Here is a 72089-nt window from a genome sequence, read left to right as displayed (position 1 = left end):
AGGAAGGGAGGGAGGGAGGGAGGGAGGGAGGGAGGGAGGGAGAGAGAGAGAGAGAGAGAGAGAGAGAGAGAGAGAGAGAGAGAGAGAGAGCATGATGACAATCTAAAGCAACTCATTTGGCTAAGGCCTTGGATGTCTAAATTTTTGCATGAAATCATTGGATTAAAAGATTTAAATTGAGATGAAGAGCTTAATATGGAAGAACAACCTGAGTCCCAACTTATCATGCCCATCATAGAGACTCTTAATTAAGGAAAAAGTAATGCAAAATGCATTGCTACCAAATACGATAAGAAAATTTTAATTACGGGTGGGGTGGTGTGATTGGATGTTACCTATTGTTATCAATGGTGAGTATGTGCTTGGCGGCATGGAATGTTGTTGGTAATTCTTATGTTTTGGATTGACCTATTTGTTCAATCGCTTTAGTTGAGGAAGTTTGGAACCCACAACGTTGGTGTGCAAAGGTTCCTTAACTCAAGTTTTCCTAGCCCTTATGAACATGGTGGCATATGTGTTGAAGCAAACCTCTCTAATCAGTTGGGCTTTTGACCCAACAACAAGTCATGAGTTGTTGTTTGCAATAGGCTATTATGATTTTTCACTGGTCTTAAATATTGATCAATTTTACAATCTTTTGGAGACATTAACGAGAACTATTTTCATAACTTTTACAAAATAAGCATAGTTTCAAACTTCTTTTAAAAAATGTACATATTGCTATTTGAAAGATGAAAAAGTTTCTACTTTTCACATCAAATGACAAATTGAAAAAAACAAGATCAATGATACGATCTAATATTCTTTGAACTACTAATAATTAATGCATGTATATGTAAAGTATAACACATTACTTACTTAGAATTACAAAAATGTGCTTTTTCTTCTACGAAAACTTCATCCCAATCATTGAAGTTGATCATTATCATTGAATTAGAGAATATATGTAGTGTTAAGATAAGTAGGTATATGTAGTCCATAGACAAAAAAGAGGCTTGTTGAAGAAAATATTTCGATAGATGTAGAAAGAAAATCAAATATCTGAACGGTCAGTCAAATTTTAGACGATTGTGAGTAGTACAATTTAGTGGCTTACTTTATTTTGATCCAAATATAAATCATAAAGATGAAAACTGTTGTCCTTTTTAAAAATGATGTAAATCTAGATTCTAGAATCCACTTTGTTGTGATAAAGTTGAATGGATAAAATTTCCGTCAACGCAACAAAATTTGCATCCGAAAAATGGAAATTTTCTAACATGAGTGAATGCAAATGTATGTCATTCTAGTATAAGGAAAAACATTTCATCACGTAAAACTTTCATTGATAGAAAATTTCCATCGAAGGATTTTTTCCCCATTGATAGTGGGATTCTAGAATCCCAAATTTGATCGATAGAATTTATTTTTTTCCCCATCGATAAAATTTGGGGAACAAAAAAAAATTCCGTCAATGAAATTTGGGATTCCAAAATCCCACTGGATTCTAGAATCCCAAAATTCATCAATGGAAAAAAATCCATCGACAGATTGAAATTTTCATCAACGGGAAAAAAAATTCACCGATAAAAATTTTCCGTCAATGAAAGTTTTACATGACGAAGTTTTTTTAACGATATTTTTGTTCATTCATAAATCAAAATCCATCTTTTTTCATATGAAATTTTTATTCTATTGACAAAACTTTACTTTTTTTCAGACAACTGTAATATTAAGTACATCAAATTGTATTGGTTTTCTCCTCCATGTTGAGCATCCTTAACAAGGCCACCATAAATTGCTTTCCTCTTTTGAGGATGGATGAGGAATCCATATCCAAGGCCTAGTATCTGATTCCATATTCAATTCAATTACACTTTCTTCTAAAATCGTTAACTTGAAATTTACTACTCCTATGACCATAGTACCACAGCCAACATTTTTCATATGTAAATCTACAACTCCTATGACCATAATACCAAAGCTAATATTTTGAATTGTCACATATGAAAATCCCATGCCACATAAACAATTGAATCTACTACTTGAAAATTCACATTAATTTCCAAATTCAAACTAAGCTAAGGGCCAAGGGATAAGTCGGTAACTCCATAGTCCACTCGTAGGTCCCAAAGCTGAGCAAAAGATTCTCCATCCCATGAAATATTTGCATCAGTTAGACACATTGTAGGTATAGCCTAAAAGAGATCCATAGAAGAAGGATCAACATTTGCTTAGGTGTAGCCAATCGTGGAACTATTTTCGGGGCCATTTTGGAGCCGTGACGCAATGCGCTCTTGGGTGAATATTTGAATTTTACATAGACCTGTGCTCTCGTTAGAAATTTTCTCAACGTCATGAAGGCACACTGGCATAATAATGAGACACAATCTACTTGTTCTAAACATTGGATAGCTCGACGCACTGCATCTCTGCACTGCTTCGTGCAATGCAATCTATGGCCTACATCGCCTGATCACTTATCATTGCACAGCCTTTTACCACAGCTTTGCCACCTATCACTGGGCACCGCACCCATGCAGATCATTAAAATTGAAGGTTGGCTTGGAGAGAGCACCGCACTATTTCTTGGTGTAATAATTAGACACAATCTATCATTATGAACACCGCCGCAGTGCAACTGACTACCTGTCATCATGTAGCCTTTTGCCGCATCTTTGCCCGCAGCCCATGCAAATCATAGGTTGTCTTGGAGAGACCACCATGCTAGTTTTTGGTGTAATAATGAGATGCAATTTATCATTCTGAGCATTGCTGCCTCAACGTAGTCTCTGGCCTAACAACTTGTCATTGCCCAAAATTCAAGGTTGTCTTGGAGAAACCACCATGCTGGAGATCTATGAAAGCCACCACACTAGTTCTTTGAGTTATATATTTGTGTACCAAGGAAAATGTATTCCGTTGTGCAACCAAGCAAAATGCAATTGATGATATGGCCCTTGAGGGGTCCCCTCTAGGGCAAGGTCCATATCGACATGCCATTTTTATCAAGTGGCATCTTGGATATTGTATAATGCATGTCAATATGGCCCTTGCCCCTAGAGGGGACCCCTCAAGGGCCATATTGTCAATTGCATTTTCTCAAAGTTTAATTGTATTTTTCTAGATGTATCTACCACAATGGTGGGGTTGTTGGAGTTATTTTAGCGCTATTTTGTTCATAACCAAATTTCCTTCTAGGCTGCCTACTGTAATGAAATAACCCCTTCTACACATGCAATTTTCCTTTTTATACCCTTTCTTTTGACAAGGCCTAATAGCACTATATAACAAGCACTTACATGTGGTTGCACCTACCAATTAGTAGGGTAGGTGCCTCCCTAACTTGCATCAAAACTCCTCTAATCATTCATTACCATGCAAGACAATACTGCGGCCTTGAATAAGTCAAAATTTGGGCCAACCACCATGGTGGCTCTCACCTTGATAGTAGTCAGGCTACAACCACCGTGGTGGCTCTCACCTTGAGAGTGTAGTCAAGCTACAAACTGCTATTCCATTCCCTTAATCATTTTGTCTTCTATCCCTCTCAAAACTATTTTGTTCTCCCTTGTTGCAATCTCAAGACTCCACTATTCCATTTCTTCATCTTCTATCCCTCTCGATCATTTCTTTCTCCCTGACTCAAGCCTCTAGTATTCTATTTATTTCATTGTTTCATCTTCTATCCCTCTCCACCATTTCTATCTCCCTTGCACTTTTCGTGCAACTTCTATAGGCATTCAGGTCCTAAAAGTAGTACCCACTTTCCTCCCCCTCTATAGCATAGTGTGAGAGCCCCTCCTCCCTTGATCTTGAAATTATGACATATGGGAGCTCCTCTCTCGCTCTTCAAAAGCCCAATTTGGATGCTCTCCAAAATTTCACTAGGTTGGTATCAGAGGTGAACGTGAAGGAGGGGCATCTAGTCTATAAAGGTCAGAAGATTACCATCCATGAAAGCATGATTAAAAATGCTCCATGAATTTTTGGAGAGTTTGCAAGCACACTTTTTTGAGAAGCAGCAAAACAGACATGATATTCTAGATGTATACCATGATGCTCAGATTAGTAAAGATGGTGGAGTCAAGATTTTGAGCTTGCCAATAGGCCTCCAAGATGTGCTGAATAAGACCATTCACTTCTTTCTTGATATGAGAGGAACCTGCAAGTTTTGGCAAGTTCAAGCAGCAGTAGAGCAATTGAAAGGATATGATGTATCTTTCTCAAGGGCGATCTCCAAGAGTGTGTTAAAAAACTTGAAGAATTGCATGGATGGCACATCCCAATTGTCATTTCAGTCCCTCGAAGTTGCAATGCAACTAATAACATATACCCTCAAAGGGATTTTTGAGCAATACTATAAGCAAAAGTCTTAGAAGTTGACTTTGCTACAAGAGAAAGCCACCAATGCAGCAAAGGTAGTGCAACTTGAGAAAAGTCTCAGGGAAGGTACAGAAGCCAAGGTAGAGGAGGCATGCAAGGGCCTTGCAGGCACAAGAGCAAGCGGAGGCCGCTACAAAATTGGTCAACTGGAAAGGCATAGAAGAGAAGAAGCAGAGAAGGGCATGAAGGAACTCCGAGATAGGCTCGAAGAAGTGAGAAATGATGGGGACATGTGTGGGGGTTAAAGGTCATTGTGCCTTTACCCCGGTTATGTACAATACTCAAACACATATATAAATGCATGAAAAAGAAGATTAGGGTGTTCTGCACCCACCAAAACTTGTGTGGCTCTTTGTTTCTCTCTCCCCCTCTTCCGTTCTTGCTTCCGTTTAGAGCACTCTCAACTGGTATCAGAGCCCGGGTGATCTAGCTAAGTGTGTGTGAATGCTTGAAGCTCAGCAGCTCTGTGGGAGGAAGGAGAAGCTCTATGGGAAGCTTTGTGGGTGACTTTACTTGCATCCGAGTGTGTAGAGACCTTAGAGGAACCTTTGGAAAAGTCACTTTGGTTTTGCGAAGTGGTTTTGAGAGCCTGTTAAGTGTTTTCAAAGAAAAAGTCGTTTTTTGAGCTTTTCCCTGTTTCGTTCGATGATAGAGACTCTGTATTAACTTGTAGAGGTAGCTATTGCTTGCTTTTGGTATCCACTTCACTTCAGGAGCTTGGAAACACCTTCATTCTTGAATCTAGGATCATTTCATTGGATTTCTGACTCAGTGTGTCAGTTTCTACCTTTTTCTGCCCGGGTGTTGGAACTCAAGTTTGGAGCAACCATTTGCAGATCTGTCAGTTCCGGTGGACTCAGAAGGTCCTAAAACTTCTATGTTGCTCATCATTCGCACTCCGGTGGAGTTTACAAATAGCTCTATTTCCAAAAACTTTTTTCAGTCCGTGTATTGGACCCAGTGATTGACCATGGTTTCCAAAACCGTTTGTCCCATTGCGTTCCGGATGCCCAAAAACCCCTACCGGTCAGTTCTTACGTGATTGGATGGAGGATTTTCAAAGTTATAGATCTCTGTGTATTTGATTTCGTTTCTCTCATGCATTTTTTCATTCTAAGGTTTTGAAACCTTAGATTTATGCCACATGGTAGTGGATAAGTCTTGACTCCCATTTCTCACTCATCGGTTGGGATTTTGGAGTTCCGACAGAAGAGAGATATGTGCAGATTTTCTTGCTGAGTCCGATTATGCAATGGCACCCATGTTTTGAGGCATCTCAAGTTCTATTTTCAGTAGCAGTCATTACCGTGGGACCATGATTTCTTGAGCATACCTTATGCAGATCACTTTGGTTGCAGTTTGAGCAATGTGCGCTCATTTGTGGTGTGCATTGGGTTGCAGTGGATGATTTATAGGCCATTTGGATGCATTGCGGTCCTTATTAGATGTGTTGATAGGCCCATATAGCCTTGTGGGATGCTATTTTTATGGACGCTTTGCACATGGATGCTATTTTATGCTGAGGGACAGCTTTGACACATTGCAAGTGATGCACTGATAGTGTTATGCTCTCTTGGATGAGATATTATTGATGCATATGCCCATGGATAGTGTTTATGCTTGAGCCATTTGGCACTTATTGGCATTTTGGATTGCCATTGCAGTTGGCATTTTCTTTTAGGCCAGATTTGCTCATATGGATGCATAGTATATGCACATGAGTTAGATGCTTTGAGACATGAGTTCTGGTGATATTTCACTCTATTGTGGCATACACATTTGGGTGCACCTGGTATTTGGTGTGATTCTCTCTTGTAGGCACTAGTGTTTGGGATTTTTGCTTCATTTGCATCATGGCATCCTCTTCCATGTCTGAAAAGGAGTTTTTTAGCATTAGAAAGTTTGATGGGACAAACTTTTCTTTGTGCAAAGAACAGATAAGGAATGTGCTTAGCAAAGTCTACTATTAGACTTCATCTTGCAGAGTCAGTTTATTTCACAGTACTAAATGAGCAGACTACGGAAGATTTGTGGAAGAAACTGTGTGCCACTTATGAGAAGAAAACTACCACTAATAAAGTTTACCTCATGAAGAGGTTGTTTGAGCTGCAGATGAAGGAAGGGGTCTCCATTGCTTCTCACTTGAATGAATTCAATATTATTTTCAGCCAGCTTCAAGCTCAGAAGATGAATTTTAATGTGGAGACTAAGGCAATATTTCTCTTCTGTTCATTGCCATCCTCATGGGATACCTTTCGTATAGCTGTTAGTAACTCTGCACCTAGTAGAGTACTGAATTTTGATGATGTTGTTGGTAGCTTGTTGGCTGAGGAGATTAGACAAAAGTCTATGGATGGCAACAAGCAGGATGCAGCCTTAAATGTGCAAAGGGGCAAATCACACTTCAGGGGGAAGTCCCAAGAAAGAGGGAAGTCTCGTAGCAAATCCAGGGCACAGAACATTGAGTGTTACCACTGTGGCAAGAAGGGCCATATGAAAAAGGACTACTACAAGCTGAAAAGAGGGCAAAAGGATAAGAAAGAGAATGAAAATTGGGGTGCAAATCAAAAGGAAGAGAGTCCAAGGGAGGACAAAGGAAAAGTGAAGATCGAGGAGATCAATGCAGTCACAAATGATAGTGACAATGATGTTCTCTTAATGTCTAGTTTATCTGTAGAGTTGCTTACCACTTCAAATGATGCATATTCCTAGGATTGGATTTTGGATTCTGGTGCTTCATTCCATGTTACTCCCCATAGGGAATGGTTCTCCACTTATGACAGTGGAAAGACAGGTTGTGTGCATCTTGGAAATGACTATGCATGTGACATAGTGGGAGTAGGTGACATAAAGTTTTCTTTTGCAAATGGGTCTGCATTTATTTTGAAACATGTGAGACATGTGCCTAAGTTGACCAAGAGTCTTATTTCAGTGGGTCAGCTAGATGATGCTGGTTTTCACACCACTTTTGGCTTTTAGAGTTGGAAAATTCAGAAGGGCTCTATGCTTTTGGCTAGGGGTGCCAAGTGTGGGACTCTGTATCCCTTACATGTATCAGGGGTATTTGATCATGTTGTTGCAATAACCGAGCAACCAAGAACTTCTTTGTGGCATTGCAAGTTGGGGCACATGAGCCAGAATGGAATGAAACTCTTATGCCATTTGGGTTATGTACCACATTTGACTTTCTCTCATTTTGAATTTTGTGAGCACTGTCTCTATGGAAAGCAGACTAAATCAGCCCATAAAAGAAGGCCAAAGAAAGAGTTTAAAAAGCTTGATTTGGTGCATTCAGACGTATGTGGTCCCATGCCTACATGATCATTAGGCGAATATTATGTGACATTCATTGATGATGCAACTAGGAAAGTGTGGGCTTATGCTATAGCTTGGAAGAGTGATGTGTTCCAGGTATTTCAGAAATGGCTAGCCTTAGTTGAGAATCAGTCAGGTAGAATGCTTAAATGCCTAAGGACTGACAATGGTGGAGAGTATCTCTCTCATGACTTTCAGCATTTCTGTGATACACGTGGGATTAAGAGGGAGCTCACATCCCCTCGTACTCCAGAGCAAAATCCAGTTGTAGAAAAGATGAACTGTACCATTCAAGAAAGGTTGCAATGCATGCTTTCCAATGCAAGTCTTTCTGGTGGTTTTTGGGCTGAGGCAATGAAGACTGCAGTGCATGTGATCAATAGATCACCTAGTAAGAGTTTGGATGGTGGTATTCCTAAAGAGGCATGGAGTGGCAAGAAGCCCTCTTACTCTCATTTGCATATATTTGGGTGTGAGGCATATGCACATGTGCCAAAAGAGCTTCGAAAGAAGCTAGATCCTAAGTCTAGGAAATGCATCTTTCTAGGTTATGGTGAAAGTGGAGAGATGGGCTATCGTCTCTGGGATCCAGAAGCAAAGAAGATCATACGCAGCCATGATGTAGTCTTCAATGAGAAGAAGATGCATAAGGCACCCATGAGGGATGTGGAAATGAGGAGAATCATTTTCCAGGATGTGAATCCACCTGCATATGTTGATAGATAGCAAGCTGCCCATGCACCAAATGTGCAAGAAATGGTACCACCAAGTACTCCCAAGGTATATAATCAAGGGTAGATGATGGATCATCTATCGGTGGAAATGATGAGCCAAATGTGGCCAATATGCAGGTGGGACAGCAAGCTAAAATGCCCTTGAGAAGATCATCTAGAGTGTCTAGACTGCCTGATAGGTTTGTTCCAGGGGTAGACTATATGATGCTTACTGATTGCAGGGAGCCTTCTTGCGACAGAGAGGCTATGATGCGTGAGGATCAACACAAGTGGGAGTATGCTATGCAATAAGAGATGAGTTCACTTATGAAGAATAAGACTTGGGACTTGGTTTCTTTGCCACATGGAAAGAAAGCATTGCCATGTAAATGGGTCTACAAAATGAAGGTCACAAGTGATGATGTGCCTAGGTACAAGGCCCGTTTGGTCGCTAAAGGGTTCAAGCAAGAGAAGGGTGTGGACTTTGATGAGATATTCTCTCCAGTTGTGAAGATGACCACACTTAGATGCATGCTTAGACTAGTGGTAGCAAAGGATATGGAGATTATGCAGATGGATGTCAAGACAGCTTTCTTGCATGGGGATTTGCATGAGGAAATTTACATGGTGCAGCCAGAAGGCTTTGAAGAAAAGGGCAAAGAGCATTTAGTTTGCAAGCTGAAGAAGAGTCTCTATGGTCTTAAGCAAGCACCTAGAGAATGGTATCAGAAGTTTGATGCTTTCATTCGGTCCCAGGGTTTTAGAAGGAGTGAAATTGATCGCTGCCTCTACACTAAAAGGGCTAAGGATAATAGCCTGATAATCCTGGCACTATATGTGGATGATATGCTATTGGCTAGCAAGAATACTTATGAGCTAGATGCATTAAAGGCCAAGTTGCATGAGGCCTTTGATATGAAGGATTTGGGACTTGTAGGTCATATTCTTGGTATGCACATCACGCATGATCGGAGTAGGAAACTCCTTTCGCTTTCACAAAAAGAGTATGTTACAAAAGTATTGCAACGTTTCAATATGGAGGGGGGGAAGGCAGTGAGTACTCCATTGCCTCCATATGTGAAACTGAGTCACACAGATAGTCCCAAATCAAATGAGGAAAGGGCCATGATGGCCAAGGTTCCTTATGCATCAACAGTTGGGAGTCTTATGTATGCTATGATAGCTACTAGACCAAATATTGCATTTGCAGTGGGAGTTGTTAGCCGGTATATGGCTAATCTAGGAAAGAGGCATTGGGAGGCAGTTAACTGCATCATGAGGTACCTGAAGGGTACCAAGGAGATATGCATCTGCTTTGGTAAAGAAGACATGCGTGTACTTGGGTACACAGATTCAGACTATGCAGGGCATGTGGATAGTAGGAGATCCACTTCTGGTTATGTGTTCAGCTTTGCAGGTGTTGCAGTGTCATGGATGTCTCATGCACAAAAGTGTGTTGCTTTGTCTACCACAGAGGCTAAGTATGTTGTTGCAGCCACAGAGGGTTGCAAGGAGGCTATATGGCTTGATCGGCTAGTGGGAGATTTGGGGATTCATACAGGTGTACCGACCTTGCATAGTGATTCCATGAGTGCTATTCAGCTAGCACAGAATCCGGTCTTTCATGCAAAGACCAAACACATTGAGGTCAGGTACCACTTCATCAGAGAGGTACTTGAGGACAAGCGCATAGAGCTTGTCAAGGTTCATACAGATGATAACCCTACAGATATGCTGACGAAGAGTCTACCTAGTCAGTGGTTTGAGTATTGTCATGTATTGATGGGCATTGGATAGTATGCTCACTGGTTGTTCTCCTTTAAAGGCACATTGTCCTTTAAGTGGGAGGTTGTGGGGGTTGAAGGTCATTGTGCCTTTACCCCAATTATGTACAATACTCAAACACATATATAAATGAATGAAAAAGAAGATTAGGGTGTCTTGCACCCACCAAAACTTGTGTGGCTCTTTGTTTCTCTCTCTCCCTCTTCCGTTCTTGCTTCCGTTGAGAGCACTCTCAGACATGGCAGACAAGGAGCTAGAAAAGATGTGAATGGATCTCGAAGATCTGAGCCAAAAAGGAGGGTCTTTACAAACAGCTCTGCAACATGCAGGATGCATTGAACATTGAAAAAGACCAAATGATGGAAGAGCTGAAAAGGAAGAATGCAGAAACCAGAAAGGTGATGCAGAAACTGCAAGAGAGCTTCAAGGCCAAGAACGTGGTAGAGAGCAGCCGGGGTGAAGACAATGAGGCAGCTTCCCAGGCAAGGAAGGATGCAGAGAGCAACCATGGTAGAGTAATTTGCAGCAGCCACGGTGAGGGTTGTTTTTTCGAAACACTGTTGGAAGTCCAAAGAGCAAGCTACACGACCTTGCAAGAAGATTAGGATAGATGTTTGCACGAGCTTGCCGTGGCTTTTGACAGTTATGAAAAGCAGTCCGTCGTCCTAAGAGATTTCCAAACTAGAGTGGAAGTCTTGGAAACAGCCCACGAAGATGTTTTTTAGCAATTTACATAGCTTCAACAGATGTCGAGGGATTTAGATAAAGTTGTTGCATAGAGTGAGCAAAAAGTGGAGGAGATAAAGGAGTTCGAACATCCGCAGCCTTAGGATGAGGAAGGAAGGAATCAAGATACAACTTCATCATGTACAAAGCAAGACTGTGGTATTGACGGCCACAATAGTTAAGTCGGATGCCTATCCTGCTATGCAACAGGGTCCAAAATGCATGGTCTGCCATACCCCCATCATAGATGACTACTATATTCGATGGCTTGTGTGCTACCACCCTGTGCGTTTTCTGCTTTGGAGTGTTTGTGCATACAAAATCTAGTTGTAGAGAATGCCATTTGCCATTACCCAGGTCATGGACAGATCAAATGTGCTTGCTTACTACAGCTATCTATGATGAGAAAGTAGATGTTGCACGTCAATTTGCTATTTGGGCAAAATATCTTAAAGACAAGGAGCTGAAATTGAGGAAGGCCAAGACCAAGCCTGGCTACGAGGAAAAGGAGCCTGAAGGGAGGAACTAGGCCCCTTCAAGAAAGGAGCAAGAAGGGTCGAGCCTACAACCAAGAAGCTCAAATCAAGGAAAGAGGAAGCAGCAAGGGAGGGGTTGGGCCCCTACAGGAAGGAACAAGCCCCATTCTAGAAAGGAGCAAGGAGGGCTGAGCCTGCAATTAGGGAGCTCAACAAGGAGTCCTTGAGATGTAATCTAAACTAAAGGTTGAGATTGTGATCCACACTAGCTTGATGGTAATAATGAGACGAAGGATTTCGATTTGACAAGTAATGTGACATGAAAGATTTTGATTAGATCACTAATGTGAGATTGAAATATTTCGATTAGTGAACTAATGAGAGATGAAAGATTTTGATTAGACAACTAATGTGAGATGAAATGTTTCGATTAGACAACTAACATGAGACTGAAGAATGAGAAGGTCGGGCTCAATGAACTCAAAGATTTCAATTACCAAACTAACATGAGATTGAAGATTGAGAAGGTTGGGCTCAATGAACTCTCTCCCTATTTAAGTGCAGAGTGCAGACATAACTAAGAGCCCATTACGAAATCTAGCCCCAAAACTCTATACACAATCCAAACTCTATACACCCATCCACCTATAGCAAATATATGGCATACCCAAATAACTTTGGAATGCTATTGTTCTATCTGAAAATGATGTTGGATGGTATCCTCATAAAAACAGACCCAAAGGAGGAAAATAGCTGCAAGGAGGACATGCTTCAGTGGTGGGTGTATTACTTGGAGTCAGTAGAGACGATGAATATTAATTTCCCTCGATATTGCTTTTCATGCTCCTTTAAGGTACTTGTCAAGCTCATGATGTAGGTTTCTTTTGGCAAGACATGATAGAGGCACCAAGATGTATAGAGTGCAAAGATTAGGATGAAGAGGACCCTCAGCAAAAGGAGGAGTTACTATGGGTGTATAAGTCGACAAAGTCAAGCAAGTAGTGTGTAATCCGAGTGTATGAATAGGTCTACCATTGTGCAGTAGACTGGCCTCAAGAGCTGGGAGATGCTTGCCATAGAGAGGCTGATAAGATAGTTGGGTGAAATTTCCTTGAAAAAGCAAAATGTCATTGTGTTTTGAAACAATAAAAATCTTGCAGACATTTCTTGGACTTGAGATATTCTCATGGTGCTCGTAATTCTTGATTTTGTATCAAACCTACTTCCATGTTACTACTTAAATGTTTTAAGTAGCCCAGTGGTTAAAATCTGACGATTAACGATAACCAGTCTAAAGGGCACTAACACTGTGCAACAATTAGGATAGCATGGCTATAGTGTAGGGATAGCACAGTAGTAGTGTAGGATAAGCTATCACCAGCATGGTGGTTGGTTGCACCAGGATATGCAGCGTGGTGGTTTGCTTCTATTATTACAAGATGAATGGATTTGTAGGATGTGTGGATTCATTATGAGAAACCAGCGCTATGGTTGTTGGGATATGCTAAAAGCAAGCATGGGATGAAATCTAACGATTAACGAAATGATAAATAGTCTAAAGGGAACTATTTTAGTATAGCACTATGCAATAAATTTTAGGATAGCACGGCAGTAGTGTAGGGATAGCACAGTAGTAGTGTAGGATAAGTTATCGCCAGCATGGTGGTTGGTTTGCACTAGGATATTAATGACCACCAGCGCAATGGTTTGCTTCTATTATTACAAGATGAATGGATTTGTAGGAGATGTGTATTCGTTAAACCAGTGCTGTGGTTGTTGGGATATACTAAAAAAAGCATGGGATTTACCGTTTGGGATTTACAAAAACAATTTAATAAAACAAGCACGGTGATTGTTTGGACTATACTAAAAAAGAAGCTGTCAAATATAAATTCCATTTTGTAGGACAAGTGGATATATTGTTTCCTTGCAATGAGAGTACATACATTTTCTTAGTACTATCTCAGTCGTCCTCGTCCACCATTCCAAGACACCCCAAGATGTGCTCATGCATGTCTAAATGCCGCTTATGACCTCAACATACAAAGCTCTTTCTTTAGAAACACTCCAATCTCTTTTCGCACTATACAAACACTTAGATTTGATAGTTTTTTATGAGGTTTCATTGATAGGGCAAAATACATTCATTGCTACAGACATATGAATCCAATTTGAAGACACTCTTTCCCTTCTTTCATTGTGACAAGTTGCATCTAGAACTTAATAGCTTTTATTAGATGAGAGTACACACATGTTTGTGGACTCTTATGTAGCAGTTTTTAAAATTGCGGCCTCTCTTGGATGTTTTTTTGTACCAAAAAGCTCCGACTACTACATCCCACTTCTCATAGGTTGTTCCCCAATTATCCTTAAATGTTTCCTCAACCTTGTGCTTAGGTTTTATGCAGTGCAACAGAAAGTATGGGTTACCTTCCTCATTCTTCCCAGATCAGCAAGAACTGCAAAGTTATCCCCCTCTTCCAAACAATCACCGAGTTCATCGAAACTCTCCCTAAATTGTGGTTTTCTTTTGTCTCTCCATTTTTTGTCACTCCATTTGAACGTAGAGGGAAAACTTGAGCTCACTCCCATGTCCTCACCGTTGCAATGTTCTCACAATCATCATGATCCCTTGTGATGCATGCACTGCAAAAACAAGAAAGTTTTCTCGAGTTGGGTATTTGAAAAGCCCCATCTGCTGTGCAGATTACAAACTCCTTTAATTTTTTTGCAATCATGCCGGCTTCTCCTTTGCACTTCATCCATTTTCACTTCATGAAACACTCTGCGTACTACATTATTCTTAAGGCTTTGTTTACTGTATGTTAAATGCACGCCTGTGGAGAGGTTGGTTGTAAGCTGTGTTACAACATCATGGGCATCATTGAGTTTTTCTTGAGGGCATGCTAATTGGTGTTTAAAAAGACCTTGCTCAATAACAGCACTGCATCTATCATGTTCACCCTGGCCATGGCTAGACCCAAAGAAATTTCACATCATGTCCAGATTGGCTAAGGATTCGAACCTTGAGACGAAGTAGAATCCACATGCTAATTTAAATTCAGAGGTTGCACCATCTAGCCACACCCAATGTTGTTTTATATTTTCTACATGGGGATTTTTCTTTTTCAGCCATTCCCAATGCAGTAGAAAAGCTTGCTACACAAATAGGGGGTCATGTTCCCTATCATCTGCAATGTAGAAATGGTACATGCATTGCACTAACTGGACTCCTATGAGTCAACAAGGAGATTGGCATCAGGCATGGAAGAATCAACCAAATGATTGTAAGTGATATGCACAAAAATTGTTATCTTCTTGTTGTACCAGTGAGAACTTCAAATCTCATCTTGTTCTTGAAAAGAATAATTTTTGCTAAATCTATGACAGATACAATAGTGTCATGGGGAAAATTGGCAAGGCATGTCCTGAACTGCTAGCCGTGAAATTGTGAAGCACATATTTTGGGATGGATTGAACCACGTGACCTACAAGCTCCCTTGGCTGGGTGCTCTTATATGGTAGTAGCCATCTCTTTTTATCGAATCTTAAATTTAACAAATTTAAGTACTATGAAACACAATAATTTCAACCATCGGGCTGGTCCATAACTAGTGTCTGTTCAACCACACTGATTCAGGACAATCACATGACTGGTGATTGAGCTAAACCATTGCATGATGTTCCAACCACCATGCTGGTTTAGTAAAATAACAATATATTACAAAATATAGAAAGCAAAAAAGGGGGGAATTAATGTTAAAAAATTTGGGGGGGGGGGGGGGGGGGAGGGGTTTATAGACTATGGAGTGGGGTGAAGGATCTTGAAGTAAATATGGTGGATTAAACAAACATGAGGTAAAATTGGAGGGGAAGGGGAGGCGTAAGAACAATAATTAATAATAAGAACCAAGAGGGTGGAGTAATATATGGGAAAATTTTAAAGGGGATTTAAAAAGGAAGAAGTAAAGGAAAAACTAAGGGGAAAGTAAGGGGGATAAAATAGATAGAGAAGGGAGAGGGACAAGAGAGGGGGGGGTGGAAGATGAAGTTTATTAAATAGAGAGAGAAGGGGGAGGGAAAACAAGAGCAGAAGAAGAGAATAAATAAGTAGAGAAGGGGGGAATTTTGAAGATGGGGTTTGAAGGAGAGAATAGTGAGGTAGAAAAACCAAAGAATAAGGGAGGGTTATAATGAAGAAATAGAGAAGGGGAACGTGGTGACGAAATAGTGAAGGGGAAAGGGGTGAAGAATTAAAGAAGGGGAAGTAATGTGGATATGGGACCCGGGGTTAGTAAATGAAAAAAGGGGGGGAAGGGGGGGGGTCTAAAGTCAATAGAGAAAGTGAGGGAAAAATAGAGAAGGACAAGGGGCAAGAATGTGAGAGAAGTAAATCAAAGAGGGGGCTTGGGGTAGAGTCTAAACTCAAGAACTTGAGAGTCCATTTCATGAGGTGGGTCATGGAGGCACACGGTGGTCGAGACTTGATACGCAGTGTCTCATAGTCGAGATGTAGTGATCACCACAGTCGAGGCATAGAGAGGAGAGCAGACACACGAAAGTGGATAGCCTGGTGCATAGAGGGTAATTGAGCACGAAGTGCTAGAGAACAGAGAGTAGGAGCACTTTAAGTAGGACGGAGATGGTGGTCAGACTACGAAGCGCTAGGAAACAGAGAGCAAGAGCACTTTAAGTAGGAGGGAGATGGTCAGAGTACGAAGTGCTAGGGAACAGAGAGCAGGTGTAATGGAGTGCGAAGTGACAGCGAGCAGAGTGTAGGAGAGGGTTAGAGGGAATTGAAGGCGAGCGCAATGGCAGTGGGTGGCAATTGCTACGGGAGGGCACCATTAAATAGGTAGTGATCTGCAGTCGAGTTTGGAGAGGAATGATTCGGAGAGCGGGGAAACGAGCCGCCCTATGTAGAAATTGGGGAAGAGGAATAGTCGAGGTTAGAGGAGCGAAGTGAATTAGTTGGGGGCGGGGGGGGGTGGTTTGATGGGTTTAATAGAGTTGGATAGGGAGAGTAAATAAAAAGGGAATAAAAATTGGTTTAAAAACCCTAAAAATTAAGGATTAATTTTTTTAATTAGAACTAAGCGAAAATTTAAGGAAATTTTAAAAAAATAAATAAAACAAAATCGAATTTAAGAAAAAATAAGGTAAAATTAAGAGAAAAATGTTAAGAGAAATTACAGAAAATTAGAGAAAATATTTAAAAATAAAGATTTAAGAAAATAAAGAAGATATTTTAAGGAAAATAAGGGAAACTTAGGGGGGTTTTAAGGAACAAAAAAAGTAAGGAACAATGAAAAAATAATATGGAAGGCAAGAAAAAATAAGAGAAATAAGGAGAAATATAAGGGAAGTAAGAAAAAAAGAGGGAGAGGGGGGAGAGGGGAGGGAGAAACTAGAGGAACATAGCGGAAAAAGTGTAAAAGGATAGGAAGATAAATAGGGAAAATGGAAATTAAGAGGGATTAACGAACAAAGGTTATAGGAAAAATCAAAAGTTAGAGAAAGAAAAATTAGGGAGATTTTTAAATTTTTCTTTTATGAAAAAGGAATTTAGGGAGAAATAGGGAGATAGTATTAGTAAAAGGGAAAATAAATAAGGAAGATTAAGGAAGATTAAGGGACGTAGGAGTGAATAGGGAAAGACGGGGGGGGAAGGAAATAGGGTAACGTGAATGTAAAGGGGGAAAGGAATAGGAAGTGTGTGTGTGTGTGTGTGTGTGTGTGTGTGTGTGTGTGTGTGTGTGTATGTGTGTGTGTGTGTAGAGAAGGCATTACAACACCCATTTCCATAATGAAGAGAGGACAATTTAAAGTAGGAATGAGAAATGTTTTATTGATAAACTTTAAAATAAATAGAAAATCCACTATGAATGAACTAGCATCACTAGAGGGTGAGCTTTTTTTTTTTATAAAAGGAAATGTGAGAAGTTGAGCTTTGATAAGTTATTGGCAACACATTTTTATTGAAGAGGGGAATCTGCCTACCTGCCACCATCCAACAAGAAAAATGATAAGAACCATATTTTAACTTAGTTAGGAAGGCAGGTGTCATAAACACCCCTCCCTTGCTATCAGGATCACAATAAAAATAGTTGCTCATGCTATCGACTTATAAAGCTAATTTTTGATACTGTGCTTTAAGCATAAAAAATAATTGGGGTGTGTTTGAGAAATGGTTATGAAGGCCAAAAAAATCAGTGTATTTAGGTGTGAGAAGGTAACGGAGATGGAGGAGGGGAGAAATTAAGAATTAGAGCAGTTTATACAAAATTTTGGAGAAGGGGGTTGGGGGGGGGGGGGGTTTGGGGGGAGTTAATGTGAAAATTTGTGAAAATAAATTTAATCTGAAGGGAAATTTATACAAGGAGGTAATAATGATAAAAAAGGACTAAAAGTGTAAATGTAAGGGGAGAGAGGAATTTTAAGAGGAGAAAAAAGAAGAAATAGATATAAGTAAAAAATAAAGTAATAAGGAGTATTTTTTTAAGGAAGAAGAATGAATGATTAAGAAATTCAAAGAAAATTTAAGAATGATAAAGAAAGAATTTTAAGAATTTTAAGAAAAGAAAATTAAAGAAATAATTTTAAAGAAAAAGGGGGGGGGAACTTAAAATTTGATAAACAAAGAATTTTAAGAATTTTAAGAAAAGAAAATTAAAGAAATAATTTTAAAGAAAAAGGGGGGGGGAACTTAAAGTTTAAGAAAGGGGGGATATAAAATTTAGGAAAGGGGGATATTTAAATTTAAGAAAGGGGGAATTGAAAAATGTAAAGAAAGGGGAGATTCTAGATTTAAGAAAGGAGGAATGTTAATAAATGAAGAGAGGTGGGGGGGGGGGGGGGACCTAAAAATCTAAAGGGATGCAGAGTGGCAAAGACAAGAATGCCAAGGCACCACAATCGAAATGTACAAAATTAAGAGGGAGCAGGCGTGGTGTCAGCATACATGTGGAGGCAACAGCTGGGTGCACATAGGTATTGTGCTAGGGACCCAAAGTCAAGCAAGAGCGAGCTGTCAGTTCATGGTGGAGGTGATGGGGGTAGACAAACGCATAGAGAATGAAGTAAGAGGCAGAGTCTATCGTAAGGATTTAAACCATCGTAGAGAGCGTCATCAAGATCACACAGGTAGAGGGGGGGTATCAAAGGAGGCACGAGGGCCAAGAGGCAGGAGGAACTACGGGAGTTCGAGATAAAATGGGATGGGCTAGGTGGATGGGACAATATGAGGAGAAGGGAGTAGAGTAGTAAGCCATAGGTGGTAGTACCACAACAGAGGGAGCAATATATGTGGTGCGAGGGCGACAGAATCAGAACAATGAGGGTAATGGAAATTAGTGAGATAAAGAATAGATTTAAGAGATCTATGAACTCCATGGAAAGAGGGAAGAGGGGTTCAAAAGAAGCGTATAAAAGAGAGAGAGTGAGCATTAATGCAAGGGACCTGTGAGTCCATCGAGGGCTTGAGGTAATGGCGTATTCTGCACAAGGCTCGAGGCATAGGTTGTAGCGTATGTGCAGCCGTCACACAGGTGACAGAGAGTCCACTGTCCAAACATTAAAATATGAGAGCGAGTATAATGAGGAGAGAAGTAGAGGGCTGGCGCTATAGTACTAGGGCTCAAAGGGAGGAAGAGCACACGGGTGATGGGGAATTGAAGTCTGCATGGGCAGGGTGGATAGCCAAGGTGCCGCAGTTGAGGCGAATTAAGGGGAATGAAAGCTATCACAGCCCATGTATAGATAGGCAGTGGGTGGCAATTGCTATGGGAGTGATTTGCAGTTGGGGTTGAGAGGAATGGTTCGGGGAGCGGGGAAACGAGCCAACTCGTGTAGAATATGGGGAAGAGAAATAGTCGGGGTAGAGGAGTGAGGTGAATTAGTTAGGGGGGGTTGGGTTGGTTTGATGGGTTTGGTAGAGTTGGGTAGGGAGAGTAAATAAAAAGGGAATAAAAAGGAGAAAAAGTGAAATTTTGGTTTTAAAAGCCCCCAAAAAAATTAATGAATAATTTATTAAATAGAAATAAGAGAAAATTTAAGGAAATTTTGAAAGAATAAATAATACAAAATCTAATTTAAGAAAAAATAAGGCAAAATTAAGAGAAAAAATGTTAAGAGAAAATAGAAAAAATTAGAGAAAATATTTAAAAATAAAGATTTAAGAAAATAAAGAAGATATTAAGGAAAATAAGGGAAACTTAGGGGGGTTTCAAGGAACAAATAAGAAAGTAAGGAACAATGAAAAAATAATAAGGAAGGTAAGAAAAAATAAGAGAAATAAGGAGAAATATAAGGGAAGTAAGGAAAAAAGAGGGGGAGGGAGGGGGTGGGGGGAGAAACTAGAGGAACATAGAGGAAAAAATGTAAAAGGATAGGAAGATAAATAGGGAAAATATTGGAAATTAAAAGGGATTAACGAACAAAGGTTATAGGAAGAATCAAAAGTTAGAGAAAGAAAAATTAGGGAAATTTTTAATAATTTACTTTTATAAAAAAGGAATTTAGGGAGAAATTGGGAGAAAGAATTAGTAAAAGGGAAAATAAATAAGGAAGGTTAGGGAAAATTAAGGGAGGTAGGAGTGAATAGGGAAAGATGGGGGGGGAAAGGAAATAGGGTAAAGTGAATGTAAAGGGGGAAAGGAATAGGAAGTGTGTGTGTGTGTGTGTGTGTGTGTGTGTGTGTGTGTGTGTGTGTGTGTGTGTGTGTGTGTGTGTGTGTGTGTGTGTGTGTGTGTAGATTTACTAATCCCATCATAATTGAATTATAGAGCTAATTCAATCATTTGGATACCTTCAACAAAATACTAATAAATATTTCTAAGGATATGAGTAATAGATTATTGAGAATTTGAATAGAAGTATATTATTCAACCATATAGGCTACACATTAAGGGCACTTAAACTGACCAAACAATTGAACAAGTCAACATGTGTAGAGTATGAAAATAATTGTCCATCATAAGCAAAGGGTAGACAAGAAGTCAAGAAGTCCAAGTGTCGAATCCTTCCGGGAGTCCAAGAATCGAGGTCGGGGTTAACTTTCCTACCCCCATCCAAGAGAAACAAAGTGTTAGAGTATATGAATTTGCATATGCTATAAATAGTGTGGACTCTTGAAGATGTATTTGCATTCATCATATATGTATAATAGTGGGAGTTGATGCAAAGTATATGAATTTGCACATGCTATAGATAGTGTGGACCCTTGAAGAAAAAAGTAATAAATGAAAAGCTCTTGTGAAATTGGATCAATAACCACCACCACTATCATACTTCTCACAACTATTGTTTACATGTGAGCTTCATTTACCAAGTATCCATTCTCCACAACTATGAATGGTTTGGACCCTCAGTTGACCTTGGCAAGAAGACAATCATAACAAGCATCAAGTAATCACATACAAGTCCCTTTGAATAAATCACTACAATTGTTACTATGGCCTAATTAATTCTAGAATTTGAAACTTGTTGATAGTCATAATAACCAGATTCCCATTTAGTACATGCGATGAAATTAAATTTTTCCACCCCTACCAAGTGATTACACTCTAGTTTTTAAATATGTTTGGACGTTGTTATGTTGTATATTTAACAACAAACAAAATAAGAACAAGTATACAATTTAAAAAGAGTTGCACCCAAAACATGCATGCTTAGAGCCCAAACAAGCTACAAATGCTAACAAATCAATTTATGAGGAGGGAAGGCTAAAGAAATAAGAGGGCATAGGTGAACAGAGCACTACACTTTTCTCTTTTTATTGTTCATGACTTCAAAAGGCAAATAGACTTGAAGTTGGGTATCCTCCCTGATCATTTGATGATGATGACTAAATACCTGCTAAAGTTCACCTTTCACCTCAATGAAATGGATCATGGCATCCATTGCTCGCAATATTACCCTCAATGAAAAGTGTTCTCCAGTTGTTTCCATATAGCTTTAAACATCAGCCCCAAGTAAAACTTGGTTGAACATAAGTCTTGTAGGACCCAATAAGCTTCTTCTTCTCTTGCATGCTGATATCAATGACAGACATGAGAGGTTAGAACACTAAGGTGAATGTAAGGAGCATGAAAGAGTTCATATGCATTAATGAAAATGCAATTATCAAAAAGGGCGGTTGCAAACATTTCTATCAAGCTCAATAGGACAAGTACAAAATTTGGCTGGGGTTCTTCATTTTCTATTTCACTAATGTCGCATGTTTACTTGGTAGAGTACCAATAACCATGCTGACAGTGCTGTAGAAAATGTAGGCCAAGGTGGTGGCCATACAAATGACTCTGGTTCTGCAAAAGTGGCATCTCCTAGGCAGCATGAACTAATTAAGGGTTCGTGTATAATGGACAATATCTATGCAGCCACTTTTCCTGGCTAGGTCCAGTCTAATGCTAAACATGCTGGTGGTGGGATCCTTTATTCTCAGATCTATGAGGCAGGGCTGCCCACTGGCCCCTCTTCTTTTTGCGGCAATTGTGAAGGCAGTTGCAGAGGATCAAGTCAAGGGTTTACCGGTCGATGAGAGTTTCCAAATGGTGATCCGATGTTTTGCAGATGAGTCACTGCTGTTTTCGGACCCAATTAGCCTAATCTTGGTTCACTTTCAGTATGAACCCTCTCTCTGGAGTCATCCTCAAATGGGTCCACCAGGAAGGCAGGAGTTGTCCCTGGCCATCAAGATACATTCTCTACCCCTCTTCTCCAGAAGGGCATGGAAGAAATATTTTGACGGAGCTCGCACCTCTCATAATACAATTTCCTGAACAGCAACCTGCCTGCCTGAGCTTTCCTGCTCTCTTTTTCGGAGAGCATAGTACCTCTGAATCTTGTTGGGCTAATTGTCTAGTTTGTCTGGCCAGAAGGAAAGCATCCCATTCAGCCTAGAGAGTCTTTGCTCCCTTTTTCTCTCTGCAGCATTCCTTTTACCCACCCTGCTTATTACCCTCTGCATTACTACCACAAACCTCTCCCAGGACAGAGAACCCTAATATGGCAGCCTTGGTACTGTGCACAAAGTTGGGCTCTTTCAAAACAGAGCTATTTGCTATGAGTTTTTCTCTTGGGAAAGGGAGGCTTGTCCTCCCACCAACTAGTGGCCTCCCCTGACCACCGCCGAAGTCAAAGGATTCTGTCATTTTGTGCATCAAGCAATTACCAGATCAAGAGGAGACAATCATCATTCAACAACTAACCACCATCAATTGAAAAGTATTATGGCAGTCAACACAAAGTGCCTGCAATTTTGAAAGCAAGAACATTTTGAAAAGCATTTACTAACACCAATACCAAGTGAATCCATCAAATTTTCCATATTCTTCAATTATCAAAACTGTCAGTACATGTTTCTTCTAGCATAAAAGCAACCACTCAAGACAATTTTCCTTGCAAAGGATAAGACTCAATTACTGTGAGCACCTATATAGAGATGTAGAAACACTGAAGAATTTAGGTAAGCCTCCTATTGGAAGCACCACCATCAGTCAAGGTAAGCCTCTGAAAAGCAGCAGCTACAACAAATAAATGGGATAGCCCCCAAATGTGAGTACCATGATTACTAATAATTGGATAAGCCTTCAACAAGAAGTATGATCAATTCATATAAGCCTCTTGCAAAGAGCATTGATAGATGAGATTACAGTACAGAGGCCACGTATTTTAAAATGCCAAGATATAATATGAAAGAAGAAAAAATTCCAAGTTTCAATGAAGAATTGGAATTTGACAATATATATATCGGAAGGATATTCTAATAGAAACCAACACGCTTTACTCAAGTTCATGGGATCCAGTAAAATCATTTCAGAAGCTGCCTCCAACAGTATATACCTGCTGCCAATATATATGTACCCAAATGAATATGCAATGATGAATCCAGGAATATATATATATATTAGAGAGAGAGAGAGAGAGAGAGATCATTGAGGCTTCATCATCAATAAAGTAGTAAAGAAAAAGGTTGCTGGGATCTCCACAAGACCACATTCCCTCAATAAATCTCTCTTTTTCGATAGCAGTACTCATTGCAACTTAAGAGAAGAAAGTGTCGTACTTCATGCAGATACTTTCAATGCATACACAAGCATATCGTATGTTCATATTTCTTTGATTTTTTCTCCTTATCAGATTGGTTGTCATAAAACGGAACAGTTTTAGTCCAAAAAAATCCATGACTTTTTTGCAAAGCACCTCTACTTACACAATGTAATTTTTAAGGTGGGCTATTAGAGCATGTGGTAGATTGCACTTCATAGTGCAATCCCAAGAGGACTGTGGACTAGAGTAACCCTTATTGTAGTGTACAATTAGCTCCTCTTGTGTGCAAAGTCCTCTCATCTCTTTCCCCCCTTCATCCCAACAGCTACAAGACGAAAAAACGTTGTGGTTAGAGTCCTCTTCTCTCTCTCTCTCCCCCCTTCATCCCAACACCAACAAGGCTACAAACATCAAGTCCATCATCTACAGCAGGGCTTGGCTATCCCCACAAACTTCAACTGCGCGTAGCATTGAGCACTCTCACACATGCATCCATATCCACATATAAATGCCTCCAGACACCAACACAAACGTATTGGAAAGTGTATCTAGTTAATGAAAGCTAGCATTTACGAAGTATGCTACTAAATATCTCATTCAAAAGCATAAGATTATCATCCTATTTCTCACAAACAAGGAGCTATCAGCAAAGATGCATCAGCAAAGGTAGCTGAAATACTATATACCTCTTTTCAGTACAAGGCACAGCAATTAAGCCAAAACCAAAATAGTAATAATGATAATTGAAGGCCTGATGTTGTTGATCAAAAGCACAAAAAAAGGCACAGAGCAACTGAGCCACAACCCCAATAATAGTAATAATAAACGAAGAATTGATGCTGCTGATCAAAAGCATGAACCATGCATTAATCTGGCTTGCTATTGCACACCGGTACTGCAAAATTTCTGTTACTGCAAAATTTCTCTAGCAGTAAATCTGAAACAGAACCCACATCTAAGTGGGAGAAGGAGAACAATGGATACCCACAGCTTGAAAGTGGAAACAAAATTGGTACTGTCAATTCAAATTGGTTCACATCTCAATGTTAGAGCTAGTTCACATCTCTGGACAAACAAACTTTCAATATGAATACAGGAAATGCTGATGCTATAAAAAGAAAATCGTAACACTGCTCTATTGACATTAGGGCAACTTTGTTTGCAGCTAAGGAAGAAAAAATGATATCCTGCCAGTTCACTCATTTCTGTGACACTCTAACACAGCCCCACATCAATAGTGCAGCACGGAGTAGAATAACCTAGCCTTAACAACCTACAGAGAGGATGAGCCAGCATTGATTTTTGACTGTAAAACCCACGTTTGATTGAATTCCATTTCCAAAAGGCACAAGAGAGAAAACTTAGATGAGCCATTAACATCAGCAACAGCCAATCTTGTGTATTTTTATTCCAGCGTCAAATTAAGGTTCAGCCCATGTGGCCAGACACCATTATTCCAGGAAATGAAACACCGAGTCAACCACCATCATGTTTCCTATGTCTTTTTGGCTGGATGTTTTGCCTGACTAGGAGATGTTGCACTGCTCCCTGCAGATTTTGACTCCTTTAAAAGCTCCTTAAGCTTGTTCTCAGCTTCTTTCATGTCAGCAGACTCTGCATCTATTGTCATTAATGAGTTGACTACATGCTTTTGACACTCTATGGCCTTGTCATGCCTGCAGCATATCAGAAGATTGGATACAGTAAGAAAAGAGGTAAAAGGTTTCAAAAGCCCAAGCTTACCATTGACATCTTGAAAAGGGACTAACGTGCAGGAGGGAAAGGTAGGCTGTTATCAAAACGATTACTATCCTAAATTAAGTTTAAAACAAATAGACCTGCATTTAACTATCAAAAGAATTTGCTTGAAGCGCTTATATTCAGTAAGACATTATGCATTATGACACCTCAAGCCTTACCAAATTCCATTGCAATAGGTAATGCTAAAAATCTATTTAAGAGAGAGCCTTGCATAAAACTTGATCCATATGGAAGCAGTTAAAGTTTGAGGACAGACCCCACGCTATGCATGTCATCTGCCAACACTCAATATTTAATATTCAGGAACAATTATTAGTACTTTGAATTCATATATGAGAGAGAGAGAGAGAGTGTGGGTGTGTGTGTCACAAGGGCATAAGTTTTAGAGCTTGCATGTGGGTAGGACCTTGGGAAATTAGATAGGCAAGGCCATGGGTTGTAGGTGTGCAAGGGCCCCCTAGAATTAGTGCCTTGGGGGTGAATTTGTTTTTGGTCCAAAAAGGAGGCAAAGGGCCCTTAGGATTTCATGTTGGGCCATTGGTATGGTCCCAAGAGTGTCCCATAGAGGGGGCATGGGGCAATTGAGATGGGAAATTGCCATGTGGCAATCTTCCCAAAGTAGCATGAAGCTCACAGGAAGCACCTGGGATGATCTCAACGACGAGGGGAGAGGAAAGAAGGATGGCCACTTCTGGTCGCAGGCTGGTCCACGGAAGACGGAGAGTAAAACTCTGTGTGTACGGCTTTTTGACAGTTTACAGCTGTACAAACGGCTGCTATGGTATGGACTGTTACATAGGCTGAACAAACGGACGGTATGGCTTGGTTGAGAGACTGCACATGCATGATGTACGGTTGATTGCGCCTCAGTCTGGACGACTGATCAAGTTGCATGTGCAAAGGGAGCTCGATGTGCAACACACGTGTGAAGGAGTTGTTGTATGGCCTGTTGTACGGCTTGACAGTCGCTTTGTTACTAGTCACTAGTGCACGGACACGTGGAGCTTCTACTATACGGACTACACCTGGCTGTACGGGCAGGGTATGCTGGTTGTACGGGCAGCGACTGCTAGCTGTTATACGGGATGTACGGGCTGGTGAGGCCATTCAGTAAGCCAATGTATGGGCTGCATATAATGCACCATTGAGAATGAGTTGCACAAGCTCGAGTATGAGCTTAGTTGGATGCCTCCAAGTTGACCAGGACAAGCTAGTTGCTTCCACTTGATTCTGCCCTTTCGAACAACAAAATACGATAGGATATATTCTAATCTTACAAAGGGGTGTGTGTGTGTGTGTGTGTGTGTGTGTGTGTGCGCTTTCACTAAAAGTGTGTGTGTGTGTGTGTATGTGTGTACATATATAATTCAGGCTTCAAACTAGATCAAAATTTCCTAGTTGTTAGTTTCACATTCAAAGAGAGAGCTGCAAGAAACTTTACTAAAGATTTGGGTAAAACAAACAAATAAGAACATTTGAGTTCCTCCCATATCTGTATTCCCACTATCAAAGAAAAAGCATGGCAAACCAACTTTCCCACAAGATGGCTAATACATCATGATCCAAAGGGCAAAGGAAGATTGTGATGAGGTTGTTGTCTCCCTTCTATGGATATAACGTTGTTATGAATGATGACTAAAGATTGACAATGAGGGGATAGGGGGCCCAAAGTGGCCACCTTTTATGTGTAGAAATTTCTAAACTTTCAATAATATCTTGGAAGTAATTAAATTTTAAGTAAAGTAATGTTATTTCGGCTATGCACAAGATGTTTAAACACTTGGACACAATTCGAAATTTTTCTTAAGAATACACGAGGGAGTTTCAGCATACTAGTACAAGCATAACATGAAGCCCATGCTAGGTAGAAAGTACTCGTGCTCATACATGCCCTATGGCTAGGAGCAGGAGAATGTGAGTGTCACTGAACCACCTTTAAGCCCCCAAATGAGGAGGACAAGGGGTAAGGGCATTGTAGGGGTTAGGCGTACTTGCATAGGAAAGGTTGGCACTGTCTGGAGAAGATTATTCCGAGGACTGGTAACATCTGCAACAGGTTTTCCTATACTCACGATGACACGTGGCAACTTCTTGAGAGAGCGGGCCATCCGTACATTCACGGTGTAAAGTCTAGAAAAGAACCGCCATCCTGCGTGGTACTCTGCGTGGCTATGGAGCAGGGAAAACTAGAGTAGAAGAAGCACAACCAAAACAGAAAACAAGCGCAGAAATTTGTGCTAGGTTTGGGCAGATCCAGGTTAAGAATTAGGGCAGATCTGGGATCTGTTGGATCTGATCGAGACTTTCCACAAACCCAGTCAACTGACTGGGGTGTCATCTCAGCCTACAAAAGGGCTGACATTTTGGCCATTCACTAATACAAACTGAAGGCCCCGTAATAGTGTGGCAGACTGTCACATGCACCCTTGCACTAGGGTGCATTGTGACACACCGAACTCAACATCAAGTGCATTCTACATGCGTAGACCCCTACAATAGGCTTTTTGTTGTATGTCCTGGCCCCTTTGTAAGCCCCAGTCCGGGGATGAGTCATGCATAACCTACTTACGTCAATCTCTGAGCCTAAGGGTCAGCCAACGTCCTCTGGTACCCACTGGAGAACTAGCTAGGCTAGTTAGAAGTCAGCCTAGCTTAGTTAGGGACAGTTAGGGTTAGTGTAGGTTAAACGGCCAGCCTTACGGCTGCCATTTGAGGGCCTTCCAGCAGACCAAATGAATGGCCAACTGGGTCACCTAGGGCCCACCACTAGGGCTGACCAGGTCAGGTCATTTGACTCGACCAAACAAGTCAATTGACCAGACCAGCAGGTCGGTCAACCAAGGCTGCAGGTCGGGTAGCCAGTCGACCACCTAGCCTGTATAAGGGGCTCTCCACCCCAGCTCCAGCCTGTTTGCACGCCAGTTCAGGTTCAGATCCAACTCCAAATCCCCTCCAACACATCGTGATTTGTGGAAGCACCTCTACGCAGCAAAGCAGCAAGGTTTGGACAGCAGCAAGGTTGAGGTTTGGCATGCAGTAGCTCTCAAACATAATGATAATGTACCTCAATGTGCTTCATGCCCGCATGAAACACGAGATTACGCACAACGACCAAAGCACTCTAGCTGTCAATGTAGATGATAGTAGAAGAGTTCTGGCTGACATAAAGATCTGAAAGTAACTTGCGTAGCTGACCACATTCTATGGTAGCTATACAAGTTGCCCAGTAGAACTCAGCTTCACAACCAAAAGTAGCAATTGTAGGGTGCTTCTTGGTAAACCAAGAGACGAATGAAGAGCCAAGCATGAAACAGCTACAACTAGTCTGCGACACACGGGTGTCATAACAACCTGCCATCAATTAATGCAAAACCAGTGAAGACTGATCACCATAGAGGAGTCCCAAATGGTGTGTCACCTTCAAGTAACAGAAGACCCACTTCACTACCTACTAAAGCTGTGTGTTGGGCTTGTGGATGTACTTGCTTAACTAGGAAACTGCATACTGCAGATCATGTTACCAAGCTGTAAATATTCCAAGTAAAGTAAAAGTTGACCTCTTATTTGATCATAATTAAAGAGTTCTCTATTTATGTTTAATTATAGTCAAAGAGTTCTTTTAAGTGGTCAAAGCATTGACTTTGGTCAAAGATACTTGACTTCATCAAGAAGGCCCGACTTCGATTAGGGAGACTTGGTTTATGCCAAGAGGGTTGACTTTAGTCAACCTTGGTTGGAGAGATTTGGTCATAAATTATAATTAGGGCACCTTGACCCTTGGTCAAAGTCCCTTAATTATGGTCAAAGAGGGTCCAATCTGCTTGACCAAATTCATGCAATTTACCAATCTACAAGCAGTAGTGAGCTTTTTTTTTTTAAGACAGACTTCAGTGTTTTATGCAAGCATATCCAGAGTATCTAATCAGGCCCCAAACGTTAACCAATCTGCTTAACCACATTCAGGCAGTTTACCAATCTGCAAGCAGTAGTGAGCTTCTTTTTTTTTTAAGACAGACTTCAGAGGTTTACTGCCCAATTACTCAGACCCAAAAATGACAGGTCTAAGAAGAGGAATGCCAATTAAAGGTTTGAGGTTTAAGCCTTGAGCAGAGAGCGAATCTTGGCACAAGGGGGAAATCTGTCAAAGCAAACTCTGAATGCAACATATCTCTTGATGAGGGACTTCTCAATTTGGACAGAAGAAATTGTGTGCATTAGTGTCATACTTGTGTGAGGGATGATAGCCATGGGCCAATTTGCAGTGATGGCCTCACGGAATCACGCTAATTCATCCGATGAAGGCAATGCAGGCAACTGACAGTGTCAGGCAGGAAGAGGGCAGGCAGCCAGATAAAGAAAGGAGTTGCTAGCGCAGTTAGCACAAGCATGAAGAGATCCTCCATTTTGCAGATTCAAACATGCTCTTGATGAGGAAGGGCCAACAAAAGCTTCTTCTGGAGCAACCCAAAAAGAGATTGGCAGAAAGGATCTCTGAGCACAACTTCTTCCTCTTCCTCAGATGATGCATCCAGGAAGAGTTAGAAGTCTCGCCATGAGGGCAAGATAAACAGGAAAAGAGATGAAGAGAGGTCTCATTCCAGGAAGAGGAGGACCAAGTATCATCATATATCAAGTGCTTCCTCCTCTTCAATTCTACCTCTTCATCTTCATCTACCTCATCTAGGTCACTTGTGCCCAAGACTAAAAAGAAAAGCGTGACTGAGCACAAGCGAGCTGCAGCAAAGACCTCTAAGCCTAAAGAGTTCAAAGGTGGTGGTAAATCAGGTAAATTTGTCCCCTTCAATGGCCAGTATAGTCATGCTGAGAAGGCTATGCAGTTTATTAGGAAGTTTGATGCTGCATTTGGTACAGAAAACTTTTCTGAGTCCTCCAAGTTGCGCATGGTTAGTTTGCATTTGACAAGGACAGCTAGTGTATATATTTAGATGAATCCAAATACATGCCCAAACTCATTCTCTAAAAACACAACATAGTGCAGTTTCAATCTCATGATAGTCCCATCACGAATCGAAACTCTCTCATATTCTTTTTTCAACGCTGGATGAGCAGACTGTTGCTGAGATCTCTCTCTCTCTCTCTCTCTCTCTCTCTCTCACACAAGCACACTAGGGCCCAGGACAATTGTCAGGCTGGACCCCCCAAAGGTCTTTATTCATATAATGAAAAGTGAGGACAGATTACAAAATCAGCTCACAGGCTGCTTGCTTCCAAACATACATGAGAAATCATCTTTACAAAGAGCTCTCAGCTCATTTCTTTTGGCAACATGCCAAGTGTCAAAATTCTAACTAGCACCTAGCTAGATTCTAGTTACATGCCTCAAGGGGCAAAACTCTAGGGTCTTCGTAGCCCTCGATCACATAGACACCTCCTGGCTACCCACTAGGCTCCATAGCGTTTGGGCAATCAACCCCTCTAGAAACGGCAACCATTAATTAAAGCGCACATGAACATGGCACCCATTAATCGTTACAGCAGCCAAATAAAACGCCAGCTGGTTCACTTGAAGCCAGCCACTAGCACTGACCAGGTCGGGTCATTTGACCCAAACAAACAGGTCGGCCAACCAGGGCTGCAGGTCTGCAGCGAGTTGGTCACCTAGGCCTATATAAAGGACTCTCCAGCCCTTTGTTCCTTATTCAGTACCAGCCTACCTCCACCCTCAGCTCCAGACTGTTTGCCACGCCAATTGAAGTCCAAATCCAGCCCGGAGTCCCCTCCAACAGATCGTGATCTGTGGCAGCACCTCCACACAGCAAAGCAGCAGGGTTTGGACAGCAGCAAGGTTGAGGTTTGGTAGTCTGATTCAGCAGAACTATTTCAGTTTACAGTTCAGCACTTCGTCTCTCAGTTCATCTCTCAATTATCAGCCCTTCTCTCATCTCTCTCAGTCCATTCACATCTCAGTTCATATGCCTAGATGAATCCAGGAACATTCCCAAACTCATCCTCTAAAAACACAACATAGTGCAGTTTCAATCTCATGATAGTCACTCACAAGGTTGAAAACCATAAACTCCATCATGCATAGTAGGGACTAGCTACTATGACATCCCCACTGACGTCATCAACGCCCAACAGTGGGTGTAGACCTCAGTATAAAAATATGCTCTCATACATACAAATCCACACACCCACACATACTTGAGCATCCATTTATACAAAGTCTTCGTACTGAGTTTCTGTCGGCACTCAAGAGGTGAAGGGCAGACTCAGCCATGACAAAGGCTACCACTAAAGGAGAAGGCTAATCAAAAGGTAGTCCAAAATCTCTTCACTCAAGCTACAACTGCTTGTGAAGTCTAAACGTTTTCATTTTAGTCTCTCCCCAACGAGCATCTAAATCTAAATCTAGCTGATAGGGCAACGCACCATTTAAGATAGAAAGAATTATGACAATACCAGCAGGCCGCAACTTGGATGAAAACTTCACAATGTGAAATTTGCATGTCCGCTAATACGGCAGAAGCATATACCTAGATAAATCCAGGAACATTCCCAAACTCAATCCTCTAAAAACATAACATAGTGCAGTTTCAATCTCATGATAGTCACTCACAAGGTTGAAAACCATAAACTCCATCATGCATAGCAGGGACTAGCTACTATGACATCCCCACTAACGTCATCAGCGCCCAACAATAGGTGTAGACCATAGTATAAAAATATGCTCTCACACATACAAATCCACACACCCACACATACTTGAGCATCCATTTATACAAAGTCTTCGTACTGAGTTTCTGTCGGCACTCCGGAGGTGAAGGGCAGACTCAGCCATGACAAAGGCTACCACTAAAGGAGAAGGCTAATCAAAAGGTAGTCCAAAATCTCTTCACTCAAGCTACAACTGCTTGTGAAGTCTAAACGTTTTCATTTTAGTCTCTCCCCAACGAGCATCTAAATCTAAATCTAGCTGATAGGGCAACGCACCATTTAAGATAGAAAGAATTATGACAATACCAGCAGGCCGCAACTTGGACGAAAACTTCACAATGTGAAATTTGCATGTCCGCTAATACGGCAGAAGCATAAACCTAGATGAATCCAGGAACATTCCCAAACTCATCCTCTAAAAACACAACATAGTGCAGTTTCAATCTCATGATAGTCACTCACAAGGTTGAAAACCATAAACTCCATCATGCATAGCAGGGACTAGCTACTATGACATCCCCACTGACGTCATCAGCGCCCAACAGTGGGTGTAGACCATAGTATAAAAATATGCTCTCACACATACAAATCCACACACCCACACATACTTGAGGATCCATGTATACAAAGTCTTCGTACTGAGTTTCCGTCGGCACTCCAGAGGTGAAGGGTAGACTCAGCCATGACTCAGTTCATCTCTCTTCTTCACGCAGTAACCCAGCATGCCCGTGGACAGCACTAGCCTCGCAGAGTGGCCTACATCAATGGTGTAGCCAGCATTGATGCCTTAGTCATTAATTGGCGCTGCTTCTCATCACAGTGACTGTTCAAAAGTTGCATTCTTTGCTCTCTCCAAGAATGCCATTCAATTGTATTTCAATTCTCCAACAAATTCTCCCCTATATTGAGGGAGGAGGCCCTCGGTGTACAGGGACCGAATCGGTTGTCGACTCACTTTTTTCTTTACGCTTATCCCACTCTCCCCTCTTCATGATGAATGAGTGAATACAACTCACTTAATGTTTAAAGAGGTCATGCTGTGATTACACAATCATTAATCGTTGCATGTTACATAGAGTTTTTTGGATCTAGTGACAAGGCCTTCCTTGCCAAAGGGAAAGGCGGAAAGGGCAAGCCAAGAGAAGGCAAGGTCAAAGAAGACGACTCGAAAGGCAGCAAATTGGATGACAGTGGGGAGACAACAAGAAGAAGAGTAACTATGAGACAGGAAATGTTTCTATTGTGAGAAGCTAGGTCACATCACCAAAGATTGCCAAAAGAAGAAGGCAAATCAAAAGCGAAAGAAAGGTGACAAGCCCAAGGACGAGTCAATTTCAGTCAACACGGTGAAAGAGGTCTTTCTAGTCAACGAAAACTGCTCAGCTAATACAGTGGATGAGGATAGGGATGGCCAATGTCACAAGGACGGGATTTTTGTTGTGCAAATAAACCCGTGGACACTGAAAGCCCCTAAGGTTAGATGTATAGAGTAGGGTCTAATCCCTAGGTGCACCCACTAGGCCCAAATGCTAGGGGCAAAGTAAGGTTTAGAGGGGTCATAAAGTTGGGCCCAAGGGAAACCAAAGTGAGTCCTTGTACAGGTGCATGTGCTTACATGTGGTGACCTTTCTCTCTCTAGATTGGATATCATCTCTCTAGCCTTGGACTTTGGAGAGTTACGTGATCACGTAAGGAATGCTCTCTCTCTCTCTCTCTCTCTCTCTCTCTCTCTCTCTCTCTCTGTGTGAAGATTGGCATGCAAATCGAGGCGTCTTGCACGCGTTTTGAGCCTGCACACATCCCGAGGCATTGATTGCACACTGTGCGAACAATTGATTGCACATTGTACGGACCATTTATTGTCGCTGTACATGTTAATTGCAAGCTGTATGGACCATTTATTGCCACTATATGGCTGCACAAATCCCGAAGTGATTTCCTTGCTGTACATGGTATTGCAAGCAAACCAAGGCACGTTCATTCAAGGCATTTACTGCTGTACGGACTGCTTTCTCACAGCCCAAAGCTGTTGGGCTGTTGTACGGCCCATTTATATGCTCCCTCACGCTCATTATTGGCTATTGAGTCACACTCCCTTGCATGTGGTCATTTTCCACTCTCTCTCCTGCCTGTGATCCTCCTGCACTCTCTCTGATTCCACATCATTCTCTCTCCGATTGGCTGGTACGGGTGGTCTTGCTGTGTGTTTATGTTGAGTCAAATATAGGTTCTCAGCCTTGAGTTGTCCCTCTAAATTGAATGTATTTGGAGTCGATAAGAGGTACTCTGCCCTGGGTTGTTCCCCAAAACTGATTGTATGGTTTTTTACTTTGGTTTGATGGTACTGACCATCCAATTCAGAGTAAGGGGGGATGACGAGTGATGGTTTGCCCTTGCCGGTCGCAAGCTGACTGAGAAGTCACTATCACACGGGAGGTCTTGGATAGTTGGACTTGCTCTTTGCAGTATTGCGGTGGAGGGGGATCGGTCTACTCTTTGTGTGTTGGGTCTCACACTCTTTGCTCTGAAGGGGGGTGTTGGAGATATCATAGCCAAAGAGTGTGTTGGTGTGACGTACTAGGTGATCTAGTACTAGTTTTTGTGTGTGTCTTGTTTGAGTGCCACGTGTCATCATGGGACTTATCCCATATGCACTAGGTGCTAGTGTGTGAGTGAGTAGCCTATATAAGGCTTGTACTTCACTAATCTTGTCATCTTTGATGAACGAATGAAAGCCATTATGTCTTCATTTGAGTATCAAGCCATTATGTCTTCATTTGAGTATCACTTCTTCACCCCCTAGCCTCTCTCTCTCTCTCTCTCTCTCTCTCTCTCTCTCTCTCTCACCATGTTTCTAACACATCCAAGCAAAAAAATCTACTTAGACCATCTAGCTAACAGGGCAATACACCACTTAAGATAGAAAGAATTTATCGCAATATCAACAGGCCGCAACATGAACGAAAACTTCACAAGGTGAAATTTGCATATCCTCCAATACGGCAAGAAGTATTATAGATGAATCCACAAACATGCCCAAACTCATCCTCTAAAAACACAACACACACTGCAGTTTCAATCTCATGACAGCCACTCATAACGTTGAAACATAAACTCCATCATACATAGCACGGACTAGCTATGCTCTCACACATACAAATCCACACAGCCACACATACTTGAGCATCCATTTACAGAAAGGTCTTCGTATTGAGTTTCTGTCAACACTCCAGAGGTGAAGGGCAGACTCGACCGTGACAAAGAAGGCTGATCAAAAAGTAGTCCGCATTCTTTCCATTCAAGCTACAACTGTTTGTGAATTGAAAAGCACAAAAAGCAGATATGAAGCGCCCAATTTCGGAAAGAAAGCACGTAGCAAAGGGGGAAGCAGCTTAAAAGAGAGCCCGCAGGGCTTGAAGCAAGGAAATTGCCTTTTTGAGAAGAAAGCTATTGCTTTCTAGAGAAAAGCGCCTATGTTTGGCAAGAAAAGCAGGCCCAGCTTTTAGAAAGCACGTGCTTTCTAGCTGGCTGGCCTAGTCTATAAAATAAGGGCCTCTAGGCTCCCAGTTGTATGAAGAATCCAAGTTTTATCAGCTTCATGCTCCTATGTGAGCCAGTTGTACAAAGATTTCTATTGCAATAAAGACCTTTCGGGGGGGGCGGGGGGGGGGGGGGGGGGGGGTGACACATCCCATGCACTCCTGAAACCCCTGATCTGCAAAATAACCACACACAACATCAGAACTGAGCAGGCGGCTCACCACCCAACCGTGACATCTACGGGGTGTGATCCCGAATCAGAAGATGTCCCCTCCGAGCCACGAGCTGAGCTACTGGCACGAACTCCCAATCAGATCCTAACCAGCCTGGTGTCCCATACCACCACGTGGCGCTGTGAAGCCCTGGATCTGCCACTGGGCCTTGGGCTACGCTAAGATGCAGGCGCGCGTCCGCGACACAATCCAGGATCAGACCTAGCACCTGGGAACGAGACTTGCTCCCAACTGCACACTGAGAACTGAACCCCTTGGGCCTCTTTTATAGACTCGGGCCCCGGCGCCAAAAATAGCGAAGACCTATAAATAGTTCGTACCCTTGCCACTCAACCCGAGAATCAAGCCTGCCTAGCTCTAAGCCTCCCCAGGCTAACCTGAGCTAGTTCTGTGTACCTAGTACACGTCAGATACCAATTCGTGCACATGACATACTCCACCTCCTCTAAGAACTCACTCCTGAGTTCGCTAAGAAATCGGGAAATGTTCTTTGGAGGTGTTGTAATGTCTCCCATGTTGCATCCTCCTCAACACGATCCTTCCACTTAATCTTGTATTCCGTGATAGTACGATTTCGAATCTGTCTTTCACAAAATTCAAGAATTGATTCAGGTTCGTGAGGAATAAAAGTCAAATCTGTAACTTCTATAATCTCATGAGGAGAAACAAGTTGATCATCTGCACCCAACACTTCTTTCAGTCTACTGACATGAAAGACTGGATGTACTTTAACATCAGGAGGCAATTCTAGTCGATATGCAACTGGTCCAATTCTTTTAATGACCTTGAAAGGACCACAGTATCTGGGGGATAATTTCGGAACCAAACCAGTACTTAGGCTCTTGGATTCCTTAGGAATTCTCAAATATACCATCGTTCCTTCAGAGAACTCTCTGGGTGAATGATGTCTATTAGCATAAAATCTGTCCCGATCTTGGGCACTTCTAATAGACTCCTTGGCAAACTGCAACATTTCCTGCATGTCTTGCAAAAAGTTCTTAGCAGCATCATTTTGAATCCCTTTTAATCCTACCATAACTAGTGACTTAGGTTGAAACCCGTACATAAGCATAAAAGGACTATAACCTGTACTAGAATGCTTTGCACTGTTGTAAGCAAATTCAATCATGGGTAGATAATCTTCCCATGAAGACTGTCTCTTAGATACATATGCCCGAAGCATGTCTTCAACCAACTGGTTGACCTTTTCTGTACTGCCATCGGATTGTGCATGATCCGAGGAACTCATACTTAGAGTAGTTTCCAACTTCTCAAATACAAGTGTCCAGAAGTTACTTGTAAACTTTGAGTCCCTGTCACTGACTATGTCAGATGGCAAACCATACAGCTTGAACAAGTGGTCCACAAACTCGTGAGCCAACTGAACAGCTGAAATAGTTGTTCTTGTAGGTAAGAATCTAGCCATTTTTGTCAAACGGTCGACTATGACCCATATAGAGTCATGACCCTTGCGCGTTCGAGGTAAACCAGTAATAAAATCCATGGAAATACTTTCCCATTTATTACCTGGAATCTGTAAAGGCTGTAATAAGCCCGCGCTTCTAAGGCGTTCAGCCTTAGTAACCTGACAAACCCGGCAACCTACCACATAGTTCTCTATAAATGCACGCATCTTAGGCCAATAAAAGGTATGCTTCACAAGAGACAGAGTCCTATGTATACCTGGATGTCCCGCACTAGGAGCATCATGACACTCCCAGAGAATCTTGGATTTTAGGTCCAGAACATCAGGCACACAAATCTTTTCATTCCGGAACAGCAAGCCGTTCCTTATCATCCACTGACCTCCCGTTGCCTGTATCCTAGGTGGCACAATCCTTGAGTCCTGGTCAACCATGGAGCTCCCATCCTGGACTCTCTGCCAATAAGAACTGAAATGACTATCAGTTGCGTATAGCCCTCTCAAGGATTGAAATAGGTCTGAGGATATTTCCGTAAATGACAAAGCATTTACAAACTTAACTCGACTTAAGGCATCCGCCACACTATTCAACGAACCCTTACGATAACGTATTTCGAAATCAAAATCCTGCATTAACTCTGCCCATCTAGCTTTCCTTCCTCTCAAGTCTGATCCATCACACACATACTTAATTGACTGGTGATCGACTACAAGGAACTTTGAACCATACAAGTAGTGTCTCCAAACCTTGAGAGCATACACTACAGCATAAAGTTCCTTCTCAAGTGTGGGCCAACGATACTGAGTGTCGTCTAGCTTCTTACTCTCAAAAGCTACAGGTCTGCCCTCTTGGAATAAAACTGCCCCAATCGCATAATCACTCGCATCGGCCTCTAAAACATAAGGCCGGGTAGGATCGGGTAATGCAAGAACGGGTGCTTCCTTGATAGATAATTTCAAGGTTTCAAAAGCCTTGTTCATTGCATCATTCCAAGGGATCGGCTGAGTAGACCTGCGTCCACGACCTTTCAATATGTTGGTCAAGGGTACCGTGATTTGTGAATAATCACGGACTGACTTCCGAAGAAATACCGTAAATCCTAGGAAAGAACGAAGTTGTTTCACAGTCTGAGGGATAGGCCATTCTAAAACCTTCTGGATACGATCCAGATCAATGCTAATACCTTCAGAAGAAAACTTGTGTCCTAAGTAAATGATCTCCTTCATAAAGAAGTCACATTTACTCATCTTGGCATAAAGCTTATGCTGTCTTAGAACAAGTAAGACAACTTGGAGTTGTCCTATATGATCCTCAAGCGTTTTACTATATACCAAGATATCATCTAAGAACACTACAACAAATTTGCCCAGAAAATCCCTGAACAAATCGTTCATCATCTGCTGAAAAGTAGCAGGAGCATTGGTCAAACCAAAAGGTAATACGAGGAACTCGTAATGACCATACCTAGTCCGGAATGCGGTCCTATCTATGTGTTTAGCATAGATACGGATTTGGTGATAACCCGTACGCAAATCAATCTTAGTGAAATACTTCGCTCCGGCCAAACAGTCTATCAAATCATCAGAACGAGGTAAAGGATAGCGGTTCTTAATTGTAACTTTATTTAGTCGTTTATAATCTATACACATTCTCCAAGAAGAATCTTTCTTCTTTCTTGAGAGGACAGGTGCACCCCAAGGTGATTTACTTGGGCGGATATAACCCATATTCAGGTAATCCTGAAGCTGGATAGCTAACTCATCCTCCTCTACCTGGCTCATCCTATAAGGTGGTACACTGATAGGTTGAGCCCCTGGGACTAAGTCTATGCGATGATCTACTGCCCTTTCTGGAGGTAAACCTTCCGGCAGTTGAGCTGGGAATACGTCCTTAAAATTATCTAACAACGTTCTCAATTCTCGGTGTTCAAACACACTTAATTCATTTTTGTTAATTACCGAAACAACAAATGAAGAAAGTGGAATCAAAACACACTGATAGACATCATAATGAGAAGTGTTCAATATATTCCGAAGCTGCATCGCAGATACAATAGGCCCCTGAGAAGGGAAAATCTTATCACACTGAATACAAAATTGGGTGTCCTTGTCTACAAAAGAAAGCGTATGCTCCGTCCATCCGATCTGAATATTGTGGGTTTTAAACCACTCTATCCCGATCAGCAAGTCTACATGCTCTAGATGCATAACATAACATGTGAGAGCTCCCTTGTAGGCTTGAATCCGGATGGGAAGCGCTTCAACCTTGCGATCCCAAAACTGCTTCCCAGCTGGAAGCTGCACCTCGTAGGTGTGGTCGCTAGGTACTGTGGACAGCCCCTTCTTCTGCACAAATTTGTAATTAACAAAATTGTGAGAGCTGCCCGGATCAAAGAGAATGTGAACCTGCTGGTCCCTAACTTCTCCATAAACTCGGAAAAGATCATGGGAACCAAACAACGAAGTATTAAAGGTACAATTACAAGAAAGGGGGCAGGTAATGACATTTACTGAAATACCTGTCATCGTAACCTGGTTGGCTCCCTTGGCTGCGGTTCGTGGACCCGCCTGGAGCTTCGATCCTAGCACCAATTTTTGGTTCTTCCGCTTAGAACACTCATTCTTCGTGTGGCCCCGCTCCTCGCAATAAAAACATCGGCCTTCTTTCTTGAGCCTGAGAGTGCGAAGGAAACGGGCCTTACCATTCTTCGCAGGAGTTAAGCTTTTCCTGGAGGCGTTGTCCGTAGACTTCGTCTCCCCAATACCAGTCGCATGCTGAAAGAACTTACGTTTGTTCTTTCCGCTAGTCTCGGTAACTGTGGTTGCCTTGGTACCGGCCATGGTATCATCATATATGCGCGCATATGTCATGGCCTCCTGCAATGTTGTGCACTTGTTATTCTTAATTTGTAACTTATAGGAGTCTGGCAAACCATCCACGAAAAAACCTAACAAGGTTACAGGATCCATTTTAGTGGCCCTAGTTTGCAGATCCCTAAATCTTTGAAGATAAACTTCAAAAGTTAAATTCAATTTTGACATATCGAGGGCCTTGAGCTTGCCGACGATATCATAGTCATCTTCCTTCTTCAGGAACTCCTTCCTGAAGATACCCTCAAATTCTGTTCAAGTATCAGGCTTAGGCTGGAGTTCTTTCCACCAAAGCAAGGCTTTACCTGACATAAACCCTGCTGCGAGCTGAATCTTTTTCTCATCTGGATAGGGGTGAAATTAAAAGTGTACTTGCCACTTGTGTAACCAAGTGTCAACCACCTCCTTAGTTCTTGATTTTTGGTCACCTGGAAAGGGATCCGGAGTGATATTCGGGCCTAGCACGGAGGCCATGGCATCCACATGCGTGAGTGCCTGAACCGTGCTAGCCAGAAGAGTCAAAGTTGCTTGTATCCCTTGGAGTTGCTGTGTCAACCCCGATTGATTAGCGTTGACCTGCTCAAATTTACCATCAAGAGCAGTCGTGAACTCACTGAAGGCTTTCTTAGTTATCAGGTCGTCATAGAGACCCTGATCATCCTCTCCCACTGGAGTGTAATCTAAGTCCTGCTCTCCCATAGCGAACTCGGGATTTGGAGCATCAGACATGGCTGAAATCTGATTTGATTACAAACGGAGAGAAATAACTGACTGAAACGAAGCACGGAGGAAGATGGAACAGAAGAAAACCGTCCCAGATGAAGCTGACAGAAGAGATGCTGAAATCTGGTGAATCGGAAGACCACGAGACCTGGAGCCTCCCTGAACCCGCAAACCGGATGCACAGGCTGCAGTAAAAGCTGTGCGGTCTGCTGACGTGGCCTGTACGGCTGCTGACGCAGGCCGTACGGTAGCTGCAGATGCTGGCGCAGCTGCTGTTCGGTACAGGAGCAGGCGGAACAGTCCGTACAGGCTGTACGGCTGTCGCTGGAGCTGTACGGGCTGGTACGGAAGCTTCGGGAGTTGTGCAGGGCTGTCGCAGGCAAGGGCAGATGTAGGGGAGCTGATCGAATCAGGGCGCAGGCTGAAGGGCGAGGCTGGCTGGCTCGAATCTCGAGATAACTTCTCGAATCTTGGGGCTGCTTGTGGGTAACCTAGCACCCAGCCCCCCACCTATATAGGGTGCAGGGCTGCCTGATTTGGAAGCTAGGCTTCCAAAAAAGGCTAAGCCCCTCCAGCTTTGGAGGGGTGCTTTTTCGAAAAAAGCACCTGAGCCCCTCCAACTTTGGAGGGGTGCTTTTTCGAAAAAAGCACCTTGTTTCAGCGTAGGCTGCACGCAGCCCTAGGCGCAGGCTGTTCGCAGCCTGTTGCGCAGGCTGTGGACAGCCTACTGCGCTGGCTGTGGACAGCCTAATACACAGGCTGTCCTGCCACTACAGCCTCATCTACTGCGCCCCCTCCTAGGCTCCGCATCCCCTCCTCCCTTGCTGTCTAATTCCTGCACTTCTCTCCTTCTTTTCTGCTCTCCTTCTCCTCCCTCTAAACTTCTCTCCATAGCCTTCAGAAATTTCGATTCTATTTCACTCCTCTTCTTCTTCCTTTTCCAGCTATTTCTTCACCCCTTCTACCCCAGGTAGCCAGCAAAAACGCAGCAGGAAATCTCGAATTTTAGGGCATACCTGGAAGAGAAATCCGTCAAATTTCTCGCATCAGAAGTTCCTACCTCAGGAGTTGGCTCTGATACCAACTGACACATCCCATGCACTCCTAAAACCCCTGATCTGCAAAATAACCACACACAACATCAAAACTGAGCAGGCGGCTCACCACCCAACCGTGACATCTACGGGGTGTGATCCCGAATCAGAAGATGTCCCCTCCGAGCCACGAGCTGAGCTACTGGCACGAACTCCCAATCAGATCCTAACCAGCCTGGTGTCCCATACCACCAGGTGGCGCTGTGAAGCCCTGGATCTGCCACTGGGCCTTGGGCTACGCTAAGATGCAGGCGCGCGTCCGCGACACAATCCAGGATCAGACCTAGCACCTGGGAACGAGACTTGCTCCCAACTGCACACTGAGAACTGAACCCCTTGGGCCTCTTTTATAGACTCGGGCCCCGGCGCCAAAAATAGCGAAGACCTATAAATAGTTCGTACCCTTGCCACTCAACCCGAGAATCAAGCCTGCCTAGCTCTAAGCCTCCCCAGGCTAACCTGAGCTAGTTCTGTGTACCTAGTACACGTCAGATACCAATCCGTGCACATGACAGGGGGGGGGCAGCCCTTATTTCTGACCCGTACTGTGTATGTTCTCTATTCTTTCTCTCTATCTCTCTCAGTGCATTTTTATTCCCAGAAAAAACCTGCTGGTGCTCCCCGTCAGATCAAGCTTTCAGATGTTGCTTTCCCCTGTGATTCCTGAAGTTTGAATTCTTTCCTGGAAATATCTGCAGCAAATATGTTCCAGACTATTGCGATTTGACTTGAAACTTGGAGCGCTGTGACTTGAGATTCTCTACTGTGAAATGTGTTTTACTGCTAGGATTGGCATCCAACTGTTGCAAATTGAGGATCCAGGCTGTTCTTTTTACCGAAAGTGATTCAGTTTAAGGTTTCAAGTCTGATTACCAATTCATTTTAGGATCTCAAATCTGATCACAGATTCGTTTTAGGGTTTCTAGCTGGCTACAGCTCTTGTTCTTGAATCCCTTCGTTATTGACTTCACCTTGCGAAGGTGCCATATTCTCGATCAAGAAGCTAATTGATTTTGGACAGCAAACAGGGCTGAACCGATTCGTCAAGATTTGGGGCTGTTTTGAGCTGAGAATTCACCGTTGCAGGCTGATTCCACCACCCAGAATAGTGCCAAAATCTTGGAATAGCCTGCAAATTGCATCGGGCTCTAGTTTGATGGCGAACTGGCTGGCTGAAGCAGGCTGAGCTGAATCACAATCCAGTAGGAGCTTCTAATCGGGATCTTGGCATTGTAAAACTCTTGTTCGGGCTGAGAATCCTCTAGCTCTCCCCAAGCACTGATGTCCTTCCTCAATTTGACTTGTTCTAGGATCGTTGCCACCAAGGAAAGTGGCAAGCCTTGCTCTGATACCACTGAACTTTAACCAAACCTAAAACTCAACTCCACACAGCTCCTTGGTTAGTTCGCACTTGGAAAACGACCTCTAGAACAAGCTAGAATTCAAATCGCAGCAAGGGGAAGACATTCGGCACATATTGCATAGAAACTCAACGATGGGGCTGGACAGTGAATTGTTGTAGAGAGAGAACATAGGAGAGGGAGAGAGTGAAGAAGAACCCAGCACTAGGGACCATAAATAAGGGCTGCTGCCCCCCCCCCCCCCTCACAAAAACAAAAAACCCAAAAGGTCTTTCATGCAATAGAAATCTCTTTGTAAAGGTGGCTCACGACGGAGCAAAGTCTGGGTACAATTCTCAACACAACGGAGAGCCTATTGGCCCTTAATTTATAGACTAGGCCAGCCAGCTTGAAAGCAGGTGCTTGCCAAAAGCTGAGGCCTGCTTTCTTGCCTAGAATAAGCAATTTCTCCAAGAAAGCTAGGGTTTCTCCAAAAACATGGGCTTTTCCCAGAAGCAGGCACTTTCTCCAGCAAGTGAGGCCCCTTTAGTGCTTTTAACTTAAATGAGGCACCACTTGTCTTGGCTTTCCCCCTTAAAAAGTGGGGAGTGAAGCACTCTCCAAAAACCTGCATCTTGCACAAACAATATCCAACACTTTAACCCATTTGAGATTAGTCAAATGCATGCATTCTAGTTCTTGGACTATTCCTAGTCCCTTGTGAGCGTCCCCATAGTGTTCGCTAACCAATGTTGTGCAAATAAAAAATGAAACTAATTCTAGTTGACCAGAGTCAACTTTCTTAGACCAAATTCAATATAAAATACTTCTTGGGAGAAGTACAAATGCATGACATGGGGATAGGCCCCCACCCTCACATGGTGTGAAATGAGGAAGAGGATTGAAATTGCACCAGATAAAAAGAGGATTGAAGGCCCTCTAAGCATCCTCTCCGTATTTGTTTGACTGCTTTGAGGGCTCGTGCAGCTAGGCGATGGGGGATTGAGGACTCCCCCCACATGGGGCCCTTCTTGGGGCCTCGTGCCATCGACATGTGGCAGCACCATGCTTCTACAACAGGCACCTTACAGAGAATCATTTACTCATTAAAAGCTGTACGCCGTGTTGATTATGTAGCTTAAAAAACAGTACAAAGCAGCCCAAAAAAGAAGAAACATGACCAGAGTACGGTCACCAATGATTTCATCAAAAGGAGTAGCTGATATGCAATTGGTTGAGCTCCTCCCTTATACTTTGAAGAAACTCTGCAGGAAATCCTGGCATTCAAAAAATTTGACGCTGGTGACGAAGGCTCCCAAGAATTTCAAGTATGCTGTTCAAGACTTGGTGGACAAATATGCCTATATATACCCCTTAATTGTGGCCTGTCTACAGGCTTAGGTTCTCTTCTTTGCAGCCTGAACAGATTGTACCTGCTGATTGTATGAGTTTGAAACCTTGTTTTAATGTCAGTTGGAAGTTCTGTGATTACTCCAGAATCTCATTTTCTATTTTAGTAGAAATCTATTTCAAAAATCCTATCAAAAAATAGAATTTTTTAAGAGACACACCTGCAGGATTGATGTTTCCAGGACAAACAGAGCTTTGAAATTCTCACAACTTATTATCATGACTCAGAAGGAAACATAATGCCATAAGAACGACACCATCAGCGACAGTATACAGAAGCATATGCAAACTTACCTGCCCATAGCAGAGTATGTGTTGACAAGGTTGTGATAAATTGCAATAGTATCTGGATCATCAGGTCCAATTGTCTTTGTAGCTATATCCTTGGCCGCTTCAAATTTATCCAGTGCATCATCAAGATTGCCTAGTTCTAAGTTAGCTATGGCAATGTGGTTGTACACAGCCAGTAGCTCCTCACTCTCGGGCCCATGCAAGTCTTTTAATTTCATTGCAGCGTTATCTAAATATGGCAAACCCTCATTAACTTTTCCCATGAAAAGAAATAATAATCCTATCTGACCTTCAACATCTGCTGCAGCCTCTTGCTCATCAGGAAATTCCTCAAAAATTTCCAAAGCCCTCTTAAGAGCAGCCATGGATTGCTCTTGTTCATTGAGTTGCTGGTACACTGAGGCTAAATCCACTAAGCTTGCTCCAGCCTCTAAAGAAAGCTTCTTATCTTTCAAGGCACTCAGAGCCCTCTTACAATACTTAGCAGCATTCTTATCTTCTTTCAAACCAGCATATGCTTTCGCAAGCAGAACTAATGCATGCCCATGGAATCTGCTATTTTCTTTAGTCTGATCAACAACGTTCTTTAGTGTGGGAATCGCCTTTCTATATCTCTCAAGAAAAATAAGGGCTTCCCCTGACGCCAAATCCAAAGATAGAACCTCTTTAGCCTTCCCTGCGCTCTCTAAGATAGGTCTAACAATCTCATGCTCGCAAAGAACCTTCTCGTATTCCTCATCGTGTCTGTAGATTAATGCCATAAGCCTCCTTATCACTGCTACTTCCACAGATTTCGGACCATAATAATTTCTGTAAATCGGTAGTGCCTTCTGACACAAGCACATCGCATCCTCTGGGTCATCCGCCTCCATACATGCCTCTGCAACTTGTTGATACGATCTTGCAAGATCAGGGTTTCCTGGCTCTAGCAATCTCTCATTTATTGAGATGCTTTCATGATAATTCACTAAAGCCTCATCATGCCTTCCTAGGGCCATCTTGGCATGGCCCAAAAGAACTTGAACTGCATACTTTACCGTCCCTATTTCACGTTCTTTCATTGTTGCTTCTAATTTCTCTATTACCAGCGCTGCTTTTTCTAACTGGGCCACTGCGTTCTCAGATTCGTCCATCTTGAAGTAGGCAGATCCAATCACTTGAAGGCACATTACAGTCTCTGGGGACACTTCAGCAGATCCCATGATCTTTAAGGCTCGCTGTCCATACATAAGAATTTTTCTCGCATCCTCATCTAGAGAATCACATAGTTGGGCCAATCTCAGACATGCAGCACCTATTCTTATATCTCCGGGATCAGCAGACGCCTCCAATTCTTTTAACGAAGCCACCATTGCCTCCAGACTCTCCTCTATTGCCAGGGATGGAGTGCCTGTCTTGCGTGCATCCCATTCACCAGGCTCCTCGATCTCATCATCACTGTCTGTATCGACCACTCCTATGTCTTCGGATAAGTCATTGTCAGAAACACCCCCATTTTGACATGACACCTGTGATTGATCAGTTTTCCCGTCTCCAACAAATACCTTCCTCTCACGCATCTGAGACTCTTCTGACCCTACCGACTGCCTTTCACCTGTGTCTCCGGGGCAAGAGCCCCCTCTCTGCTCTTCAAGACTGTGCGAGGCCAAATGACTCAAACTTCTGCGATTCCGAAGCTTGTCTCGGTATAGTCCAACCCCCAAGCTCTGCATCCAACACTTGTCGCTGAATGGCTGGGTGCGGCGTTTCCGCAACACCTCTTTGTCCAGAACCCCAGCCCGAAGAGGTTCGATCCTTACCGACACCTTCTGACTATCGTTTCCCGGAACTGCTTGTTTGGCAGACCTCTTCGGCAACGTGTATGTTTCTGCTTCAAAATCTTCGTCCAGTTCGTAGGCTGGCATAATAAAAGACGATCCAAAATTTAGTGTCACCGGCCTACGTGTTGGTCCATGGAAAGTTTGATCACGATTGACGCTCTTCATTGAGTTAAAGCTCTCAGATGCAAGTTCTTCCTGAAACGTGCTTTCCCGACATGACGTGATTCGACCTATCGCCGTAAACTGAAACAGTGTTGGCTTTGATTGAGACTCCACGGTGTGGAACAAAGATGAAGCTTCGGTGGTCGCTCTACTCAATCGTCGATATTCTCCCGCCAGAAAATCCTTCCCTCTCAACAACTGCATAAGCTGGACGGGAACCCTTTCAGACATGCTTTCGCGCGCACAAGAACCACAATAGTTGAACCTGGGAAAAAGTAAATGTCCTCCAGACATTCTTCCACTTCTAGCCATCGTCAATTCGTCGAGCAGCCCCACAAGGAATTGATGTGTCCCGGCGGTCAAGCATGCAGCAGCAACTTTGGAGCAGCTGTAGAACCAGATTCCAAGGACTCCTGCAGAATCACCATTAGTGTTTGCTAACTCAGGACATACAAGGCAAGAAGCTAAGGTACTACAAAATGAAGCTATCAACTGTAATCCTAATGGAAAAATTGGACTAAATCGATAGACATATCACGGCTAAAACCTTCATTGGATGGAACATGGACGCGAAAAGAAGACAGGGGAACCAACATCAACTCGAAGCGGACCACAAACAGACAAAAAAACAGGTTCTTTTTACACTCAATCTAGGCACTCTGGGTTGAAAAATGGATGCAAATCGTCAAAGAACAAAGCCACAAATGGCATGTGGCCTGCCAAGAGAGAGAAGAAGAAGAGAGAGAGGAGGAGGAGGGGAGAGAGAGAGAGAGAGAAATGGAAGAGGAGAGAGGGAATGAATGCACTTCCCAAAAAAGCACACCCAAGTTTAAAAGACATCTCTAAAAAGCCCATGTCCAAGGGAAGGAAGAAATGAAATTCATATTTTTTGGCCTGAGGGAATAGTTACTGACGGGGCTACAGTTATTGGTTTTTTCTCGAAGTCAACAACTTGTTGGCTTGTGTAGATGGCTTGGACAAATGTATCTGTCTCTAAATCAGCCTCTACAAGATCTTCATTCGGTGCCATTAGCACTATTGGCAGTAATGCCTCAGCAATTTGAATGTCCTAAATATGTTGTAGCCAAGTGCTATTAATTTGTACGTTGATCTGCCTATACAATGGTGTGCTCAACATTTCGTGTAATGCGCGCATTGTGAGTGTTGGTCGGACCAAACCACTGATGTAGTTATGTGCATAATGTAGTTGCCGCTTGATTGCAATTGTGACTGTGGCGTTGTCATTCATAAACCGTGGGAGAACATGTTGTGCCCTATCGACACCTGCGAAGATGTTGATAACCCTACGATGCAACCCAAGTTTCCCTTCGTAAGACAATTGTCGAATTTGCACAAATGGTATTCTTATGGAAATGAGGCGCTCTTCTATTTTATTCAAAGTAGATGTGTGTTGTGTTTTAGGACACATGCGTGAGTTTTTTTAGAAGAAGATTGACACCTTTTTTTCTTTGATTTGCTTGTAGCATAATGAGCACACGCATTGTCTTTCTGATAGAAGATGTGTTGTTACTATGTCCTGTTCTTGCGCAAACATTTGTGACCCTTCATTTAAGCATCTCAAATTTGATTGGAAAGATGGCAAGGCTTGGGCTGTCCTCATTTTTGCTAGATACATCATCATTGCTTTGTTCTGGCCTCTTTTTTTTTTTGGTTTCTCGAGTTTGTGCACTGTTGGGGCAAGGCGTTCGCTCCTGAACTCAATGGGGGCACTAGTGTTGCAGGGGCTTTTACGTTGGTGTTGTTCGCTCCTTTGTTGTCCGTGTACTACGTTGCCTTTTTTAGTTTGTTACAAATTTGCACAATAGAGCGATTGTTGTTAGGTTGTTTTTGTTGATAAAGCTTGGCTATTCGCGGACAGTTCCTTTTTTGGCCCAAAAGTTGCAATAACAAATCTTCTTCATTCTTTGTCCACACATTGTAGCTGCGTTTCTATTTTCCTCAACAAGCGGTAAAATTGTGGGTGGTGTTGTTGCTTCGTTTACAAGAAGTGAACATCTTTTCTTGTTTTGTTCATTTACTGATTGGATCAGTGAATGGCCATTGTAGGTGACCACAGAAAAACAATGCCCAGTGTCTTGGTGCAATTTTGCAAGGCAAGCATAAAGCAATGAGTAGTAAGTGGTGAAGTTTTGTGGTTGATATGTACTATTGTTATTGTACCCAACTTGGCTAATGTGATGTACTATGTTTTGCCCATAACTTGGCTTTGCGAAACTGTCCTGCACTATTCCATGAACCAACACATAATCACATGAGGGGTAAAAATTGTGTAGGCAAAGAAATGTATCTGTGTTTTGTGGGTTTTCCTTTGGGAAATTTTCATCCCAATGGACATTTTTAGAGGCAAGGTCAATGTTTGGGTCCATCAAGGAGTTACGCTTTAATTTATTTTGTGCAATTTGTGGTGAGAAACTTTTCATATTTGTTTGAGAAGTACCCAACACTGATGATACTGTTCATGTGCCAAGTTGTTGAGAGAACAAAATTTTTTTGTACAATTTTTCCTTCTTTTTAGTAAGAGGTAGCCATTTGTACAACATGCTTGAAGTGGGCATCTTCATAGGAGGTTATGTACAATGCAAAGGCAAACTTCCTACTAGAAATGAGAAGGACCTCGTATTTACAATGACAATTTACCTTCTAGCGCAACCTAACTACACACTCTTTACAAAGCCAGTGACAAAACCAGAATTGTTGACTGTGAATTCCCCTATTGGCCTTTTGTCAAGTAGCATTGATCTTGTTGCAACAACACTTCAGTTATGGAACTCCAAGAATGGACAATGAAGACTGAGGATCTCATCTACATGGGTACCACGGAGTTGCAAAGTGACTTGGTTTCCATCATGCAAGGTAGCATAGCCTTTTAAGCAAGGCACTTGTAGAATGGTTTGTGCGCAGTCACAGCTATAATAGTATGACCGCACAAAGTCTCAGTTTACTCAAGCTCCACCACAAACATCACAATGGTACTCAACAAGGGGGTTGTTAACGCTCGCAAAGTGCAAGACACCAGCTATCTACACGAAGGACAATAATCCTTATTAAGAACACATTGTCTACAAACAGTAGGAACCAAGGTGGTGTGAGGATGTCCTACCTTCTTCCCATATCCTAATTGTGAGACTTGATGAGTAAAAGCATCTTCCAAAGCTGTTTGAAGGTTGCCTTGGGGAACTGCTCCAAGAATGGTAAAATCAAGCACTCCTAGTGCATGGGGTGCATGCATGTAAGAAATTTTCTTGGCAACTTACATTACAATGCCCTCATCAACAAACTCCTCTACTAGCCAAGCGTGTGTGTCTCCGTTCCACAACAAATGACAGCTTCCGCAACCATAGACCGAGTTAAACAATTGATCTCATGGCAAAGTAACAATGGTATAAGCTATGGTTGGGTTAGCTCTTACCATTGCATGGTCCTCGGGGTTTGGACCATCCGTGATAATGATTTGGTCAATCGGGTCTACTTTTACAATGACAAAAGCAATCACTGAAATGAGAGATGCCCCGAGGTTCTCTAATTGGTGGGCTCCCTTGGGCATGTAAACATCTATGACATTATCTCGGACGAAAGAAATAACACCGTCAAATGGTTCACCTTTCAGTACTACTACTGTTGTGTCCAGGCGTAATGAAAAAGATGATGTTCCTCCCTCTCCTAATACTCGCTTTGTGATAGTTGGGCCTTCTATTTTGATGAAATCATCTACTTGTAGGACATCGCAAAATTGTAAGGCAAATGCATGCGAGACATGCAATGTGATTGTCTGAGAACACTCTTGATCAGTCAAGTTCACTTGCATGAACACAGGGTATGTGGTGTCTTTGGCTTTAAAAGTGCCGTATTTTGCAAGGACTTTTCCCTCAAAAGCAAAACGATGGGGTACAAACTCTGACAGGGCATGTATTAAAAGTATTGGCAAATTATTTGCATTGGCAAAGTGTGTAGGTGGAATGATTGCTTGGCTAGTTCCAGCTTTAATGTTTTGATCATCTAGTGCGTGTTCTAGTGAATCCAATTGTCATTGCAAATTTCTTTTTATTCTCTTAGTCTTGAAGTTGAAAGCTAGGGGGAAAAATAAGTCTCAGCGAAAGAGTTTTGCATGGGTTTTTTTTTCCCCTTGCTCTTAGTTTGTAACTATTACAATTCCAAACAAAGAGAAAGCAAAACATAATTACAATGCTTTGTTTGCGATGTAAAACTAATCATCCAAATCTTTTAATAATTCTTTATTACTCATAGGAAAATAGTCATCCAAAATTTCACAAGTTTAACCATAGGAATTGCAACTCTATCTCATAACCAACCACGGCTTAGAAAAATACAACTTGAAAAACTTCGCATGCTTAACCATTGTAAAGAATGATGCATAACTTCTTTTAAGCATATGTAGTTTCATAAGTGCCTTCCTCTTCTACAATAGGCGGTGCTATATCTATGTTTATCCTACACTTCAATTTAACGTTGCACCCTTTCTGATGAAGCACATTATGTACTGAACAAACAACAACAAAAAAAAAGAGTGTCTGAAGTATAGCTTGATCATAATGATTTCTAAAAAACAAGTTAAGTCTCACCTTCATCGCAAGCCTACTTCGCAGCAGCATTTAAAGTGATTTTCAGATTCTTCTTTGTGCTCTTGTTTATGCCAGAATTCTTTAAAACAGCCATCTCCTTAATTGTACCTTTTGTCGATGCTAACACTAAAGGCAAATTTAGAGCTGGCACTGGAGCAAGCGAACAGGTTTCAATCATGCACATACCAGAAGTAGACACAAGACCTTGCCTTGCAAGTGCATGGACTGCATTTGTCATTGGAGGGCCTAGGTCCACAATAATTTATATGCTGCATTTAGCATTGGACTTGCAAGTAAATAGCAACATAGGATTACGAAATGAGTCAAGTATGGGGCTGGCATACCCTCAGTACACTTTGACTTCTCTTTGTGAACTGTAAACTTCAGATTATCTTCGCCTCCAGCTTCCTTACCTACATAGTCAAGCTCGATGCTAATAAGCACACACAAAATTCTGATACATATGCAATATACGGGTCTTGCTTGTTTGTAGTTCAATATACAAATCCAACGTACAAAATATTCGGTACATTAAAGAAGGAGCATAGAGAGCATAAGGAAATGAGGCCAAAAAAAGTTCAAAGCAAAACAAAAGAGAGGTACCAATCCAAGTGCAAAGGTATTATCGTAAGTAGGGAAGCAAGAAACACGCTATGCTTGGTGGATGCTAAGAACACGTGTGAAGTTGATATGGCTCAGAAAACCCAACGCAACCAACAGAGCTATTGTCCAAAGTAGTAGCAAAGTTTGTTTGAGCATATCCTACAAACCTGGAAGAGTAGCAGCATTGACCATTTTTAGCCCGTGTTGTCATATACTATGCTCATGGTGCTCTTCCTTTTGTGTTTTGTCAACCAACTCATGGAAAGCAGAGTGCACGTTATCAGCATAAACAGTTTTATGCTCCGACATGCTCATAAGCCTTAAAACCAAACCAAGCAGTGGTCGTTTTAGACGGAGAGGAAATCAAAAATTCAGAATACCAAAATGAAAATTGGGACATAATAGATAAATGGCTAGAACTTTTTGGAAGTTTCCACTACTGGTGTCCATGGAATCTCCTAAAACCTGTCGCTTATCTCAACCACTGACAACAGGTACGTTCACCATACAGGAGCAACTCTTTGCGCAATGCAAAAGAAATGATCGACAAAAGCAAAATGACTGAACATAGCAAAGTACACAACCACACCGGATTTTGTAGAGGGAAGACAAACGCTTCAATTTAGAAATAGCATGGCCCTACACATCCCTAGCCCATGCGTTGTAGTTGCTCATCTTTGCTTATAGACCTGGCTTTGCCAACGCATAAGGTTTAGTCTTCTTCCAATCGACCATCTCGCTTTCCAGAAGTAGCAGCACTAATACGTGCAATTCCCGATCGAGCCACCTACGAAGAACACAGCAAGTGGAACCAACTGGAAAGGACGAAGAAGAATGGAGGAGATGAGCATAGAGCCATGCAGCTGGGGTGGCGAGCAGTCACGTGGCTTCACTTGGTTGGACTACATTGATGGGTGCATGTGCAAGCGTGAGGCACGAAGAACCCACACACGGTCGTGGCACACATGCCCAGTTGTCCACTGCACATATTGCGCAAGTGGGCTTCAGCTGGCCAATCAATCACACACACATCAAATTCAAAATTAGAGAGTTATACAAAAATATTTAAAAGCACACACATGCTTTAATTGGCCAATCAATCACGCACACGCACACAGCTTTGTAAGGCCATCGCCTCTACTTAGGCCTTCCCCAACGGTAGCTGGCCGATCTTCTATTTCAAGCTTATTCATCTATTTTTTTGGGCGAAATTATTGTTGTCAATTGCACGTTTGGTTTCCTTAGGGCTTAGTTACTATTCTCATTTCACAAAAGAAAAACTCGATGGTCTTCGATTTCAAGCTATTCAGGTATTTTTTTGGGCGAAATTAGTGTTGTCAATTGCACGCCTCGTTTCCTTCTTCCCTTCTCTAGAGCCCTCCCCTCCATTTCTTCTTGGGCATCCAATTCTCTACAGCCCTAGCTTTCTATTCCCTTTCTTCTTTCTCTACTCTCCCTCTTCCTTTTCTTCAAGGAAAGCCCTATAAATTGTAATTCATCTTCTCTCTCTCTCTCTCTCTCTCTCTCTCTCTCTCTCTCTCTCTCTCTCTCTCTCTCTCTCTCTCGCGTGCATTGTTGAGGCCATCTTTTAGACAATGGCATTCTCCATCTTTCAGACAGTGAAAATTTTTTATTAAATAAAGAAATAACTTAAAAAGAGAGGAAGCTAAGAGGCAAATAACTTAAGAAAAAAGAGGAACGTAAGAGGCAAACAATGATTAGAGATAGAAAGAGAGAGAGGGAGAGGGAGAAAAAGAGGGAGAGAGAGAGAGAGAGAGAGAGAGAGAGAGAGAGAGAGAGAGTGAGTGAGCCTTGAGAGTGCTTGGTGAGTCTTTGCAATGGCATGGTTATAGTTACATGTGTGGGGATGCTAGTCTTCTAGAATGAATTTGGTGGAGCTATATTATAATGAGGGATAACAAACCTCTGGCCCTTGTTGATCTCGAGTGAACTAGAGCAATTCACAGCGCAGTTTATACATAGTTAAAGCTTAATCAAAATGAAGGCTCTTTCTTGGCTGAGGTGATACGTGGTGTTTAGTTCGATTGGCCCACAAATGTCACTCCTTCTCAAGGGTGGCAGGCTAGGCAATGGTGGATTGATGGGAAAGTTGTACTTCTACTAGGGATGTTTACAGAGAGATTATGAATGCTCAATACTTGGTAGGCTTAATTGGGGTTTGCACAAGAGTATGTCATGGTGGTTTAAGCAATGAAAAGTTGTCTAGTGCATTGATAAGGCAAAGTTTCTCGCTTGTAACCTACTATCAATGTGCTTGGTAGTTTGGGGCAAGTTAGCTAGGTGGATGCAGATCAATCCTATTTGTGCCTTGTGTAAAAATTCAGTGGAGTCCATCTAGCATCTCTTTTGGGGTGTCCTATAGTAAATTGAATCCAACAATCTATGGAGAGGACAGTGAAGCATTTGAGGCTAATGCTTGCATTCTCAAGTAAACTTGGATGGGGATCTTCTCTTGAGAGAGATGCTTATGGATTCTCATCCACAGTGATAACAAATTGGCACGTTTTGAGCACAACGATCATATTAGATGTTTGGAACCTCCAAAATAGTCTTGCCTTTGGTAAAGGGTCTTCTAGTTGTGAGTTGGGTCCTCCTATGCTAATGTCCCTTAAGAGGTTACTGGTGGATTTGAGGCTAATAATGTCTCCAAAAGACTCCTTGGGGAGTGTCCCACTTCTTGACGTGAGCCATTAGTTGCGCTCGTTTCAATTTCTACTGTAAGAACATAGGCCCTCAAGAGAATTTTTAAGCACCTCCTCTACCCTCTAAAGTTGAGATGCTCTTCTCCAAATATCCACTTGATGTAATCTTTATTAGAACCCCTCCTTATAGTTATTGAGCATGCCATTGATCCCATCCCAAGATCATGTCTTCCCCATTGACCTCTCTACAAGTTTATACCTTTGGAGAATAACAAAATTAAAAGACAAATTGAAGAGCTACTCTCATGAGGCTACAACACGCCCTCCTCATCCCATTGTGTAGCTTAGTTATCCTTGTACTCAAGAAGGATAATTCCCTGAGACTTTGCAGTAGGACACTAAACAAGATTATTATCAAGAACTAGTATCCTTTGGGGATCCTTTGCTAAGAATTTTAGATATCTTTATTAATTTCTCAAAGGTGTATTTCAAGTTTGGGTATTATGAAATGTAAATCAAAAAAGAAGAGACATGGAAGATAGCCTCCAAGACAAGGCAAAGTCAATTTTAAATTGTTGGTCATGCCATTTGGCCCCACGAATGGTCTTGTAACTTTCACAAGGACTATGAATGATGCCTTAAAACCTTATTGGACAATTTTGTGATTGCATACTTTGATGACATCCTGAAAACCCATGATGCATAGCGCTCCAAACATCAATTCTAGATTTAACTTCTAGCATTGTTGTTTTTCCTGACTCCCCTCAAGTATTTGGGTTTAATCCTTTCTTTGATGGAGTAAGCATTATGAATGCTATTTTTAATTTATTGGCATCAACTAGGATCCATGTTTCAAGGATTTTCTTGGCTGTTGCAAGATGAAACCTATTCATCTGTTATGAAAAAATTGCTTGCCTCTTTATTCCCTTACAAAAAAGGATATGCCTTTCGTGTGGAATAACAATCTCCTTCAATGATTGGCCTTATTCTTATTCCAAGTAACTTAGGATGCAATGCAAGCTATGCTTAATTTATTAGCTTCAACTAGGATCCATGTTTTAAGGATTTTCTTGGCTATTGCAAGATGAAACATGTTCACCCGTTATGAAAAAATTTCTTGCCTCTTTTTTCTCTTAGAAAAAAGGATATGCTTTTCGTCTAGAATAACAAACTCCTTCAATGATTGGCCTTATTCTTATTCCAAGTACCTCAAGATGCAATGAAGGCTATGTTTGATTTATTAGCTTCAACTAGGATCCATGTTTTAAGGATTTTCTTGGCTGTTGGTTGCAAGACGAAACACACTCACCCGATATGAAAAATTGCTTGCCTCTTTTTTCTCTTACAAAAAAGGATATGCTGTTTGTGTGGAATAATAAGCTCCATCAATGACTGGCCTTATTCTTATCCCAACTACCTCTTTTAATGCTTCTTGAGGTAAAAAACTTTGCAACAAGCTCCTTCATGACTTACCTTGATCTACTTATGCTAATAAGAAAAGTCTTGTTTGCTTTTGTTTGCATTTCTCAAAGATATGAGTTGAGCATTATATGATATCCTTTTAATGAAGTAAAAGATTTTATAGATAACAAGATTTCTAGTTTCTATAGCAACAAATATATTAACAAAATTCATGACATATTCTTCTTCGTTGATAGCATCGTTGGCATGATGATCGACTGTGCTTTGTGTCCAAAGACCTCCTTTAATGACTAGCCTTATTCTTATTCCAAGTACCTTAGGATGCAATGCAGGCTATTGGTTATTGCAAGAAAAAACATGTTCACCTGTTATGAAAAAATTGCTTGCCTCTTTTTTCTCGTACAAAAAAGATATGCCTTTTGTGTGGAATAACAAGCTCCTTCAATGATTAGCCTTATTCTTGTTCCAAGTACCTTAGGGTGCAATGAAGGCTATGTTTGATTCATTAGCTTAAACTAGGATCCATGTTTTAAGGATTTTCTTGGTTGTTGGTTGCAAGATGAAACAAGTTCACCCAATATGAAAAAATTGCTTGCCTCTTTTTTCTCTTACAAAAAAGGATATGCCTTTCATTTGGAATAACAAGCTCCTTCAATGACTGGCATGATTCCTATCCCAACTACATCTTTCAATGCTTCTTGAGGTAAAAAACCTTGCAACAATCTCCTTCATGACTTACCTTGATCTACTTATGCTAATAAGAAAAGTCTTGTATGCTTTTGTTTGCATTTCTCAAAGATATGATTTGAGCATTATATGATATCCTTTTAATGTACATAAGAAATTCTACAGATAACAAGATTTCTAATTTCTAGAGTAACAAATATATTAACAAAATTCGTGACATATTCTTCTTGGTGGATAGTATCATTGGCATGATGATTGACTGTGCTTTGTCCAAAGACTATAATTGCTCTATACTAATTACATTGTTGAATACAAGCTTGAAAACTTTATATTACACATACACTGGTTAAAGATGACATGATTCACTTATAGTACCTACAATCTACTTATATTATGACTTATTGGATAGCATTTTTGGCATGATCATTGATTATGTTTTGTCCAAAGTCCATAATTTCTTTACTTAAAATTAGTACATTATTAAATACAAGCTTGGCAACTTTAATACACACATCTATCAAACACTATACAATTCCTTACTATGATTGACTTTTTGACATATCAGAATATACATTCCTGTGCCTCTAAAAGAACAGATGGTTTGAATAAATACATACACATTTCATTGTAACAACTTTTTTTGCGCTTCTTTTAGTGAAAATAGAAAAGACAATCCAATTACAAAATTTGAATTGAGGCATATAAAGTCTACAAATTCAAACCCATTCAATTATTTCAAATCTAATGGATTATTTCATGTGATGATGTTATACCTCATCTATCCTAATGTCTAAATCAAATGAGCTTCACTCTTCACACAAGAATGAACTCTAAATAAGAGCTTTATTGCATGAAGCATGAGCGCCTACAAGGCAATGAGCGTTATTAAGGACCTTATGAAGAGGAGTACCTTAGTAAAAATGAGTAAGATGTAAAAAACAAGTAGTTGCAACATAATTGATTGAACTTTAATGATGCCTTGGAGGAGGAGGAATGACCTATAGTAGGCTGAGGAGACCCACTTGAGGAGTAGGAAAACAAGCATAAGTAGGTACCTACAAGGAAATGAGCCTCATTAAGGACCATATGAAGAGGAGAACCTTAGTAAAGATGAGTAAGATGTTAAGAATGAGTAGTTGCAACATAATTAATTGAACTTTAATGATGCTTGGGAGGAGAAGGAATACACTGAGGATGGCCTTAGACCACCTCAATAGCTATGAATGACTGATGTTGGTGAATAGTAGGGATTATTGAGAATTATGTTTTAGCTTATTACAGGCATAGGAAAGTGTAATTGCTTGCCTCTTTTTTCTCTTACAAAAAAGGATATTCCTTTCGTGTGGAATAACAAGCTCCTTTGATGACTGGCCTTATTCTTATTCCAAGTATGTTAGGATGCAATGTAGGCTATGCTTAATTTATTAGCTTCAACTAGGATCCATGTTTTAAGGATTTTATCGGCTATTGCAAGACGAAACATATTCACCTGTTATTAAAAAATTGCTTGCCTCTTTTTTCTCTGACAAAAAAGGATATGCCTTTTGTGTGGAATAACAAGCTCCTTCAATGATTGGCCTTACTATTATTCCAAGTACCTTAGGATGCAATGAAGGCTATGTTTGCTTTATTATCTTCAACTAGGAAACATATTTTAAGGATTTTCTTTGCTTGTTTTTGCAAGATGAAACATGTTCACCCGATATGAAAAATTGCTTGCCTCTTTTTTCTCTTACAAAAAAGGATATGCTGTTCATGTGGAATAATAAGCTCCTTTAATGATTGGACTTATTCTTATCCCAACAACCTCTTTCAATGCTTCTTGAGGTAAAAAACCTTGCAACAAGCTCCTTCATGACTTACCTTGATCTACTTATGCTAATAAGAAAAGTATTGTATTCATTTGTTTGCATTTCTCAAAGATATGATTTGAGCATTATATGATATCCTTTTAATGAAGTCCATAAGAAATTCTATAGATAAGAGGATTTCTTATTTCTAGAGTAACAAATATATTAACAAAATTCATGACATATTCTTCTTGGTCGATAGTATCATTGGCATGATGATTAACTAAAGACCATAACTGCTCTATACTAATTACATTGTTGAATACATGCTTGAAAACTTTATATTACACATACACCGGTTAAAGACAACACGATTCACTTATATTACCCACAATCCACTTATATTACAACTTATTGGATAGCATTTTCAGCATGATCATTGATTGTCCAAAGTCCATAATTTATTTACTTATTACATTATTAAATGCAAGCTTAGCAACCTTTATATTACATACACACATCTGCCAAACACTATACAATTCTTTACTACTATGATTGACTTTTTAACATATCATAATATACATTCAGGTGCCTCTAAAAGAACAAATGGTTTGAATAAATATGTACACATTTCATTGTAACAAATTTTTTCATGCTTCTTTTAGTGAAAATAAAAAAGACAATCTAATTACAAAATTTGAATTGAGGCATGTAAAGTCTACAAATTCATATCCATTCAATTATTTCAAATCTAATGGACTATTTCATGTGATGATGTTATACCTCATCTATCTTAAACTCTAAATCAAATGAGCTTCACTCTTCACACAAGAATGAACTCTAAATAAGAGCTTTATTGCATGAAGCATGAGCACCTACAAGAAGGAAATGAGCGTTATTAAGGACATTATGAAGAGAAGAATTTTAGTAAAAATGAGTAAGATGTAAAAAACAAGTATTTGCAACATAATTGATTGAACTTTAATGATGCCTTGGAGGAGGAGGAATGACTTGTAGTAGGCTGAGGAGACCCGCTTGAGGAGTAGGAAAACAAGCATCAGCAGGTACCTACAAGGAAATGAGCCTATTAAGGACCATATGAAGAGGAGAACCTTAGTAAAGATGAGTAAGATGTTAAGAATGAGTAGTTGCAACATAATTAATTGAACTTTAATGATGCCTGGGAGGAGAAGGAATACACTGAGGATGGCCTTAGACCAACCTCAATAGCTATGAATGACTGATGTTGGTGAATAGTAGGGATTATTGAGAATTATGTTTTAGCTTATTACGAGCATAGGAAAGTGTAATTGCTTGCCTCTTTTTTCTCTTACAAAAAAGGATATGCCTTTCGTGTGGAATAACAAGCTCCTTCAAGGACTGGCCTTATTCTTATTCCAAGTACCTTAGGATGAAATGCAGGCTATGCTTAAATTATTAGCTTCAACTAGGATCCATGTTTTAAGGATTTTCTTGGCTATTGCAAGACAAAACATGTTCACCCATTATGAAAAAATTGCTTGCCTCTTTTTTCTCTTACAAAAAAGATATGCCTTTTCTATGGAGAACAAACTCCTTCAATGATTGGCCTTATTCTTGTTCCAAGTACCTCAAGATGCAATGGAGGCTATCTTTGATTTATTAGCTTAAACTAGGATCCATGTTTTAAGGATTTTCTTCGCTATTGGTGGCAAGATGAAACATGTTCACCCGATATGAAAAAATTGCTTGCCTCTTTTTTCTCTTACAAAAAAGGATATGCCTTTTGTGTGGAATAACAAGCTCCTTCAATGAATGGCTTGATTCTTATCCCAACTACCTCTTTCAATGCTTATTGAGGTGAAAAAATTTTGCAACAAGCTCCTTAATTACTTACCTTGATCTACTTATGCTAATAAGAAAAGTCTTGTATGCTTTTGTTTGCATTTCTCAAAGATATGATTTGAGCATTATATGATATCCTTTTAATGAAGCACACAAGAAATTCTACAAATAACAAGATTTCTAATTTCTAGAGTAACAAATATATTAACAAAATTCATGACATATTCTTCTTGGTGGATAGTATCGTTGGCATGATGATTGACTATGCTTTGACTAAAGACTATAACTACTCTATACTAATTACATTGGTGGATAGTATCATTGGCATGATGATTGACTGTGCTTTGTTCAAAGACTATAACTACTCTATACTAATAACATTGTTGAATACAAGCTTGAAAACTTTATATTACACATACACTAGTTAAAGATGATGTGATTCACTTATATTACCTACAATCTACTTATATCACAACTAATTGGATCGCATTTTTGACATGATCATTGATTATGTTTTGTCCAAAGTCCATAATTTCTTTACTTTGTACATTATTAAATACAAGTTTGGAACTTTAATACACACATTTGTCAAACACTATACAATTCCTTACTATGATTGACTTTTTAACATATCAGAATATACATTTCTGCGCCTCTAAAACAACAAATGGTTTGAACAAATACGTACAAAATTCATTGTAACAACTTTTTTTGTGCTACTTTTAGTGAAAATAGAAAAGACAACCCAATTACAAAGTTTGAATTGAGGCATATAAAGTCTACAAATTCAAAGTCATTCAATTATTTCAAATCTAATGGATTATTTCATGTGATGATGTTAGAACTCATCTATCTTTAATGCTGCCTTGGAGGAGGAGGAATGACATGTAGTAGGCTGAGGAGACCCAATTGAGAAGTTGGAACACAAGAATGAGTAGGTACCTACACAATGAGCCTCATTAAGGACCTTATGAAGAGGAGAACCTCAGTAAAGATGAGTAAGATGTCAAAAATAATAGTTGCAACATAATTAATTGAACTTTAATGATGCCTTAGAGGAGAAGGAATAGGCCAAGGATGGCCTTAGACCCATGGCCTTAGACCCACCTCAGTAGCCATGAATGATTGATGTTGGTGAATAGTAGGGATTATTGAGAATTATGTTTTAGCTTATTACAAGCATAGGAAAGTGCAATTGCTTGCCTCTTTTTTCTCTTACAAAAAAGGATATGCCTTTTGTGTGGAAAACCAAGCTCCTTCAAGGACTGGCCTTATTCTTATTCCAAGTACCTTATGATGCAATGCAGGCTATGCTTAATTTATTAGCTTCAACTAGGATCCATGTTTTAAGGATCTTCTTTGCTATTGCAAGACAAAACGTGTTCACCCGTTATGAAAAAATTGCTTGCCTCTTTTTTCTCTTACAAAAAAGATATGCCTTTTGTGTGGAATAACAAACTCCTTCAATGATTGGCCTTATTCTTATTCCAAGTACCTCAGGATGCAATGGAGGCTATGTTTGATTTATTAGCTTAAACTAGGATCCATGTTTTAAGGATTTTCTTGGCTGTTGGTGGCAAGATGAAACATGTTCACCCGATATGAAAAAAATGCTTGCCTCTTTTTTCTCTTACAAAAAAAGATATGCCTTTCGTGTGGAATAACAAGCTCCTTTAATGACTGGCTTGATTCTTATCCCAACTACCTCTTTCAATGCTTATTGAGGTGAAAAAATTTTGCAGCAAGCTCCTTCATTACTTACCTTGATCTACTTATGCTAATAAGAAAAGTCTTGTATGCTTTTGTTTGCATTTCTCAAAGATATGATTTGAGCATTATATGATATCCTTTTAATGAAGTACACAAGAAATTCTACAAATAACAAGATTTCTAATTTCTAGAGTAACAAATATATTAACAAAATTCATGACATATTCTTCTTTGGTGGATAGTATCGTTGGCATGATGATTGACTGTGCTTTGTCCAAAGACTATAACTGCTCTATACTAATTACATTGTTGAATACAAGCTTGAAAACTTTATATTACACATACACTGGTTAAAGACGATGTGATTCACTTATATCACCTACAATCCACTTATATTATGACTTATTGGATAGCATTTTTGGCATGATCATTGATTATGTTTTGTCCAAAGTCCATAATTTCTTTACTTAGTACATTATTAAATACAAGCTTGGCAACTTTAATACACACATCTGTCAAACACTATACAATTCCTTATTATGATTAATCTTTGACATATCAAAATATACATTCCTGTGCCTCTAAGAACAAATGGTTTGAATAAATACATACACATTTCATTGTAACAACTTTTTTCATGCTTCTTTAGTGAAAATAAAAAAGACAATCCAATTACAGTATTTAAATTGAGGCATATAAATTCTACAAATTCATTCTCATTCAATTATTTCAAATCTAATGGATTATTTCATGTGTTATACCTCATCTATCTTAAACTCTAAATCAAATGAGCTTCACTGTTCACACAAGAATGAACTCTAGATAAGAGTTTTATTGCATGAAGCATGAGCGCCTACAAGGCAATGAGTGCTATTAAGGACCTTATGAAGAGAAGAACCTTAGTAAAAATGAGTAAGATGTAAAAAACCAGTAGCTGCAATATAATTAATTGAACTTTAATGATGCCTTGGAGGAGGAGAAATGACTGATAGTAGGCTGAGGAGACCCACTTGAGGAGTTGAAACACAAGCATGAGCATGTACCGCATTGAGCCTCATTAAGGACCTTATGAAGAGGAGAACCGTAGTAAAGATGAGTAAGATGTCAAAAATGAGTAGTTGCAACATAATTAATTGAACTTTAATGATGCCTTAGAGGAGAAGGAATAGGCTAAGGATGGCCTTAGACCCACCTCAGTAGCTATGAATGATTGATGTTGTTGAATAGTAGGGATTAGTGAGAATTATGTTTAAGCTTATCACAGGGTGAGTAAAGTGCATTAGCCAAATTGATATAATAAGGATGTATTACTTTATATAGGATTAATCTCATGGGATAGGTCTTGGCGAGTATATGAATAAATCTTTAACTAGGTCACCTCCATCAAATTGAGTTTTTCTCACCTTCTTGGTTCGCGGGCTTATATATATCCATAGAAGAGGGGAAGGGATAAAATCCAAAGGAAAGCCAAAATAGTGATGTGAGACTATAGCCAAGTCCTTTGGTAGATTTACCTTATAAGGGACAAGATAAGCTTGTTGTGGATACATGGGGGTAGTTTAGTTCACCTTGTGTCCACATGCCAAGGACACCAAGTGGGGCCCATCTTCTTTGCAACCTTGGATATAAGGGAGGACTATTATGCAATGACATGATACTTGATTGAAGACCCAAGTGGTTCCACAATTCAGGCTCTTGTGGCCATAGCAATCTAAAGTATGCATAAGAGCATTGAATGAATACTAAATGAAATGAGTACATGCTAATATTTAAAGTGAATTGTATCACCCATAGTGAACAATTTATCTATGCTTAGTGCCTTGATATTGATAGTTAGGTTGTGTTTGCTCCAAATCACTATGGATTGATATGTGGACCAATTGATGAATATCAAATAAATGCTTGGAGAATAACTTTGCATTTGAGATATCTTGGGCAGCTTAGAATATCTAGCCTTGAAGGTGGGAGCTTGCATGGCCAAATCTAAAAGAAGGGTTAGTTGATGGCCCTAGTGACTCTCAAAAGGACTCTAGCTTATATAAGGGTGTAAAACTCAATTATAGGCATGTTGAATATAAGGCAAATACTCATCCAAATATTGAGTAATATATTTTAATTATTTTAACCAAAATATGATTCACAACCTTAATCTAGCCATCCATTTGAGGTTTCCATGTAGTATAAGTCTTGAGACAAGTGTTCATGGCTTACTATAAAGTTGTCTAAAAGATGATAAAAATCTAGAATATTGATCACAAAGGATGGAAGAAGAAGCCCACATTGTACTCCAATAGGGGTAAAAAATCTCTTGGTTACTTAAGGGGCTAAACATGTCTTATCGATGGTAATAAAGATGGCCATTTACAAAATATATTGATAACTACTGTAATGTGGCCATGCTAATGCTACATGTTGCCTTTGTGTTGAGTAAAGGCCCAATATAAAGTCCATGTAAATGGGATCTCAAGGTCTTGAGGGTAGTTGAAGAGATTGATATAGTCAATTTTTCTTTACAAAAGACTTAATTAGTTGAAATGCCCACATCCACAACTAGCCTATAGATATCATGCGTCATATTAGACCAATGAAATACCTATGTAGATGTGCAAGAGTTGGTTGACATCCAAAATGAAAAATTGTCAAACTGGTATGATCCTCTTTGATTAGTTGCACTCTTCAAGGACCTTGAGGCACTCAAATTTCATTCAACTTGTACAAAAATTCTTTCTCAAGGTGGTAATCAAGCCATTATTCTTTGTTTTGCTAAGTAGAGGCTCTTATCGCTTCAAGACTATCTTAAAAATCATTGTCAGAAACATAAAGAGAGCACCAAATTTGGATTCAATGTTTCAATGAATAATCCCAAACACTTAGTGCATACATTGCTACTTGAGGTGGTAATGTGTGGTACATTACAACATGTCTTGGGGGCTTTAATATCTACTCTTAAGTGGTACTTTTACAATCATAAGACAAGGTCTTATTGACATTCTTCTCTATTGATGAAGACTCTTGTTGTTCTTCAATTTGTAATCTGCTTCCTTGTGTCCTAGCTTTTTGCAATGGTTACAATTTGGCTTGTTATTGAATCTAATTTCACCCTAATGGTGACTCATCCATTCACAATGGTATAACACTTATTAGTTGCTTGTTCAAGAGTTCTTGTTCTTCATACTTGTTGCTATTTGTTGACGTAGTTTCCTTCCAGTTCTCTTTCTTTCTCAAGTAGAGATGACACATGATCCTTGTGTTAAATTAGGAATATTTTTCAAAGTTGTTGTCGATGCACTCTATTCCCTAGGCATAATTTTTAGGAGAATTGTGAGTGTATCATGAGATAGTGATCAATTTCTTTGCTAAATGAGGTGCACAGAGCTCCATGGAGCTGTTGCCTTGCAAGGGTTTGTTCTATGTACGTTCTCTCTTCTCACTTCTACCAAAGATATGCTATGTATGTGTTTAGATTCAATAGTCCTATCAATAAATGAAGCATACAATTGACTCCATAATTTAGATAAAAAAAGTTATATATGAGACAAGGGAAAAAATATTTGAGAAAACTAAATTGAGTGTTTTGACAAAATTGTAACAAAATTGAGAATTTTCTTAATATTAGCACAAAATTCCTACAAAATTGAGAATTTTTACTAATATCGAGTTTGCAAAAAAGCCCACAAATTTTGTATAAAAGTATCAAATCCATCAGATAGTCCAAGTTTTGAGGTTAGGGTCTAATTACCTGCCACCATCCAAATAAATCATATGTTAGAACAATATAGCTTAATCTGGATAGATGGGTAATGCATGTGCTCCTTGGCTTGTTATGCTTTACGTATGAACAAGAATAGTCCTCCAATTTCTAGACTATAAAAGTCTAATGATATCATAATCAAATAAGTACAATGATTAATCCGTCTTCTATAAAAATTAAAATTAAAAAGGGGGTTAGTCCACACCCTAGCTAAGTATAAGGCAAACCTTGATACACAAGAAAATGGTAACTTTAAACTTTTTCATGCTCAAACAACATATAAATAAGTTGATTTATACAATAAGATAGCTTCATTTAACGTAGGAGTAAATTAATTAAGGATAGCAATCACTTAGATAAGAAAAAAAAGGGGGAGATTAAATGTTAAAAGAGGAAAATTTTGATTAAAGAAAGAAATAATTAAAAAAGAGAGGAAGCTAAGAGGCAAATGACTTAGATAAGAAAAAAGAGGAACATAAGAGGTAAACAATGATTAGAGATAGAAAGAGAGAGAGAGAGAGAGAGAGAGAGAGAGAGAGAGAGAGAGAGAGAAGAGAGAGAGAGAGAGAGAGAGAGAGAGAGAGAGAGAGAAAGAGAGAGACAGAGAGACAGAGAGAGAGATGTACACACACACACACACACACACACACACACACACAAATGTGCACAAGCACACACACAAATGTGTACACACATGCACATAAGAAAGGAAAGACTAAGCATGCCAAGTTGCCAAAAAATGCCAAGAAAATACTGCAGCCACTTACAAGAAAACATGTATACATACACAAATATATGTATGTAGAGGGAAAACACCAGAGTAAGCCACAGGCCACAAAGTGAACAAAGTAATAAAACCAAACCAAATGAAAATGCATACTGTGAGCAAGGTTGTGGTGTAAGAGAAATGTGCACACATACACCAATATGAAGCAGTGGAAATCTTCTTCTTGCCTTTTATATGTGAGCAATTCTCTTAGGACAGAGCAGGCACTACTATCACTAGATGTGGACTTTGATTATCATTTCTAGAGCTAGGCAATGGGCGAGAAGCATGACTAGTGACAGGTCAAGAGGCAAAAAGCACCAAAAGCCGAGGAAGGCAGTAAGAGGGAGCCAATTATTAGCTAATAAAGTGAGCAACTAAGCAAGAGTAGAAGCACCAAAGTTAGAGAGTGCAACACAAAGGAGCCATGAAACAAAGTAGAGAGGTTTGCAAGGAAAGATATAGCATCAAGTGGAGAAGGGAGCTCTACGTAAAGGGTGCACATAGATGCCTAAAAGAAAGGTTAGCATGAGAGGGTTGTGACAAAATATGAAGAGGGGAGAGGAGAAGAGTGGAGATGAGGAGAGAGGGCACAGCTAAAGAGCACACCACACATGACTAACTGTACACTATATTTAGTTGAAAATTTAGAATATATACAAACCCATTTAGGGTTAGGGTTAGGGGATCTAACCCTTTCCTTTATAGCACTCTGTAACATTAGTGCTATGCACATATGATCATGTGATGGTGCTATGCACACATGATCACATGATGTTGAGTGTGAACTCTCAACACCTTCCCTCAAGATCAACATCATGAAGTAGGCCTTCCCTCAAGATGATGATTCTGGGGAATTGAAGAAGGAATGAGCATTACATTCCATCACACCCCTTTAATGGGAATGTCCTTCCTCTTCGTCAAACCAAGAGCTAATCGGTGTTTCACGAAAAGCTCTTTACCGAGTGGTTTGGTAAATATGTCTGCAACATTCTCTTTGCTATCACAATGCTGTAGTGTGATGTCACCAAGTAATACTCTTTCTCTGATGAAGTGCAATAATACTCTTTCTCTGATGAAGTGCTCTTTGACATCAATATGCTTTGTCCTAGAGTGATATACTAGATTTTTGGCCAATGCTTGAGCCGATTGATTATCACAGTATATTGTTGTTGGCTTTGACTCATCAAAGTAATCTGTTTTTAACAATAGTCTTTTGAGCCATATAGCCTCACATGCACCTGTAGTGCGTGCTCTATATTCTGATTCAGTCGAAGACAAAGAAACAATTGGTTGTTTGTTTGACAACCATGATATAGCACCTTGACCAAGGAAAAATGCATATCCTTGTGTCGATCTCCTAGTCTCATGATCTTTGACTAACTGCCCTACTGTAGGTAAAAATGTAACTGCTTTCATAGATGATAGCCTCTTATCAGACTCAATTGAGTGGTTGAGTACCCATGCTCTAATTGGGCACTTGCTTGGACCCCCTTTAGCTGTTATTAAGAGTTGGGTAAGGACAAATTGGGTGAGGAAATGGCTTATGGTAACTAACATAAGATTCCTTAGAAAGGGATTCTTTGTCTTCCTCTTTGAGAAACCTAGCATGCTGCTAGTGCCTTGCAGAATGGTCTTTAGACTATCACGCATCAACCTTTATATCTTGAATGGTGGTCCCATGACTTCTCACCTAATCATCCTAGGTCTACTATGACCCCTGTCTAGGTAGAGCTCCTTGAAACTTTTTTTTTGCACAAAAAAAAAAGAACTCCATGATCTTCCTCTCTCCCTATACAATCAATTATATTTCTTGTGCAGTGGTCTAGGAGAGGTTGTTGATGTTGAGAAGGAAAATTTTGTTAACCCTAGGGGCAATCCTTAGGTACTCTTGTAATTTTTAATAGGAGTGGAAGTGTGTTTAGAGAGCAACAACTCCTATCCAAGGATGTTCCAGATTCTTGCTTCCTATGTGGCTTGGCTAGCCATGCTATTAAAAACAACCCTCAAAAGAGGGCTAAACATAAGCCTAGTGCTACCCTTAACCCCAAAGAGCCAAGAGTCATAGAAAAGTAGTTACCCAAGCCTCCTAGCTCTGTAGCTAAGGTTAGTCCTCAAGTGGGAACTTCCTCTTTTCCTAAAACATATGGGATAAAGGTAAGGAAAAGATGCCCCCTACTATCCTTTGAAAAAAATTTTTTGAGGCTCTGGCTAACAAACAAATTAAGGATTGGATTAATGAAAACCAAAATGATGACATGGACATTCGGTTGAAGCAGGTTGGTCTAAGGGCTTTGAAGATGACATTAACAGAGATGATGCCATGACCAATACAAGGTTAAGTGAGGAAGAGTTTAAAGGTGAGTACGATGTTCCCAATGTAGGAGAAAAAGATGAACATGATGTTCTTAATTCAAGTCAAGGTAAAGCTTTCACTCTAGTCTAAAAAAAGAGAAGAATGTCTTAGGCAAATGTTTCCTCACCTCAGGTGAATAGCCCAAATCCCAGGGCTAAAAAGGGGCAAAGAAATAATGGTAAATAAATAGATTTCTTTTTTTTCTTTGAATGTTAGAGGGCTTACAGACCCAGGTAGAGGTTAGGAATTGGCTCATTGGCTGAAATATAACAACCTTTCCCCTAGTTTTATTGTTTTACAAGAGGTCAAAGTTACTGGTGGGCTAACTCTAGAAAGTAGACTGAAAGTTGTGGATAAAAGAAGGGTTTAGTATTTCACAAACCATGAGGACATGAGGAAGGTAAGGGAGGAACTGTTGTAGGGGTTTTGTCTCATTACAACAATGGTACCACCAATGTTGTATTGGGTGCTAATAATAGATGGATCTTGCTTAAATGTCCCCTTAAAGACCACAACTTCAACTTAATTTTTATTTATGCCCTAAACAATATTCAGGATAGAAAGGCCACTTGGGAGTCTCGACTGGACATAGATGGCAATGCTTTTACTTTGGGAGACTTCAATATGGTTGAAGACAATGCGGACAGATGGGGGATAGTCATCAAAGGAGGTGAGCTCTCAACATGGGAAGATTTCAAAGAGTCTCTATGCCTTGTGGATTTTGGCATCAAAGACAACTTTACTTGGTGCAATAGTCAAATAGATGTGAGTAGGAGGAAGGCTAAACTAGATAGAATCTATGTCTCTTAGGATCTACTCAGTCATGCTAGTTTTAGTAACAATCAGGAGACTTTCTCTTCTCTCTACCTCTATGACCACAAACCTGTACTTCTTACTTGTGACTTTGGACTGGGTCACAAGTCTTCTTCTTGGTTCAAAGCTAATCCCAAGCTTTTTGAGATGAAAAGTGTTCAAGAGAGTGTCAAGACTATCTGGTAGAGTGTCTTTACTGATGTTATAAATTATTTTATTGCTTGGGTTATAGGAATTGACCATACTCAAGAGTTACTAAAAAAGGCTAGAAGAGACAGGGCTAAAATCAGGAGCTAGAAGAATGGACAAGTTGCAGACTACAATGAGTACTACTTGCCAAGTAGGGGGATCCTCAAGCTCAGTTTGATCTTTTGATAAAAAGAAAGGAGGTCATGAGGCAAGATAAAATTATCCTCAATGATTCTAAAGTGTACTTCAGGGACTGGTGGGTAGGTAAGGTGGACAGACCCTCTAGGGAATACTTTAAACTGATAAGAAGAAAAAGAGAAAATGAAGAAGTACCCCTACTTAGAAAGGCAGATAACACTCTTGTTTCTTCCTCTGAAGAGAATGTGGAACTTATTCAATTACATTTCAAAAGTTTACTGTCCTCCACAATAATCCCTGATGAAGAGGTAAATAGAGTTAGGGACATTTGCAGACTTGCTAAATAGAGGACTTTGAACAACTTTGACAATGTTGTCTACCTTGAAAACCTCCTCTCCTTAGAGGAGCTCAAGGAAGCAGTCAAAGTAATGTCAGATTGCAAAACACCTGGTGAAGATGGACTTCCAATAAAATTCTAGAAGGTGTTTTGGGAAATAGTTGGACCTTACCTTCTGCTTCTCTGGCGAGAGAGTGTCAGAGATGAGGCCGTTGCTCCTCATATTAATGGTGGTGTCATCAAGCTGATACCTAATGATGGGGATGAAGAGGAGCTCAAAAATTGGAGACCTCTTACTATGCTTAATTGTAGCTACAAGATCTTTGCCAAAGCACTTGCTTTGAGAATTCAAAAAAGAATGGAATCTTGGATCCTTCAAGAGCAAAAAGGCTTCATTAAAGAGGAGACACTTATTAGAGACCATAATTAATAATTGGGAGGGTTGTGAGTATGCAAAAGAGACTAAGTGGGATATTTGATATCTCAAGGTTGATTTTGACAACAGGTTATAATGGGACTTTGTTATTCAAGATCTCATAGACACGGGCCTTGGCCATTAGTATATTTATTTCATAAGACTTCTACTTACTAATGCCTCAACTAAGATATGTGTAGATTGAGCTATGAGCCAACCCTTTTCTCTTAAAATATCCATCAAATAGGGCTGCCCCATAGTTCCTCTTTTATTTGTTATAGCTACTAACTCTTTGGGGTGGCTTCTCTAGAGTCATAGAAATCTGGAGACCTGAGAGGTATAGAGCCCCCTTCTAGAAAATAGTTGATATGCCAATAGTTTGCATATGACACCAACCTTACACCAAGGAACAATGATTAGGTATCGAAATGGTAATGGACTATTTAGATACTTTTTACAAGGCCTTTGGATCCAAGATCAATCACATTAAGACTAGATATGCCACTTTAAGAGGAGAAGATCAAGAAGTCCTAGAGGAACTTGGATGTCACAGAATTAAGCAAGGTACTATTTTCAAAATACTGGGGATACCTTTGGGGTTTGACATTTCAATGAAGCAGAGGTGGGATTGGTTCATGGATAGATTCCAAAAAAAGGTAGAGAAATGGAGAGGATTCTAAGCTAATTTAGCTGGTGCAGACGGCTTGTCCTTAATCATTGCATTTATCCCATTGGTATTTTCTACCTAACCTATTAGTCCCCCTCCCAGACAGGTCTTGATAGATTCATTAGAATTTGTAGATCTTTCCTTTGGGGTGGGAATAAAAAGATAGCAAAGGTTAAATGGAGCTTCTGAATAAAACCTAAAGAAGAAGGTGGACTAGGTATCATAGACATTGAACTAACTACAAGAAAGCTCTCAACCACCTAGGTCACAGAGCCCTCAATTGGAAAAGCTATCCTACCATATCTGCTATCTACAACCATGAGCCCTGCAAGGCTAAAGGGATCCAACTTTGGCAGTCCTTATGGAAGGCATTTGAGGAAATCAAATGTCGAATTGTGTTCTTAGGCAAAGGGGCTTTTATGTCTTTAGACTCCATATGGGCCTCAACAATATTTAGAAGCTCTATTCTCATTGATGAGGATTTCTTAATGGCTTGCTACTTATTCAAGAAAGGTTTGTAGAGTTGTGGACAAATTTGGAATAGAGAAGAATATAGATGGAAGACTTGGGTTGAGATAAGAAG

At 40.6% G+C, this 72089-nt stretch overlaps 1 protein-coding gene across 1 annotated transcript; it reads right to left on the bottom strand.

Moving 5' to 3' along the window:
* Positions 1–24498: 24498 nt before the first annotated feature.
* Positions 24499–47415, bottom strand: LOC147889946 (protein KINESIN LIGHT CHAIN-RELATED 2-like). The gene is made up of 3 exons (XM_087390727.1): positions 47322–47415; positions 44796–47187; positions 24499–25104 (listed from the first exon to the last, which is right to left on the bottom strand). The coding sequence occupies exons 1-3, from the start codon at positions 47368–47370 to the stop codon at positions 24924–24926; spliced, it is 2622 nt and encodes an 873-aa protein (XP_087246853.1). The 5' UTR covers positions 47371–47415; the 3' UTR covers positions 24499–24923.
* Positions 47416–72089: the final 24674 nt, after the last annotated feature.

Source organism: Dipteris shenzhenensis, chromosome 19 (assembly GCF_047967505.1).
Source record: "Dipteris shenzhenensis isolate YYH24624 ecotype China chromosome 19, Dip_SZ_1.0, whole genome shotgun sequence".
Lineage (NCBI taxonomy): Eukaryota > Viridiplantae > Streptophyta > Polypodiopsida > Gleicheniales > Dipteridaceae > Dipteris > Dipteris shenzhenensis.
The sequence above is the reverse complement of the archived record's forward strand: the minus strand, read 5'-3'. Positions and strand labels throughout refer to the sequence as shown.

Excerpts from the sequence above, each read along its gene's own strand:
- LOC147889946 (XM_087390727.1), bottom strand. The coding sequence starts at position 47,370 with ATGTTGGTTCCCCTGTCTTCTTTTCGCGTCCATGTTCCATCCAATGAA. Across the intron at positions 47,188-47,321 it reads CCATGTTCCATCCAATGAAG|GAGTCCTTGGAATCTGGTTC; the intron begins GTTTTAGCCGTG and ends GTGATTCTGCAG. Across the intron at positions 25,105-44,795 it reads ACATACTCTGCTATGGGCAG|GCATGACAAGGCCATAGAGT; the intron begins GTAAGTTTGCAT and ends GATATGCTGCAG.